The sequence below is a fragment of the Euphorbia lathyris genome, chromosome 3 (assembly GCF_963576675.1).
Source record: "Euphorbia lathyris chromosome 3, ddEupLath1.1, whole genome shotgun sequence".
In the NCBI taxonomy this organism is placed as follows: Eukaryota; Viridiplantae; Streptophyta; class Magnoliopsida; order Malpighiales; family Euphorbiaceae; genus Euphorbia; species Euphorbia lathyris.
The window spans coordinates 110,156,088-110,211,463 of NC_088912.1; the positions used below are offsets into that span (position 1 = coordinate 110,156,088).

Genomic DNA, 55,376 nt, shown 5'->3' on the forward strand with positions numbered 1-55,376 from the left:
ACTAAAAGAGAAGTAGAACTGAAATAAAGATAATAATTTCTAAGAACCAGTGAAACTGAAAGGTAAAGTGAATGAAAATAAGCTACAAACGATGTAAAAATGGTGTCAGGAGCTAACTAGCAATAAGGTCCCTATTTATAGGAGTTTTGGGTCACATATTTACATAAAAACCACCTAAATTGTCTCTATAGTCTTTAATGTTGTTGTCTTACCTTGCCATATTTGATTTGGAATTGACCAAGGAAGGTTTTGGAGTCTTTTTAGGCAGATTTATATCTCCATAACCTTCAAGGATGTTTCTTTTTCTTGCCATAATTGATTTAGCATTTAGTAAGGAAGGTTTTGGAGTTTAGCTAGATTTGATTTCTTCCTTCTAATTTTGGAATCGCAGCTCATCAAGTAATTTCTAAAATTACTCCAAACTCCAATTAAGACGAGAATAAGGTAAGATACAATGAAAACTAAGTACAAAACGCTCATAAAATACTAAAAAATAACATAAAACAATGACTTAAAGAAAATTGCATCGTACGAATTCAAATTGCATTGTACCAACTTGTTTCTGTCTTCACTTTATAAATGCTCAGTTTCGATTTACTATGACCACTGACCATGACCATTGAAGAAACGTTAGGAGAAAATGAATTTAATTATATAAAAAACAATTAAATCCGAATTATTAAAAATAATAACAATAAATATTATTATTTTTTCAATAAAAAATATAGAGTCCACACACCAACCCAACCCGACGTGGATTGAAGACTAAGGTTGGGCTTTTTTCATAAATTCAAAAGCGGACCAAGTAACAATAACAATTTCCCATCAATATGTCTTCTGGATGAAGAATACCGGATGCAATTGTTGTTAACAAAACAATGTTTATATTAGGTTTTCATTTCTTTTATTCTAATTTCTAATTAGTTAATTTTTATATTTTATATTATTTTTAAAAATCAATATAAAAAAACTAGAAAAAATAACAATATGACTAATAATATCAGAGTTACAATGGGTGTTCAAAAACCGAACCGGACCGAAATAACCGACCGAACCGAAGCATTTCGGTTTTTTGGTTCGGCTTTTCGATCTATTAGGTTCGGTTTTGGTTTTATTTTTTATAACAATTCGGTAAATTCGGTCGGTTCGGTTTTTAAATCAAAATTATCGAATTGACCGAACCGATCGAACTAAGTTAAATTTAATTAGAAACTATATTTATTAATTATTAGTTAGTATAATTTAATTGTATCTGATTATAAGTTAGCTTTAGATTTAATATATAATAAATTAAATGGTTGAAATTATTATATAGTATAATATTCTGAACCCTGAGACTATACACATACAATAGTTTCCAGAATTCATTTAATTTAATATAAATTATAATTTATATTGTGGATTACTAAACCTAGCCACCATTTCCCACCCTAACCCCGTGAAAAGACGAAATTGCCCTTTCAACAAATTCACTCATGTTCTCAAATTTTCAAATCCTCTAAACACATTCTGCGCATTTCATGTGTTATACATAATTTGGTTATAAAATTCAGAGTATATACATGGTCAACTAATGAAAGCAATAAATTTGAAGAATTTTAAATTAATATTTTCTTTTAACTCCTTGAAGTTGTTAACTCTGCTTATTAGCCCAGCCTTAGGGAGGAAAGCCTGCAATCCTTGCTAAATCCAACTCCCAAAATCTGCTTTTGACACTCTATGCAAAAACATGAACACGATCAAATCAATCACACAAACCTCAATCCTTGTAAGAAGTCTCCCAGTATTCCACTTTATACATAACACCATGTAAAAAGCCAAAAACGACTTCAGCACTCATTTTCAATTTTGAAAAACTAAGTCCAATCTGACTGCTGAAACCTAAAACACTATTCCACCTCTTCCATGTACTTACAAACTTAGGAAGAGAAAATAAGAAGAAAACCCTAAAATTAAAGCAGCTAAGACAAATAATGAGCACGAATTAAGAGGGGAAACCTCATTTTTCAACTAATAAACACCAAACAAAGATTAAATCGAATCTAATCAAAATAAAAGTTTAAATGTATGTAGAATCAATAAGCAAAATAGCTCAAGAATAAGAAAGAAAAAGAAGAGACGTTTAAAGTTTTTACAAATTGGATACTGTGATTAGGTTCTCGAGACTCCATGTGGATATGTTTTTGCTTGGACTTAACATTCTGTGACTTCCTTCTCTTAACCTGCAATCAATAGAACAGATTCGCAGAAAACACAAACATACATGGAGAACGATTACAAAAATGGAAGAAAGAAAGAAACCTTAGCAGTGAGACCGAACTGAGGCAGGAGGTGAGCGGCCAAGAGAGGAGAATGACGTTCATAGAGAGCGGCCAAGAGAGGAAATTGACGTTCATGGAGAGTGGGGAAGAGAGGAGAAAACATCAGTCATTGTGTTTGACGGAAGAAGAACAGCAGCCATGGGGTTAGGGTAATGACCCTTAATTTGGGGGGAACAAAAAGAAAAGAGGGAGAGAACCAAAAGTTTGGAAGGGAAATGAAAATTCATGGGGGGAAAATTTAGGGCATTAAAAGCAAAAGAAATTAATAAGTGATTAACTTGTTATTACTATAATTAATAAGTATTTAATTTTTTTATTAGAATTTATAAGGGGTTTTAATTTAGATATTAAAATAGAAAATAAAGGGGTTTTACTTTAGAATGAATTAATAAGGGGTTTTTTTTGGTAAAAGTAAATCAAAAAAGGTTTTTGCTTATTATTAAATAATAATAGAATTTGTGCTTATTAAAAGTATTTTTTATAAGTGAATTTTAGGAATTTTAGACCTTTATTAAATTTTTCTTACTAATACTCCTTTTTCTTGTAGTGTGAGAATCCAAATAAATGACTATTTCTTAATTTTGTGTGGTTCAATATAAAATTAGAATGTTATTCCCTTTGAAGTGGTTTAGTTCTTTAATGATTGGAAGAGAATTAATATAATATTCGTTAAAAATAATTTATCAAATAATAATAATAACTTCAATTAAAAATAATATCTTGGTTTTATTATGCATATCCAAATTCCAAAGCCTTTTGGAACATTTGCTGATATCACAGTAGTATTTTGCCGCATCTTTCAATGCATATTTGTATCCATAACTTGTACATTTCTGTCTCACATGCTAGCAAACCAATCAAAGCTTGTGGCACATACATTTTATTTTAGAAAAATATTGATATGCTGACAGTTTATGCATGCTAAACCGAGTTTGAATTTTTGGCATAAATGAATTGTTACGGGAGGGCTTAATATATTGAAAAAAAATAATTAATCAAAGACTTAGTATATCCATTTAAAAAATAGAGACTTAATGTATTTAAAAATAATTAATCAACAGTTTAATTTATAATGACTTAATGAATAAAAAATAAATTGATCACGACTCAAACATGCAATTTAACCACAGAACTTCGCGGATAACTATAACATGACTTCATTGATTAACTTTTACACATTATATAGATGTAAAAAAATAGTTCATAGATATGCATGATTGTGAAATGATGGACTTCTTGAAGAGGATGTTTTAAAGAGCATATTTTAAAGAATTTTAATTCTTCAACTTTTTAGTTTTGATGTAATTTATGCATTGTCTGGTGATTAAAAGAAAGTTAATGTTTACACTTGAGAGAAAGCTAAAAAAATAAAAAATATTATTTCATAGTAAATGTGATACTAAAAAATTTTAATTCTTGAAAAAATTCATTTTGAGGTTGTTAATAAATTTTTTAAATCAACCCTTACACAATATAATGCAATAAAAGCTAATAATATTAATCAGAAAAATAAAATATGATTAGCTATTAATAGGATTCACTCGCAAACACAAATTGAACATCTCATATTTTGACATGTCATTTTTATAGAGATAGTAAAATTACACGTGATTTACGAAAACATTACAAAAATCCAATATAATATTATTAATGGGTTAAAATTTGTTAAATAGATTTAGAATCAAATTTTTGGAAGATGGTGTTAATTTACTTCCTAATACAAAAATAACATTGAAATTTTAAAATTGTCCTTATATATTTTTAAATTTCTATCACTAAAAGAGTTTATACATGAAAGAAAACAAGATGCTAAATATAATTTCTATCACTAAAAGATTTTGAATTGGGTTAAGTGAATTTAATTTTTTTGCAACAAAAATGAAGCTACCCACTCAAGCTTATCTATGGGTATGATTGTTAGAAAACAAGGAAGCCAAATCTAGTCCAAGTGAAAATATTGGTTTGGGTTCAAGGGATCAAATCTCCTCTGACCCAAGTTGCTAAATATAAAACTCAAATTCTCTATACTTGCAATTCATGGTTTTATATCAGATCCTCTAAGATTTTCAGTGTTTGTATATATATATCTCTCTAATTGGATATCTTAATGCAATACACTTATCCAGTATGATTTTATCAACAATAGGAGCTATGATGCTCATTCTTCTTCATGCTCTAACTGTGCAAGTTTCTAATGCAAATCCTTCTCTTCAATTGCCTCAAGTTTACCGTCATTCTTTCAATCAAGTTCGCGGACCAGATCCAATTCATAACCCACCCAAACTCATTACAGCTCAACATCAACCGTCAACCCGAGTTTATGGTCATTCTTTTAGACAAGTTCCTGGCGGACCAGACCCAATTCATCACCGACCCCAACTCATTACAGCTGATCATCAACATTCAACCCGAGTTTATGGTCATTCTTTTAGAGAAGTTCCTGGCGGACCAGACCCAATTCATCACCCAACCCAACTCATTACCGATGATCATCAACAGTCATCCCGAGTTTATGGTCATTCTTTTAGACTATCTCCTGGTGGACCAGACCCAATTCATCACCCATCCCAACTCATTACTGCTGATCATGAACAGTCAAGCCGAGTTTATGGTCATTCTTTTAGACTATCTCCTGGTGGACCTGACCCAATTCATCACAGCCGTCATTCTTTCAGAAGAACCCCTGGCAGACCAAACCCAATTCATAACCCCGGACCTGGAGAACCACCCCAGCTCCCGACAAACAGTCATTCTTTGAGAGAAACTCATGGGGGACAAAACCCAATTCATAACCCTGGATCTGGATCACCACCTGAACATATCTCGACTGAACATCAATAATAATAAGATGTTATCTTGTTTAATTATGGGAAGTTCTATCATGAAAATTATCAATATAGATCCAATAATAGTTTTAGTAAAATATATATGACTCTTCATGTTATGATCCATTTGCTTTATTATGATTAATATTATGTGTCACCGTTAGTACAATGTTTAAGCCTTCATCCCTATGACATAGACAAAGAAGAAAGTGTGTTAATTCAGATGAATATATATGCCATAATGAAAAATTCCATGAGCTCAGTGTGAACCTGTCCTTTTATAAAATCCTTACAAAGTTACTATTATTTAATTGTCTAATGAAGAATATGTACTAGCTCTAGAACAGGTTTCATAAATGTTTTTTTTTACAACTTTTTCTTATATTAAAATGGATTTATAGTGAAAATAAAAATGAAGTCAAAATTGTCCAAAACCTTTCATTTCAGTTTTTTGTTTACAATAGGTTTGGCTTAAGAATGGCAATCCACAAGATGTGGTGAGACAATCTATGCTAATTAGTAATTTGCTAAGATGAAACACCTTCTTATATGGAACTTAAACTTTACTTTTCGTTTGTATAAATTGAACATTCCATAGGTGATGATGCTAGCCTACACCGGATTGTTTCTGAGTTTATACAAAATAATAGTAGAGCAAGTGGAAGCAGAGATTTCATCTGCTGCGGCAAGAATTCTCTACGGATGTAAACCGGATGGGGTAGGGAATGCATTTCCCATCCCCTGATCTCCATCCCCGTCCCCACAGGGACCCCATATCCAGTTTAGAGATGTTCCAAAAAAATTGGCAGGGAACGCTTGCCCCCAGTAGACCCTTGTGATGGGATCCCTCTCCGGACCCGAACACATCTTAATTGAGTTGGATTGGAGTTGTATTTTGCAGATTTCAACAGCATTTGCTCTCGCTTCAGATGCAGGGAGGACAGGATAAGTTCAACCCTAGATGATATTAGAAGGGGGAATCAAATCCTTATCAGGATAGCAACTCGGAAAAGTCTTCTATTCTGTTATCGTTTTTGAATGGGCTACGAATTTCTTTTCGATCTGTGGTGTGCAGTAAGGACCGGTTCGTATTAGGAGTAGCAAATCTGCCATTTTTTTTCCTTAAGTTCTTTCATAAACCCTGAAGTTTTTCCATTATGTGAAATTATTATGGGTTTTTTTTTTGCATACTTTTTGATTAATTTGGATAAATAATTTACTAGTTTCTGAAAGTGAAATTGATTCTCAATAGTGCAACGATTGGACTTTAATTAAGTTTTGGTGTTACAATTAAATTGAATAGATAAAAAAACAATTGGGAAAAACAAAATAAAAATATTGATAGAAGATGTCAAAAGTTAGGTATAAAATCGTGACTAAGTGATAGCATATTGATAGCAGATGTTTAAAGTTGATCAAAACTGATTATTTATCTAAAATAAAGATAATAATGTCAAAGAAGTTATTTTTAAAATCGTGTATTTGTGATTAAAAAAACTAGTAATTGCATCAAACAAGTTATTTTTGAAATCGTGTTGTGACAAAAAATATAAAAACCCCAAATTGAATTTCCTTGTAATATTTTCTAAATCATGTATACGAGATAATGATAATCTTGTAGTAAAAAAAACTTATCCGAAAAATGTATAGAAAAATGAATTAGATCAAATGCAGTTAAATATTAATCCTAATTATCTTAAAAACATTATTACTCATAAAAGAAGAGTTTATAAATCTAGTCTTGTCTCATTTTAACCTTAATTTATCAATATAACTCTTCACTTCAACAGCTATCATCTTTTGCATTAAACTGAGCAAACATTCTCCTCCAGTTCCTCTTTCTCAGCGTCTCCGCCTTCTTCTCCTCCCTTCTCCGCCACAGCAGTTCCCAGAACCAACCCATCCCCCGATGGACACAAAGTCCACACTGTCTCAGGCACCCTACTGAAACAACTATAATCCGTTCGTACACCCAAACACAACCTTTTCGCTCCCGAATCAGACCTAGACTCAGATGAAACGTCAAGACTCATCTTCTTGACCATCAAGTTAGACTTGGATGATGCAGACAAGAACTCGGCCTGGCGTTTTCTCTGCAAAGTAGATTTCCAACGATTTTTAATGGCATTATCAGTCCGGCCAGGCAAGAGTCCAGCAATTGTGGCTCATTTATTACCGTGAATAGCGTGAGCTTGAACAATGGTATCATCCTCCTTCGTAGTAAAAGGTCTGTCCTGAACCTCTGGCGAGAGTTGATTAAGCCACCGGGCATGATTTTCCTGAGCGGCCATGAATTCGGGTGCTTATGAAAGTCCAATTTCTGGGGCCGTGTTGTTTAACTAGCTTGATTAAAGTATCATCTTCTTGAGGACTCCATGGGCCTTCGATACAATCTCCACCATTGAAAGAAGCCATGAATGGAAAAGTGAGAAGAAATAGGGGAAAGAAAGAACTATTTTTTCTTCTGGAGACCGGTATAAAGTTTGATTAAGCTATTCTCCCCTCCTTTTTATACACATATTACAATTGTGATTAGGGTATTTTGGACATCTTTGCAAAGACAATACACTGTAATAATTTTTTATTATTTTTTTCAAATTTTTTAGCCTATAAATTAGTGTTATATATTTGCAATCATTATTTTTATTAAGGAATATGTTGATGTTATGGATATGGAATATTTTTAAGAATATGGAAACAAGATTTATTTCCTTTATCTATTTTAATTAAATATCATTTTAGTAATGAAAAATATTCATTACAAAAAAATTCATTGTGAATTCTTTTTTCAAAGGTATTTTGAAATTTTTATTTATTCACCTATTTATTTATTCATTAATTAATTTATTTAGACTTTAATCATACTATTAGATTTAGGCATATTAAAATCATACGGTGGAAATTAAAATTATTCTAATATTTAAATTTAATAAAATTGGATTTAATGGTGACTGACCAAATTCCTTACATGATCTATTTGACTATTACTGTTTATTTGTTGACTTAACACGTTACAATCCCAACAAGATTTCATAATATTTGTAAAATATTAGGGTCAAAAATTTGAACATTATTGTTTACTTGTTGATTTAACACGTTACAATCCTAACAAGGTTTATTAATAGTCATAAAATGTTTGGATCAATTTTGATGTTTATCACTTAATATTATTATTTAGTATATATGAGTATGCATATTCTTTTATTATTTCTTTGAAATATTTTAGGCGAATAAATTAGTGTTGAATATTGATTGTAATTATTAAAAGGAAATTATTTCTTTGAAATATGAGTATGCATATCTCGTATTATTTAGATATTTCTAAGGTGTTTAGGTTAGTTTATTTCCATTTTAAATATAATTTTAGTAATTAAATATAATCCGGATCTGGTGGGGATTTTTTTTTCTTCTTTAATGTAAGAGCATTGTGCGCAAATATTTAAAAAAAATATATATAATCATTTTAAATATTTACATTATGAATTATCTTTGCCAAAGGTGTTTTGATATTTTTATTCATTCATTAATTTATTTATTTTTATTCATGAATTATGTTTTAATAAAGTCATTTTAGCGACTTTAAAGTAAAATAATAGAAAAAATATAATATGATAGACACGTCATTACTATTCAACTTCTATTGCTGACTGAAACGATACTTGGTGCCACCTACTTGACCGAAATGACATATATGTTCCATCTACCTGACCGAAATGATATGTGTTGTTTCGGTCTGTTAGATGGCAACCACATGTCATCCAGGTTGATGTCGAGTATCGTTTGGGTCAACGATGAAAGTTGACAATAGCTGGCGTGACAATCACATCACCTTTCCGGTTTTTTACTCTTAAAATCGTCGAAGTGACTTTATCGAGACAAAATTCAAAATTGAATTATTTTATTAAGACAATTTGAAGTTGAGTGACCATTTTGATACAAACATGAAAATTCACTGACCAACTCAACTTTACTCATTTTCACAGTATAACCACTAAACTACAAAATGTAAACAAAAGCCATTAAACTTTACGTACTAAAATAATTGCAACTAAACTTCAATCAACGCATGAAAATTACTATTAACAATTCTAAAATAAATAAATTGAAGAATTTGTGACATTTCTAAACAACTTTAAGTTTTCAAAATTTTCGTTTTGATATCATTTAACTGTTATTAGGTTGGTAGGGAGAACGTCAAATTTTAGAGAATAAAAACTTTAAATTAAGAATTTAGAAAATAAAAAATGTGGTTTCATGATAAATAGTGTTATAAAAAACTATTAAGTTAATTACAAAATCAACTTTATTTATTCAATATATAATTGAATAATTAAAATTTAAAATTTGATAATTAATACTGAAATTACAATTTGATTTCTCAATTTGAATTGAAATTACAATTTGAATTCTCAATTTGAATTTTAAGTTCAGAGAATCCCAAATCTTTTAAAATCAATTAGGTTCTCAACCTATATTTTAAAAATTAATTAGATCCTTCATTTTGTAAAATCATAAATTAGATCCTAACTATGCTGAAGTGTTAATTAATCGCTTCTGTAATTGGAAACACAAATCGGTTTAGTTTTTATATATTTTCAGCTCGGTTATGATCGGTATTCTAGAGAAATTTATACAACTGGCCCAATGAATAAATCTATTTACATATTTCGACCTATTTAAACATAGACTACTAAACTAAACTTTTCTAATACATTTTATCAATAATACTCTTATTTCCAATGTCGGATTCAAAGTTAAAACCTTATGAAACCTTTGAAAAGAAAAAGAGGAAATTGGATCTGAAAGCAGGAATTGTAGGTAAAAAAGGATGAAACAGAGACCAAAAAGTGCAGTGGGAAATTGATGAAATGGGTTCAAAGAAAAACTGGATTTTGTGGGTTTTGACTTATTTTATGATATTTTCAGTTATTGGTTCAGTTTTAGTAATCAATTAAACCTAATCAATTATATACACATGTTAAGAAATGTTTTGATGTAATATTGATTTTGTTCGATTTAAACTGAACTGATAATCAAAATAAAAAATATTATAAAATACTAATCTCATTTGAACTGAAAATATTAAACAGTTTTGAACCAAAAATTATTTCCATTATGAGATGGATTTAATTAACAGTTTTAGCATACATTAAGAACCTAAATGGTAATTTTAAAAAGTTAGACACCTAATTAACTTTTAAATTAGCATAGATTTATAAGCTATAATTTAGAGGGATATAATTAGACCTTAAACCTCTTTTTCTGTATTTAATTGAGTGGTTTTGAAACATATGAATTTACACTAATTAAATTTGGCTCGAGTGGTTAAAGCCTTTGTGTTTGAGTCTTAGTTTGACGAGTGTCAAATCGAGAAAGTAGACAAACACTAAACCGAATATCTTTTCAGATGACGATTCAAAACGGTCGTCTCGCAAGATATAAAATTGTCATGGCCTCGCTGCCGTCTCATGGTGCATCAGACGACAATGGTGTTCTGTCATCTCTAGCAGCATCACTTGACATACGCTCACTTGCGCTCTTTCATCTTTTCATTGTTACGATGACGTTATTATTATTAGGAACCGACAATTAGATGTATTCTAACCATAAATTTTTTATATAGTCTGTCACTGGAGTGAGTGAAACTCAAAAACTTTTATGTATAATATGACAGAGGTTATGTTCGTATCTGTCATTGTAGTTTAGTTATGACAACTGTTTTTTTTAACTTTGTCATAGTAAGGTCATTGAGATAACAATGTATTTAGTAAGGTCATCTCTTGGCATTCATATTCCTGACAAGGCAACGACACAGAAACATAGCTATTAACAAGTAAGATTGAATATTAGGAGAAGTTAGGGTTTCCAGGTAGAAAACAATACGAACACCCAAAAACCAGTCAAAAGAAAAGGCGATAAACTGAGCAGACAAAAGCAAAATTAAGAAGAATAGAGATGAAGAGAGAGGAATAGCTTACAGCCCGGCCGCGACCACCGAGAGAGATATTGTTGAAGAGGTGACCATCAGTCATCTTTTCGGCGGGAGATTGAAATGAGTTATCAACTTCTGCGCTTCTTCCATGCTCTTTTATACATGAACAGCTCTTTGTAGTGGTAAGTCGGTTCGGTTAGAAACTGTAAGCGAGGGTAAATTACACCCATGGCCACTGAAGTTTACTCATTTTAACACTGTGGCTGGTTAACTTCAATTCTTAACGGTATGGCCAGTGAATGTTACAATTTTTTATTTCAATGATCACTCAACGCCTTAAAATCACTCTTGAAGACTCCAAATAAAAAATTCAAAAAGTTAATGATATTATAAATCATTTAGGTGTTGTTTGGTTAGAAGAAAGAATGAAATTTTTAGAGAAAGAAAGCTCCAATAAAGCTGATTTTGGAAAATAAAAAATATTGTTTCATGGTAAATGTTGTTCTGAAAAACTATAATTCTTGAATATTTTCATCATCCTCCATTTGGAGGAGTTAGTTAAAGTGGAGTGGCAATCTGCATTAAAAAGTGTAAAATTCAGTGGCTATACCGTTAAGAATTGAAATTCAGTGGCTAAATGTTAAAATAAGTAAAGTCCAGTGGGCATAAGTGTAATCTATCTAGTAAGTGGGGGTAGGTGAGTAAATTTTGAGTAATTTTTCTTAAACTCTCAAATTGGAGAGACATTGTGATACATATGTTTTTCTTCCAAAATTATCATTTTTTATTTCATTTAGGGTTAAGGTACAAAAATACCCATAACGTGTAAAATGGTGCAATTTTATCCTAACGTTGATAATTTGGGTCAATTTCAGACACTATTATAAAACACATATATTTTTGTTCCTTATTCTGCACCAATTTCATATCAATTCGTTCTAAAAAAATGATTTCATGTTTTTTATAATTTAATAATTGAATTAGAGATTAGTATTTATAAATTCAGTGAATTTTTTGAAATTTTTTGCCCAATTTTTACAAGATACAGTATATTTTTTATTGGGCCGTGAGCCTTCCTATTCTACCAAAAAAAAGTATATTTTTTATTTTTTTATATTTTTTCATATACCAACATATGTTTGTGATTTGTTACTGATAAAATGACGCACGTGTGAAATATAGATGATAAGATTCATGATCGAGAAGACAGTTTGATGAATTATTTCTCAAATTAATCCAAATTTTTAATGTTAGGGGTAAAATGACTCTTGGTTTCCAACGCTAGTAGTAAAATTGCACCAATTTTTACGTTAGGGGTAAAATTGCTCCTGACCCAAAATGTTAGGGGTATTTTTGCACCTTAACTCTTTTATTTATACAAATGAGATGATAAGTAATTTTATATATAATTACATTATTAAACCACCACTTACCTTACCTTTCATCAAAACACAACAAGTTATTTCATATAACTCACTTACTTCCCCTGAATTTTATAAGTTTTTCACCAGCTCCATAAAATTGCTTATTTGGTAACAACTAAATACAAAGATCATAATATTAACTTTCAATTCTTATCCATTCGATCTCTTAAACCTGCAAAACTAACTATTATAATAAGTTGAAAGATATGAGAAGAGAAAAAATTACCTCTTGCATAGATGGAGATGTATTTTTGGAATTTAGGTTTAAGAGGTTTTTGTATTTAGTTGTTACAAAATAAATAAGTTTAGGGAGTTGGTGAGACACTTATAAAGTTCAATGAGCTAATATACGTTTATGGACAACTTCAAAAAGTTGGTGATACGAAATAATCAAGTTCAATAAACTGGTGATACACTTGCAAAGTTTAGAGAGTCAATCTACAATTATGGACAAATTCTAGGCCAATATTTTTCTTTCATTAAGTTCTATATCGCTAAATTAAATATTTATAACTAAATTATGACTATGTTGGAAAATAAAAACATAGATGTTTTATTTTTATAAATTTATACTTCAAATTTTAAAATAGGATAAAGATTTGTCACTTCAAATTTAATGTAATCTATTTTAACTATTAATTTTAAAGAATCGATAGAAACAAAAACTTATTATGAAAGAACTTGTAAAACTCAGTCAATACAAAAAAGTCAGTTAAAAACACTGATTATCAAGATGTTAAGAGTCCAAAAGTGTAACGACCCTGTCCGAAGTGGGTGGCGCCGGGGTAGAAGACCTGAGCAAGGAGCGGCCCTAAGGGATGACGATGGGGACAGGAATGAACTGAATCCCACATCGGAAATGGAGAGAGAGTGACTGGGGCTTATTAGTGAGATGAGAATCCAATACATGCAGATGCGTTTTAAAGCCGTGAGGCCAATATGTTGGATTTGGGCTAGAGTGGACAATATCTACATGATATTGGACCAAGAAGGTGAAATGAAGTCTGGAAGGATATCACAACTACAGCTAAAACGGAAGAAAATAACACATAATTAAATTTCTAGTCATTTCATCTCTTGGCATTCATATTCCTGACAAGGCAACGACACAGAAACATAGCTATTAACAAGTAAGATTGAATATTAGGAGAAGTTAGGGTTTCCAGGTAGAAAACAATACGAACACCCAAAAACCAGTCAAAAGAAAAGGCGATAATCTGAGCAGACAAAAGCAAAATTAAGAAGAATAGAGATGAAGAGAGAGGAATAGCTTACAGCCCCGCCGCGACCACCGAGAGAGATATTGTTGAAGAGGTGACCGTCAGTCATCTTTTCGGCTGGAGATTGAAATGAATTATCAACTTTTGCGCTTCTTCCATGCTCTTTTTATACATGAACAGCTCTTTGTAGTGGTAAGTCGGTTCGGTTAGAAACTGTAAGCGAGGGTAAATTACACCCATGGCTACTGACGTTTACTTATTTTAATAATGTGGCCGGTTAATTTCAATTCTTAACAGTATGACCACTGAATGTTACAATTTTTAATATCAGTGATCACTCAACGCCTTAAAATGATCCTTGAAGACTCGAAATAATAAATTCGAAGAGTTAATGATATTATAAGGAACTTTAATTTTTGAAAATTTCGTTTTAAAGTCATTGAGGTATTGTTTGGTTAGAAGAAAGAATGAAATTTTTAGAGAAAGAAAGCTCCAATAAATGTGATTTTGGAAAATAAAAAATATGATTTCATGGTAAATGTTGTTCTGAAAAACTATAGTTCTTTAATATTTTCATTTTGAGATCTTTAACGGCCATTTGGAAGAGTTGATTAAAGGTGAGTGGCAACCTTTGTTAAAAAGTGTAAAATTTAGTGGATATACGGTTAAGAATTGAAATTCAGTGGCTAAATATTAAAATAAGTAAAGTCCAGTGGCCATGAGTGTAATTTATCTAGTAAGAGGGGTAGGTGAGTGAATTTTGAGTAATTTTTCTTAAACTCCCAAATTGGAGAGAAATTGTGATACATATGTTTTTCTTCCGAAATTATCATTTTTTATTTTATTTAGAGTTAAGGTACAAAAATGCCCCTAACGTTTTGGGTCAGGAGTAATTTTACATCTAACGTGTAAAATGGTGCAATTTTACCCGTCACGTTGATAATTTGGGCATATTCAGACACTATTATAAAACACATATATTTTTGTTCCTTATTCTGTACCAATTTCATATCAATTCGTTCTAAAAAATGATTTCATGTTTTTTATAATTTAATAATTGAATTAGAGATTAGTATTTATAAATTCAGTGAATTTTTTGAAATTTTTTGCCAAATTCTTACAAGATACAATATATTTTTATATTTTTTTATATTTTTTCACATCCCAACATATGTTTGTAATTTGTTACTGATAAAATGACGCACGTGTGAAGTGTAGATGATAAGATTCATGACCGAGAAGACAGTTTGATGAATTATTTCTCAAATTAATCCAATTTTTTAATGTTAGGTGTAAAATTACTCTTGGTTTCCAACGCTAGTGGTAAAATTGCACCATTTCTTACATTAGGGGAAAATTGCTCCTGACCCAAAATGTTAGGGGGTATTTTTGCACCTTAACCCTTTTATTTATATAAATGAGATGATAAGTAATTTTATATATAATTACATTATTAAACTACCACTTTTGTGATATTTAATGTATTTTTAGAATTTAGGTTTGATAGGTTTTTGTATTTAGTTGTTACAAAATAAATAAGTTTAGGGAGTTGGTGAGACACTTATAAAGTTGAATGAGCTAATATACTTTTATGGACAACTTCAAAGAGTTGGTGATACGAAATAATCAAGTTCAATCAACTGGTGATACACTTGTAAAGTTTAGAGAGTCAATCTACAATTATTGATAAATTCTAAGCCAATATTTTTTTTTCATTAAGTTTTATATCGCTAAATTAAATTTTTATAACTATACAAAAAATTAATATCAATTGCTGTATATTGAAGAGATTATAAATTATGACTATGTTGGAAAATAAAAACATAGATGTTTTATTTTTATAAAATAGGATAAAGAGTTGTCACTTCAAATTTAATTTAATCTATTTTGACTATTAATTTTAAAGAATTGATAGAAACAAAAAAACTTAATGACTATACAATTATTTCCAAAAGCAGACTAGCTTAACATATAAAAACATAGAAATTAGTAAATTATTTATCCAAATTAATCAAAAAGTATGCAAAAAGAAAAACCAAAATAATTTCACATAAGTGCAGAACATTTTTAAACAACTCCAACTCAGTCAATACAAAAAGTCTGTTAAAAACATTGATTATGAAGATGTTAAGAGTCCAAAAGTTACTAAATTTACCCACTGCTACTCCTAATACGAACCCGTCCTTACTGCACACCACAGATCGAAAAGGATGGTTTTCAAACCATTGACTTCACAAAACCAATTGCTCCTGGTAACTGAGTAAGTTGCACTTTTCACGAAAAGAAATTCGTAACCCATTCAGAAACGATAACAAAATAGAAGACTTTTCCGAGTTGTTATCCTAATAAGGATTTGATTCCCCCTTCTAATATAATCTAGGGTTGAACCTACCCTGTCCTGCCTGCCTGCATCTAAAGCAAGAGCAAATGTTGTTGAATTCTCCAAAATACTGTTAAGTAACGTGTCTTCTTGTTTGAAGTAGTCTTTGCTGTTAACAATAAGTGTTAAGTAACGTGTCTTCTTGTTTGAATTAGTCTTTGCTGTTAACAATAAGTTCCTAGAAACTAGGAATAAGTTAGAGTTTGATTTGGTCTTTGCTGTAATCACCTGTATATGTGGGATACGTTAGTCTCTGTTTTTGGATTTCTGATCACTGTAAAGCTATTTAAAGCTTCCTCAGTTTACATTCTAAATAACAAATACTCTTTGCATTGCGTTGCAATTTGTCTATTGTGTTCAATATTTATCATTTGGTATCAGAGCCAGAACAGGCCTGATTGAGAGAGAAAAGTGTGAGAGAAACACGAGAGAAGAGTGTGAAGAGATGGCAGAAAGCAACAATAATGGTTTTGTGCAACCAGCTATCCCAAAATTTGATGGCTTCTATGAACATTGGGCAAAATTGATGGAGAATTTCCTTCGAGCAAAGGAATTCTGGAGCCTAGTAGAAGACGGAATAACAGAGATTCCAGCAGGAAGAGAGCCATCAGAAGCAGAGTCTAAAGTTATTGCAGAACAGCAATTGAAAGACAAGAAGGTGAAGAATTATCTCTATCAAGCCATTGACAGAGAAATTATGGAAACCATTCTGAACGATGATACATCTAAGCAGATTTGGGACTCGATGAAGCAGAAATTTAAAGGGTCAACAAGGGTTAAAAGAGCACAAGTTCAAACCCTAAAAGCTGAATTCGAAATTCTGAAGATGAAAGAAGGGGAAAGTGTCAATGGCTATTTTGGAAGAACACTCTCAATTGCCAAAAGGATGAAATCATGTGGTGAAAGTCTGAAAGAAGCTGATATCACAGGAAAGATTCTTCGATCCTTAGTTCCAAAATTCAACTATGTGGTATGTTCAATTGAAGAATCAAATAATGTTGATGTTTTAACTGTGGACGAACTCCAAAGCATCCTTTTAATTCACGAACAAAGGATGAAAGGATCTGTAGAAGAAGATCAAGTATTGAAAGTTACACATGAAGACCGAAGTGGACGAGGTAGAGGCACGTTTAGAGGTCGAGGAAGAGGCAAAGGCAGATCGTTCTTTGACAAATCTGCTATTGAATGTTATACATGTCACAATTTGGGACATTTTCAGCATGAATGTCAAAATTCAGAGAAACGGGCTCACTATGCCGAGATTGATGATGAAGATGAGATGTTGTTAATGGCGCAAGTTGATCTCAAGCAAGACAAAAGGAAAGGGATCTGGTTTCTTGATTCTGGATGTTCGAACCACATGTCAGGAAACAAAGAGTGGTTCACACGACTTGATGAAGTTTTTAAGCATTCTGTTAAACTTGGGAATGATTCCAAGCTGATAGTGATGGGGAAAGGGAGTATCAAGCTCGAAGTTGGAGGCCAAATCCAAATTGTGAGTGATGTTTTTTATGTACCTGAATTGCGTAATAACCTGCTGAGCATAGGTCAATTACAAGAACGAGGAATCACCATTCTTATCAAACATGGAGTGTGCAAGTTATATCATCCGACCCGTGGTGTTATAATGAAAAGCGAAATGACAGCAAACAAAATGTTTGTAGTTATTGCAAACATTCTCATGAAATCACCTTCTTGCTTCAACGCACAAATTGAAGAATCGAGTGAAATTTGGCATCAAAGATTTGGGCATCTGAGCTATAAAAATCTAGCATTGCTGCACAACAAAGAGATGGTTCGAGGGCTGGCAAACATCAAAACCCCAACAAAAAAATGTACAAGTTGCATGATGGGAAAACAACACAGAGTAGCCATTTCAAAGAAGAGTAATTGGAGAGCCACAAAGAAATTACAGCTCATACACTCAGACATTTGCGGTCCTATTTCGCCTGCCTCCTACAGTCAAAAGAGGTACATATTAACATTCATAGATGACTTTAGTCGAAAGCTGTGGATTTATTTTCTGAACGAAAAGAGTGAAGCTTTTGTGACTTTCAAAAATTTCAAAATAATGGTGGAGAAAGAGTGTGGTTTATCAATGTGCAGCTTAAGAACAGATAGAGGAGGAGAATTCAACTCCAAAGAATTTTCAGAATTTTGCAAAACACAAGGCATAAGAAGACAACTTACTACGGCGTATACGCCTCAGCAAAACGGAGTTGCGGAGCATAAAAACCGTACAATCCTCAATATGGTGAGATGCTTGCTTGAAGAAAAACAAATGCCCAAAATTCTTTGGCCAGATGCTGCGAAGTGGACATGTCACATTCTCAATCGAAGTCCCATTGCCTTTGTGAAAAATAAAACTCCAGAAGAATGTTGGAGCGATTTGAAACCTAACATTGAATATTTCAGGGTCTTTGGCTGCATTGGAAATGTTCATGTACCTGATGCTAAGAGATTGAAGTTAGATGCAAAAAGTCAGAAATTAGTCCTAATCAGCTACAGTGTGGAGTCCAAAGGATATAAGCTGATTAATCCTTTCACAAAGAAAGTAACCATCAGCAGAGATGTCATCTTTGAAGAAGATGAAAGATGGGATTGGGCAAAAACAAAAGAGGAGACTACTGATGTACTTGATTGGGGAGAAGAATATGAAGAAGCCCACAATCAAGGAGATGAAAGTGAAGAAGAAGCAGATTTAGATGAAGAAAATACAGCAGATGTAGATGAAGACATCACCTCCAATGACGCAGAAAATTTAAGCTCCAACAGTGATGTTCCAAATTCAGCAAGTTCCAGCTCTAACTCACCGAATTCCAGCCCCAACAATACCTCTAATTCATCTTTCTCAATCAGAGAACGAAGAGCTCCTGCCTACTTAGAAGATTACACAAGTGGAGAAGGATTCTCTGAAGATGAGGTACAAAACTTTGCTCTATGTATATCTGCTGATCCCATTTTCTATGAACAAGCAGCAAAATTAAAGAAATGGAGGGATGCAATGGATCTTGAAATCGAAGCAATAAAGAAAAATCAAACTTGGGAACTTATAAAGGCTCCTTTGGAAGTGAAGGTGATAGGTGTCAAGTGGGTGTATCGAACCAAGATGAACGAAAATGGAGAGATTGACAAATGTAAAGCACGTCTCATGGCAAAAGGGTATGCTCAAGAAAAGGGAATTGACTACAATGAGGTCTTTGCACCAGTAGCACGATGGGATACTATTCACATGGTAATTGCAGTAGCAGCGAAAAATGGTTGGAAGCTGTTTCAACTAGACGTTAAAAGCGCATTTCTACACGGAGAACTCAAAGAAGACGTCTACGTCGCTCAGCCACAAGGCTATGAAGTTAAGGGAGATGAGAACAAAGTATACAAACTAAACAAAGCTCTTTATGGCTTAAAGCAAGCTCCAAGGGCGTGGTTTAGTAGAATTGAAGGATACTTCGTCAAAGAAGGGTTCGAAAGAAGCTGCTGTGATCCTACCTTGTTTGTAAAACAGGAGAACAACAAGATTCTAATTATAAGTCTCTATGTTGATGATCTTGTTTTTACAGGCAATGATTTGATTATGATACAAAATTGTAAAAACTCTATGAAGAATGAGTTCGAGATGACTGATCTAGGAGAAATGAAGTATTTCTTGGGAGTGGAAGTTCATCAAGGAGTAAATGGCATTTTCATCAGCCAGAAGAAATATGCCAGTGAAATGCTTGAAAAATTCGGGATGAAAGGGTGCAATTGAGTCAGAAATCCAATTGTTCCAGGAAACAAACTATCAAAGGAGGAGGAAGGCACTCAAGTAAATGGAACCTTGATCAAGCAGATTGTTGGAAGCTTGCTATATATGACTGTCACAATACCAGATTTGATGTACAGTGTATGTCTCATAAGCAGATTTATGTCAAAACCAATGGAGATACATATGTTAGCAGCTAAGAGAATCTTGAGATATATTCAAAGTACTACTGATTTTGGCATTGTTTACAAACGAGGCTGCACAACTGAGTTAATGGCATATGCGGACAGTGATATAGATGATCGAAAGAGTACATCAGGATATGCTTTCGTATTAAGTGGAGGAACTGTAGCTTGGGTGTCCAAGAAGCAACCTGTAGTGAGTCTGTCAACTACAGAGGCAGAATATATAGCTGCTGCCTCATGTGCGTGTCAATGTGTCTGGATGCAGAGAATTCTGAAACAAATTGAAGGTACAAAAATTGACTCTGTGAAGGTTCTCTGTGACAATTCTTCTACTATTAAACTTGCAAATAATCCGATACTTCATGGGAGAAGCAAACATATTGATGTACGATTTCATTTTTTAAGAAATCTTATAAATGATGGGTCAATTAAAATGGAATATTGTGGCACGAATGAGCAAGTTGCAGATATCATGACAAAACCGTTAAAGCTTGATCAATTTGAGAAGCTTAGAGAAGCACTTGGTGTTCGAAGCAGCTTGGGTATAAACTAACTTGTTGTAAGCAAGTTTAGTTTAGGGGAGAGTTTTGTTAAGTAACGTGTCTTCTTGTTTGAAGTAGTCTTTGCTGTTAACAATAAGTGTTAAGTAACGTGTCTTCTTGTTTGAATTAGTCTTTGCTGTTAACAATAAGTTCCTAGAAACTAGGAATAAGTTACAGTTTGATTTGGTCTTTGCTGTAATCACGTTTCCTGTATATGTGGGATGCGTTAGTCTCTGTTTTTGGATTTCTGTTCACTGTAAAGCTATTTAAAGCTTCCTCAGTTTACATTCTAAATAACAAATACTCTTTGCATTGCGTTGCAATTTGTCTATTGTGTTCAATATTTATCAAATACAACTCCAATCTAACTCAATTAAGATGTGTTCAGTGAAATACTTGAGCTGTGTATGCAGAAGTTTGTGCGAGAACCTTAACAAACTCTTCCTTCTTACTCTCATAATTGAATCTCGCAGAATTCAACAGCATTTGCTCTCGCTTTAAATCATCTGTCAACTTCTCCTTTTCCAATGTCTTCTGCTTGAGCTGATTCTCAGTTTCCATGCAGTTATCAGGTGGATTTGCTGACATGGAAGGTTTTGGAAATCTTACATCAACATCAGTCCTGCTGAACAAAAAAAATCCAGAAAGAAGAGATACCAAATGAGAAATACACACACAACATGCGCTCACACACACATGCAACTCTAAACATAGGGTATGCATGTCAAAATATGTTATTTAATAGCCAGATGCATCGCATGAAACATAAAAGATGGCCCGGTGCACTATGCGTCCGTGAGGGTCCAGGGAGGGATCCCACCATAAGGGTCTACTGGGGCAACCCTTCCACTGCCAATTTCATTGGCAAGAGGCTGCTCCTAAGACTTGAACCCGTGACCTCTCGATCACACAACAACAACGTTTACCGTTGCGCCAAGGCTCACCCTTTGGATCGACATTCTAGACAAAATACATATTTCTTTTCTTTTGTATGATAGTTGTACAAAAATTGGCGGAAGAAAAATCCATGCACCAAATATCATGAGTTGAATTTGGAAGGTTAGAGGCTAATGCTATGAACCCTATAGGTGGCCTATTATAATCGAATTATAGCACAAACATAATTCTACAATCTATCACGATTCAGAAAGACATTTCTTTCTTAGTGCATTTAAACTACCTACATGCAGAAAGCAAATTCCGAAATACCACAAAAGGAGATGCTGTAAACAATGAAATTCACCATTAGATCCAATTGGAAGACAAATGTCAATAATGAAAGCAAAACACTTACCGATTCCACAAGGAAAAGAAACCATTAGGCTTAATAATCCCTCCATCCAGTGAAATTGCTCCATCACTTTTGTAAACTTGCAGACGAGAAAAGAGGCTATAAAATAGAGTCTTTATGAGGCCATACACATCGGATACATACAACAAATTCATGTAAGCCACATGGATCATGTTAACAGCGAAACCAATAAATCCAGGTGGGCACTCGCCATTAGGCAATTTTGGCTTTAGAAGATCAAGCCTTCTTTCAGGGTCATCATCCACAAATTCACCACAGTAAGGTCTACAAGGGAAAAAAAGTTTGTAATTCAAGAGCTGAATATCAAACTTCAATAAAGAAAAGAAAGAGATACATGCCTTAAGTTTTCAAGACAAATGACAAGAAATCGACCATCCAGAGTCCGTCCGATAGTAGTACCAAAGCCTCCAATTCCATAATCACTATTTATATGGCCTTCCTTGTCATAAGTTTCAAGAGCTTTAACACCTTCGTAAGTTTTGCAAACAATTCCTAGCAAAGCCTGCAATTAAGAAAGAATAAGTAAAAGTAGATTGAAAACAGTGCAGATAACTAACAACAACTGCATTATCATGCAGCTCTTTAAAGCAAAGATCAGCGTGGCAGTAAGTACGGAGGCATTTCACTGATTGAAAATAATAAGGGCTCTTGGAATTGTGGAGTACATAGATTAACTGACTACATTAGTACAAGGAACAGTATGCTATATCAGCAAGGAAACTAATCATAAGACTTATTTCATAGAAGAGGAAGAATCTACATGTTAGATAGATAGTAAATATCAATAACAGATAACATGCAACTTCAAACTAACCTGCTAAGATTATCATCATCCACCTTGCCCAGAGTAGCAACAATACCAAGCACATCGTTAGTGAATGCGAGTTGAGGTGCATGAGTACCACGATGTGTTGTCAGCTGACACGGAATGCCTGCAGCAGAAGTTTCATGCTTTACTATTTCTGCCTCACTCTGATTGGAGGAATGGCTTTCACTTTCACCACTAGGAGGTCTTGCGGAGTGATAATTACCAAGAATAACTAAAGGAAACTTGTCAGTATAAAAAAAAATGAAAATGGAAAGAGATATTATGCATCACAAATCATTATACACATAAAATCTCCAAACAATTCTAGCATCTAAAAGTAAATCCTTTCATTCGGAAACACTGGATGGAAGTTGAGATAAAAAAACTGCTCACACTATAAGTTCTGAGCTTTGGATTGAGTTACGGGTCCTTGACTATGAAATCAAGAAGTAAATCTTCTTTTCTTTTTCGACCTAGCTTACCTATAATGAGAATTAATTTCCTGACCTCAGAATTTGTTTTTCAAATGAGGAGTACAAAAGGCAGACTTGAACTAGGACTCGTGCTCATATTATCATTCAAACTTCCTAAATAAAAATTCTAAAATAAAATCATACCCCTATTAGAATTAAAACTTCCTAAATAACAATTCTGATAATAAATTCCTACTCCTCAAGGACTAAGACTTCCTAAATAAATAACAATTATGAAACTAGTAAGTCCTAAACCTAATCAAAATAACTATTTATTATGATATAGACTAGCTACAACAGTTTTAACATTGCCTTCCCCTACAAAAATGAATGTGATCTCATGCACAAAGATGATAACTGGAGCTACTTTCACCAAAGCATCAGTTGGTGATAGGATCTTCAACATCTGGTTCTAGTAAAGGTTCATACTGATGTCCTCATGTATATGATTAGTCATAATTATAACAAATCCTCTTAGTCTTTCGTTTCTCTAAACGGTCCTTCCACTACTGGCCAACAGTCCCATCTTGATAATTTCTCTTTTTTCATATAGCCTTGGCAATTCAGCAGACTTATGCAACTCTACTTTAACCACTATTGTGCCTTTCAGCCCACTCAGGAATATTCCGACCTCCTGTTTTGCCATCGAAATGCTCATCTTCGCGTCCTTGCCGGTAGTTGTTCAAATCGTCCTAATCCTCAATTGTGCCTATCTGTTTAACTTTCACCAATTCTCCAATTGTATCATCCTGGATTGATGGTCCAAACCTCTGGATTGAAACTCTTCCAATGTCAACTGCAGTTTACCCCTCTCTTTGTGAATCATGATTCAGCACGTCCTTCAAAGCGGAAGGAAGCTAGTACCACATTTTCTTCTTCAACAGTGTGTTGATGCTTATTAAAATGCTCACACATATGCAACCAACCAGCTCAAGGGATCATATGACCCACCAAACTTAGAAAACCAGTTTCGAGAATTTTGGAAGCAGACCTCCTCTGCGGTCGTATTCTACTGTCCACCCTCCAGTCTCCTTCCTTGTTGTGATAATTTCTAGTTTGAGTACCATGGCCTCCACCTTTGGCCTGTCTCTGCAATATGAAGCTCAAAAAGGCTTCAAACTGTTTTTCCACATTACTTGATTCAGCCATAACTTGCTCTAATACCACTTTGTTAAGCTCCTGAACTTTAGATCAAATTACGGGTCCTTGAACCTTGAAATCAGGAAGTGAATCTTACTTCTTTTTCTTTCGAGCTAGTATGATGAGAATTAATTAATACAGCTCGTTAGAGAGAAACCCGGATCTTTATGATGAGAATTCCTGATCTCTGAATTTGTTTTTCAAATAGTACTTTACCAATGATAAATGGTTCCTTTCTATAATAGTACAAAAGGCAGACTTAAACTAGGATTCCTATTCTATTAGATTTAACACTTCCTAAATAAAAATTCTGAAAACAAACTCCTATCCTATTAGAATTAGAACTTCCTAAATAATAGTTCTGAAAATAAACTCCTATTTCTACTAATACTAAGACTTCCTAAATAAATGATAATTCTGAAAATAACAATTTCTAAATAAATTTACTCTGATTTAGACTAGCTACAACAGTTTCCTAACAACATCATTTTCGGTTTATATCAGCAAAAACTTTACTGAAATATTTTGTCTAATTAAATTAACTAAAACATTGAAGGAAACAGTATATACGAGTGACAGATCTAAACATTGTCACCACAGTAGTTAAAGCACCTGGAGAACCAAGAATTAAAAACAGGTGACTCAGTTGAATTTGTTAGGTAGCTACCATGCTTAAATTAAAAACCATTACACTACACAACATAAATTTGTTCCTAGATGTGCTTTTATCTAAGTGAACAGCACATGCAAATACTTCTTAGCTGAGTAATCTTCAAGAAGAACTAATCCTCGCACAAAAAATAAAATTTATCATACCTTGCAGATCAAGTATTGAGGTTTTTAATTTGTTTCGTTGACTTTTCAAAATTTTCAAGTTATCCTCATGCTGCTTGATTTTGATTCCTGCTGCTTGTAGATCATCTTGAAATTTCTGCAAATGTTACAATTTAACAATTAGTTCTTTGACCTACTTTACATTGTAAACAAGCTCCAGTAACTTAAAGGATGTCTAAAAAACGAACAAATTGCAATGTGAAATTTCTGTTTTTTTTTTTACAAATGTCAACTCCATAAAACAAAATATAAATAAGAGAAGAATTGCTTTTGAATTACACCCACATCACAACAAAATGTAAAGATGCTATGCAAACTGAAAACCTTAGAATTGTATGTGATGGATTGGGCTTGCATAGAACCACCATTTTGCATTTCATTACTTGGGATAATACTAGCTTCTTCTTTCATTAGAGCTCACAAATCCTGCGGAAACACTCTACGTAAGAATTACAGTTGAAGCAAAAGGATCGACTTAGCATTTGCAACTATGAACATATCATCTCAAAGAGCAACAAGAATATGTTCCTTACACAAATAGGTAAAGCAAGGCACATTTATATGCATCACAGTGCACCTCAAGAAATGATAAAAAGCCGACAAACAAAAACCATATTTACTAATAATAGAAAATGGTCATAGTAATCTTCTGAAATCTAAAGGTGATAAAAGTCTAAAACATATGAAGCCTCAGACATAATTTCTTTATGGTCTCACTGCATATAGTGAACAAATTAAAAGCCTTCAAAGCTTATGCTCTCAATTAATGTCCTAACTATTGGAAGATGAAGTCATCAAAATTAGCTACAAAGTTTAAAAGTTCTCTACCATTCAGAAACAAGGGCTGACAATTTAATTTCTTTGATAACAACAATGCAAGCATATACATGGCTTCTACTCTTCTAGATGTCAACCCATATTTGAAGTTTTTACATTTCAAGCTGTAAATTCCATCTTTTTATGCCTTTAACACTGTGAATGATCTAAAGCCTGGATTCATCTTAGGGCTATGGAAAACTTTCAAAATATAGTTCACTAAGTGAAGCAAAATGAAGCAGGAAAAAACAAATAGCGAAAAAGGGAAACAGAATCCAGCCACACTAATCACGAGCCTTCTTAGGGTCTCCAAATTTATCATTCTCATTTAAGCAATAATTCAAAGAAACTTCCATGATTTTCAAACAACAATCACGATGAAAAATCATTTTCCAAGCCAAGAGCATACAACTTTCACCAGAATTACAGTTCTATTATGAAGCACCGGTACCGGTAGGCTCGATACGGCAAATTTTATATATAATTAATAATATATATATATATATATATATATCATTTATAATGAAAATTCAAAAGATACATAAATATATAAATCACAAATCATATTCACAAAGTCATTATAAAAACAGAAATAATACTCTCAAGTCATTATAAAACCACAAATAACATCTATAATATTAACTAATAAGTAATTAATTCATAGCAGATCGACCAGATGAGAGGAAAAACTCGATCAAAGCAGATCCACCAGATGAGAGGGATCGACTTGAACAAAGCAATCGCGGAAGACAACTGATTGCACAGAACCACTTAACAGAAGAACTCGACCAGATGAGGGAAAAGATTTAGGAATTTCAATTTTGTTAGGGTTCAATAGATTTCGTGTCGGTATATACTAGTAATCCTGAGATTATTTCATTTTAATCCTTATATTTTTTGAGTTTAAAAAAAAAACCCTTATACTTTCGAAGTTTTTTTTATAAAAAAAACCGTAAAATATCGCCGAAGTGTCCCTGGTGTGTCCCCGCGTATCCCCTCATTTAAAGAAAAAGGGAATACTCCCAGGCGTGTCCGTACTTATCCCGCGGAATCCCCTCACCCGGAGTATCGGATACGCGTACGGTGACCTCCGGAAAGTATCAGTGCTTCATAGCAGCTCTAAGACCATCTCCAACCTAGCATCAAACCGTATGCATCAAAATACGGTCATTTATCATCAAATTTGATGCTCCATCAATTTTTTTGATGGGCATCATTTAATAAAATAATATTATTTATTTTCTTTTTCATTTATTTTATATACATAAAAACCAGAAATCAAAAATCATTTAACACTAATAATTAATCCATACAAAATCATTTAACTCTAATAATGATGAAATGGGTTGGAGTAAAAACATTGTAGCAACATCAAAACAGAGAGAGAAAATGATGAAAACATGGTTTGATGTAGTAAATTTGATGAAATGTGTTGGAGATGGTCTAAGCCTGGTTAGTTGGAAACTGAAAAGAACTGTTCATTAAACCTGAAAGGCAGTATTACCATCCATACGTGATTCAGATCAACGCGGTTAGGTGTTGACAACAACAAATTTAACTTGTCAAACTAATTTTTGTGACTCACTTATATACCAAGTAAAACAAAATTCACTTGAAATTATCTGATTATCGATTTATAAAAATCCATACAAAACAATTTTTCTTAGCAAGAGGAATTGAGTCCAATTTATATTAGAAAATTGGAATTATCCCAATAATCAAAGAAAATTAAGCAATTAAAAAGAACCAGACAAATTCCATCTTAAATTACAAAATGCACAACTGTAAAATTATGGACACTAATTTGGTCGCTCCAACAATGAGCTTACCCAGAAATATAAGTATAGAATTCCTGAGCGTTAAAGACCTAGGATGGCCAAACAAGAAGACTGTGCAAGGCAATGAACTGTGGCACTGAGGGAGAGATCCGAGTGAATTGAAGAGCATAAAATCAGGGTTTGGAGTGGATCTATGGGGTTTAAGTCAACTTCCTCTCAAATAAAAAGCTAAATAAATAATTTAAATAGTTTCTTTTTTGAAACCAAACAAAATGTTATTAAGAAATTAAGAAAGATTTATTACAAACTATAGAAACCAACAAATCATGGATAGAAAAATCACTAAAGAAACTAGCATTGGACCGAGCATGCCTAGCCATAGCATGAGTCGCTCCGTTCGCTAATCTCGAGATGAAGATCACAGAATAATTTAAATAGTTATTGAGTTTTGTCATAGTATTGTACTATTAGGTACTTGTGGTTTCCTAAATACACTACCACTATGTTTAACAGAGGTGATATACGAGGTGAGATAGGGATAAAAATTGGCTCTTTATATACGTTGTTTGTTAAAGGGGATGTACAAGGAAGGATAGATGGGTCGAACTCCAATTAATTTTATTTTTTTTAAAATTTATAATCATAATCAATGTATCTCCCACATGATTTGTTTTCATGTGCGACTAACACGTGACATTGAGTTCCCTTGCAAATAGTTCATACCATCATTTCGGCACCATGAATGATTTTATTATGGTCAAAAGCAAAACTGAAATAATTTTATGGCTTAATATATCGCTAGCTCTCTGAACTTATCCATAATAGTAGATTGGCTCCCTAAACTTTGCAAGTGTCTCATCAGCTCCCTAAACTTGCTTATTTCGTATCACGAGCTACCTAAACTTGTCCATAAAATTTATAGAAAAACCATAATACTAACTCTTATTAAAGTGCAAAAATACCCATAACGTTTTGGGACAGGAGTAATTTTACCCCTAATGTCTAAAATAGTGCAATATTGTCCATAACGTTGGAAGCCAAGAGCATTTTACCCCTAACATTGATAAATTGGGTTAATTGGAGAAATAATTCATCAAATTATCTTCTCGGTCATGAATCTTGTCATCTACACTTCACACGTGCATCATTTTATCCGTAACAAATCACAAACATATGTTGGATGTGGAAAAAAAATATACTATCTTATGTAGGAATTGGATATACCATCTTATTTCGATCTCAATCTTACAACACTAACTCTTATAATAGGTTGAAAGGCAGGGGAAGAAAAAATTACCTCACAAATAGATGAAGATGTATTTTTAGAATTTAGGTTTAATAAGTTTTCGTATTTAGTTGTTACAGAATAAGCAAATTTAGGGAACTGGTGAGTCATTTGCAAAGTTCAGGGAAGCTAATAAATTTTTATGGACAAGTTTAGGGAACTGGTGATATGAAATAAACAAGTTTAGAAAACTGGTTAGACACTTGCAAAGTTGAGAGAGTCAATCTACTATGCCTAATTTTATTGACCTATTTTAAAGCTTAATAACCAATTGACCATATAAGCTAAAAAAAAAAAGCTAAAAGACTAGTCAGACTTGCCACATATTATTTGCTTAAATATAAAAGGAATCTATACTATATGCTAAATTTGTAGTTAATAGTACTGATGTGTCATCTCTTGAAGATATCTATGGCCGACGTGGCATTTTCTTAAAATACTGTAACTCTTCTTCTTCTTCACAACTTTTCTCCTTAACTTTGCATAACATGATGATAAAGGGTTCCCAAATAATTACCCACATTCTCAATCTACCCATTCTTTATCTATTCAGATTACACGTTTTATTGGCGGATAATCCTATGTTGGTAAGCTTCAGTTTTTTCACTTTCTGGGTTGTAAATTTATCTCTGTTTTTTTTATTCAAAAATTGAATCTTTTTTATTAGGAATTGGAAGAAAATTTCTTAAAGGAATTTGAATTCAAAACACAGAAATCTGAAAACTGATCTTCTCACAGTGGAGGCGGCACCACAGTCCTTGCTTCTTCTTCACCCAGGGTAATATTTTTTTGCCTCTAAAACTGTAAAGAATGCGTTCATCAGTGGTGGCTTTGGCAATTTACTTTCAATTTAATTTTCCTTAATTCTCTAGCACGGTTCTTCCCATCATCTAATAAAATTCCTTATTCTGTAGCACCATTGTCCACTTACAATGTCATTATCTGCAGGATGCACGCAAATTTCTAGAGCCATGGTTCTCATTATGGATTGACATTATTGTGCGAAGTTCTCTTCTTATTTTGCTCATTTGTATCTAATTATCTTTTGGATTAATAACTGTAAGTCTTCCAATTTCATGTGTTAGGTAAACATAATTATTATTTTTTGGTTAATGTGACATAATTATTTAATAACACATGTTCTTTTCTGAATTGGTTGAATTTGTATGTTACTCTGGTTGGGAGAATTGATAGTTTTTTTTTTGCCTAATGTTTCTCCAGCCCCCTTAACTTGTCCAAATTGGTTATTTTACCCATCAACTTATCGAATGTCCTATTTATGTGCTTACATTAAAGAAGAAAGAAAAATTCCCACCAGACCCGGATGTGATTCGAACCCATGACCTCCCAAGGCATAGGTAAGTTCTCAACCACTAGGCTAAGAGCTTCACCACTTTATAAATAACCTCTTTATAAAGAGTACTTATAATGATTAAAACCCTTATTAGAAATTATTTACAATAATAAAAAAAACCACTTATTAAATAAGAATTACAATAATAAATATTTTTCTCATTCATTTTTTTATAATAACTAAAATTTCCCTTATTATATAAAAATGTCTTTATCACCAAAAAATATATAGTGGTTTGTAAATTATCATTTTTCACAATTAAAACATCTCAACATAAATTAATCATAAAAAACTACCATGTAATAAAGATTGATAGATCAATCATTCAATAATTACAATATATATCAAAAAAAAAGTCTTTGTAAAGTTAGTTTCATCTAGAGATAGAAAATTTCTTATTTACAAAACAAAATATCTAAAAAGTTGTTCGAAAATTTAATCTATCGATCTAGAACCAAAAAGTTGATTGATAATTTTAGTTAGTCCAAAATTTTGCTCGGTCAAGTAGCACAAGGTTGTTTCTCGCTCAAGTAGCATGTAACTTGCTCGAAAATTTAATCTATCGATCTAGAACCAAAAAGTTGAGTCAATCATGTATTTAACTTGTTTATATTAATGTTCTTGTTATTTGTATTTTTTATTCGTTCTTTCTCTTTCCAAATTTTTTGACTACTATAAAGGGATAAGAAATACCATTTTTATGGAGTTAAGAGGGTAAATAGGATCATAAGTGGTGAGAAATGTCACTTTTATGGAGTTAATGGGGTAAATAGGATATTCAATGAGTTGAGAAGGGGTAAAATGACAAATTTGGACAAGTTAAAGGGGTGAGAAATACCATTTTTATGGAGTTAAGGGGGTAAATAGGACATTCGATGAGTTGGAGGGGTAAAATGACTAATTTGGACGAGTTAAGGTGGCTGAAGAAGCATTAAGCCTTTTTTTTTGTTGACTTCTCATCATATACTTGATTCATATATGACACTTTTTATAATTTTTCTGTGGTGCCCCTAAATAATTTAAGCATGTTTTGTAATTTATATGCCATGAAAATTAATATTTTGAGGGTGACAACAACTGCTATATGGTTGTAAGACTATGACTTGTGTATGGATTTTATCCGCCTATGTGTAGTTAGCAACTTCAAAGTGGTAAGAAAAAGAAAAAGACAAAAAGGATCACAATTGATATTTATTTGAGTTATAAAGATAACATGGAGGAAGGTAAATTTCTTTTCTAATGATTGGACATATTTATAAGCAATCTGTAACATCATTTCCTACTTAAAATTTAAATGAATAGAACTTGATAATTATCTATATAGAACTTAGGGGTGGGCAAAAAAACCGGTCAAACCGGTAACCGAACCAAAAACCGATAATCCGAACCGGAAAAAGTGGTTAACTGAACCGGTGGTTTTCTTAATGGTGAAAAAAATATATAGGTACCGGTTTCAAGTTAGAGTGTTCAAAAACCGCGGTTAACGATTAACCGAACCGTTTAATAAAGGCTTAATACACAAATAACCCCCTGAACTTGTCCAAATGTTGCAACTGCCCCCTCCAACTTTCAATTGTAACAACTTACCCCTCGAACTTGTTTAATTGTAACAATTTACCCCTTAAACTTGTCCAATTGTAAAATATAACCCCAAATTGTTGACATGGACTGCAGTTGAAGAAACGCGTGAAATGCAAAATCTGCAATGCTCGTGGAGTGTGATAATCAGATCTTTGGCGTGATACGAATCCGAGAAAATGCTTTTACTGTTGCTTCAAGTACGGGCTAAAAAAAATTCCCAATTTGGGGTTATGTTTTACAATTGAACAAGTTTAAGGGGTAAGTTGTTACAATTGAAAGTTGAGGGGGACAGTTGCAACATTTGGACAAGTTTAGGGGGTTATTTGTGAATTAGGCCTTTAATAAATATAAATTTTTAAAAAAAGATATAGACCATTTGACGACGAAGGCAAGGCAAATATAAATATAAATACATAGATTATACTGCTTAGTATAAAGGGGAAAGTATAAAAAAAATGCTTGTGGTTTGTCCAATTTGCAAATAGAGGCATGTAGTTTACAAATAAAGGTATGTGGTATGTTTTATTTAGAAAACAAAGTATTAAAAATACACAATTAAGTTCTAATTGCAACCAAATACATTTTTATCTTAAAAAAATTATTCTTACATATAAGCAAAACATAACCACCGAAAAAAGCAACTTCCTAAATTGAAACAATGAATAATATTGTGGAATTTTACGTTTTTATAAGTGAAACGGATAAAAGAAGAAGAAAGGAATTTCAATTAATTGGTGCTGCTGATAAAATATCAGCTATTTATACAATTAGGAAAAGCCCTAAGGCTAATTACAATATAACTCCCTCAACTATTATTATTCTCTAACACCCCCTCTTCAAGATGAAATACTTTTCATCTTGTCTTTCACAACTGTGTTGTTACTGGGTTTATTTCCATTTGCAGTAAAAGAAGATGAAACATCAACACTTTGATACAAGTGCATTTGATTCAAGGCTGAAGCCATCTGAGCTCCTGTAAGAGGCTCTGTGAACAAATTAGCAAGCTGATTAACCGAAGTAATATACGGAGTATATAGAAATCCTGCCTCCATATATTGTCGAACAAAATGACAGTCGATTTCCACGTGCTTCATCTTCTCATGGAAAACAGGATTGGTTGCTATATATATTACAGCTTGACTGTCACAAAACAATGTGATTGGTAATTGGGGTGCAATATGAAATTCAGCCAACAAATATGTCAACCACTTCAATTCATAAGATGTAATTAACATAGCTCTATATTATGCTTCTGCAGAACTTTTGCTAACTGGCTTTGTTTCTTTGATTTCCAAGACACAAGGCAATCTCCAACAAACACACAATAGCCTGTCATCGATCGTCTAGTAACTGAACACCTACCCCAATCTGAATCATAATAGCCTCTCATTTGAGATAAATCAGAATTGTCTGTGTAATACAAACCCACCGTAAACAGTGCCCTTCAAGTATTTCACGACATGCTTGGCTGCCTCCATTTGGATACAAGTAGGAATACTCATGAACTGGCTCAATTGTTGTGTAGCAAAAGCAATATCAGGCTTGGTAAAGCCTAAATATAACAATCTCCCAACTAATCTTCTATAGCTCTCTAGTTTTTCATAGGCAGAAGATTCTTCATCTAACTTTAACCCTGTAGGGAAAGGATTATCAACACTGTGAGCTTCACTCAAACCAGCGTCCTTGATCAAATCCCTTATATATTTAGATTGTGAAATAAACAACCCTCTATCAGACCTGGCCAATTCAACACCAAGGAAAAATTTAGCCTCCTCATATCCTTTATAGTAAAACTTGCATCCAAAGATTTTTTAACTTCTTCAATTAGTATCATGGAAGTGCCAGTGATTAACACATCATCCACATAGACTATAAGTGCCAAAAAATTCCCATCTTCAGTTTGTTTGGTAAACAAGCAATAATCATGAACAGCTTTCATTATCTCCCGGCTTGCTTCAAGCCATACCAGGACTTATCAAGCCTGCAAACAAGGTTACAATTAGAATTGATATACCCCTCTAGTGGCTGCATATATAGTTCTTCTACAATAGAACCATGCAAATACGCGTTGTTGATGTCAATCTGCTGCATTGGCCAACCATTCGTAGTTGCCACCGTAAGAAACACCCTTACCGTTGTGATTTTAGTGACAAGAGAATAGCTATCATGATAATCTACACTAATTTGCTGATCATAACCTCGAGCAACTAATCTTGCTTTGCATCGATCAACTGATCCATTAAGAGCATATTTAATCTTAAAAATCCACCTGGAAGTAACTGTACGTTTACCAGGCGGCAATTGCACGATTGTCCAGGTTTTGTTTTTCTCCAAGGCTGCAATCTCTTCCGCCATAGCTTTCTCCCATTGAGGTTGTCCTTTTGCTTCTTTATAACTTCTTGGTTCATGCTCTTTACTCATAGAGAACAAAGAAGCTTGATAATGATCGTTGTATTGAATAATATTGTCATAATGAATCACTTGATTGACAACAAAATCTTGTAACCATGAAGGTTTTTGAGTGACCCTGGTAGATCTTCTTGCTAGAATTTCATTTTCAACAATTGGCATATTGTGATTAGTTGTCGGTGAGTCAGTTCTGGTAATTGCTGATGAAGGAATTTGTGGTGTATTTTCTGCTGAATAATCATCATTTTGAGCACTATGAAGAGGATCAGGAGGTTGTGAAGGCTGTGAAGAGGTGCTTGCTTCAATATCAGTGAGACCTTGATCATTATCAAGCGAAGACTAAAACAACATTGATGATGTTAATGGCCTGTCATGTACTGAAACAATAGTGTTAGATAAATAAGGAAAAATATGCTCATTGAAATGAACATCCCTGGACACACACAAACGGTGAGTTTCCATGTTATACATCTTCCATCCTTTTTGTTCAGTTGAGAGCCCAACATAGATACACTGTGTTGACCAGTCATCAAATTTCCCTCTCTGAGGATTGTTGTTCAACATATATCCTTGGCAACCAAAAATCTTCAAGTTTGTCAAACTTGGTTCTTTTCCATATAACAAAAAATGTGGAGATTTCCACTGCAATACCTTAGTCAGATAGATATAATTTGACAAACAATCCTCCTTGCTTGAGTAATGACTATGCCGCCTTTCTACCACCCCATTCTGCTGAGGTGTGTACACATAAGTTTTCTGATGCGTGATGCTATGTTTTGCAAACACTAACTGTGTTGAATGCCCAAAAAAATTCAGTCCCATTATCACTTCTAACTGTCTTGACTTTAGTATGAAACTGAGTATTTACCATTGTGATAAAACCATCTAGTAAGCCTGACACTTGGTCTTTGTGTTTAAATAAAATAGTCCATATCACACGGGAAAAATCATCAACTATAGTCAACATATATCTATCACGACTAATAGATGTTTGTTTATAAGGCCCCCAACAATCAACATGAATCAGATCAAACACTTACAAGGTCTTAATGAAACTTAATCCAAAGGAATTTCTAATTTGTTTAGCTCTTAAGCAGATATCACAATCAGCAAAACTAATAATAGAACTCTTAGGCAAATTAAAAACATGTGATAATTTCTCATGTGAGATATGCCCAAAACGTTTATGCCATAATTCGACATCAACATTATTGTCTATAACAGATAAAGACACAAATCAGTTTGGCTTACAACTTTTTGAATTGCATTCCTATCAAAGGAATCTTTAGCAAGATAATACAACCCTCTCTTCAATCTTCCAACTGCTAATCGTTGATTAAAATTTCGGCCCTGCAAGATACAATATGTGGTCCAAAAACATACTGAGACACCTTGATCTTGTAGCAGTTTACTAACTGACATCAAATTGTATTTGAATTTGGGAACATAAAGCACATTCAATAATTTGAAATTCTCAGCAAATAATACTTCTCCTTGATGACTGACTATTTGAGCCTCACCAGTTGGTAAAAATACTCTCTTAGGGACATCTAATTTGACCATATTCCTCAATAAACCAGCATTATATGTCATATGAGTTGTTTCTCCTGAATCAATTATCCATTCATCAATGCTAAGAGAACTTGAGCAAGAACTGTTACGTGCACATGCCCCTACAAATGCTGAAAACTCTTGTGGAAGATAGTCTTGTGTTGTTTTCCCTTTGAGTATCCTCTGTACTTCTCTCTGCACTAGTTCTTGTACATATTCTTTCTTAGCAGAACTTCCTTCACCTTCTTCAAAATCATCTAGTGGAGAAAACTCTTGTTGCTCATGAGACATATGTGCCCGATGGTTAACTAGAGCTAGACCTGTAACTCTCTTTCCTTTAAACAAATCAGGATATCCTTTAATACAGAAACACTCACTCTTCTCATGTCCTCCTTTCCTGCAATAAGAACAAAATTTCTCCTCCTTGCTTTTCACCGAGGAATTAGCATTATTACCCCGATTACCATAATTGCCACCATTATTATTACGATTGACATTTCCAGTTTTTTTATTACTGAAATTTCGATTTCTAGTTGTTAAATTCATAAAATCATTCTGAATAGAAGCAATGGAATTAGGATTTCTCTGCTTTTCGATACGTATAAGCATCGAATAAGCTCTATTGACTGGAGGTAGAGGATCCATCAACAATATTTGATCTCTCACATGATCAAACTCTGGATTTAATCCAGATAACAATTGTATAAGTTGCTCTTCCTGGACCTGTTCCTGTACTAATTTCCTTGCCTCACAAGAACAAGCAATTGGAGGCTTCACAATAGCATATTCATCCACATTCGTTTCATTTTATTGAAGAAATCAACCAGAGACATACCTCCTTGATTCAAGCTACAGATCTCTTGACGCAATTGAAAAATCAATGGTCCATTACTCTCGCCATATCGTTCCTCCAGTTCCGCCCATAATTTTCTGGTTGTTGGTGCGTACAAGTACACATCGGCTAAATCTCTGGACATCGCATTTATAATCCAGGAAAAAACAAGATTGTTCTCTCATTTCCACTTGTTGTATGCATCTGAGGTGTTATCTACTGGTTCTTCATCTTGAAGAATATGATTTGACTTGCGTTTGGCGCTCAGAGCGAGCAACATCGATCTCCGCCATGGTATGTAATTAGATCCATTCAAAATCGTGCTGACAATAACAAGTCTGGGATTATCATTGCTATTGTTGACAGTTGATGAATTCGAGTTTGAATTCATCGTTGAATCGCCTTCTCCTTCTCTAGAATCTGAATTGCGATTGTTATTGGAATCGCTACTTTCAGATCTCCCTGAAAAGAAGAAGAAAGGAATTTCAATTACTTGGTGTTGCTGATAAAATATCAGCTATTTATACAATTAGGAAAAGCCCTAAGGCTAATTACAATATAACTCCCTCAACTATTATTATTCTCTAACAGTTTTTTTACTAATTTGACAGGTTGTGAACTAAATTAATATTTAAGTTCATTTTACACAATTAAAATTTGATTTTTGGATCCGTGTTATGTCAATAAATAAATGTAATTGAAAAAAAATTTAAAAAATTCTCTTAATTGTCATCAATTACTTATAAGTTTAATTTTAGATACTTTGTTTTGTAAAAAAAGCATATTACGTACCTCTATTTGTAAATTTTGAAACCACAGACCTCTATTTGCAAACAAGGAAAACCACGAGCATTTTTTTCGTACTTTACCCTAATATAAATACATAGATTATAACATAGATTAATATAAATATATAACATAGATTATACTGCTTTATGTTGTAATAAGTATTTTGACGAAATATTATTTATATTTCTTTATGTTTTAAATGTAAACTTGATGAATTGTTTTTTATTTCGGTACTTATGTTTGAATTCTAAACTTTTATATGAATTCGTTTCGTTTAAATTTTTGAAATTATGTGTATTTTAATATTGTTGAAAAATTTAGGTTTGAGTAAAAATTTAACCATTGATTTTTGGTTAGCTAGTGAGAATTGGTTAAAAACCGTTAACCGAAAAACCTAAACGAAATTAATGGTTAACCGATTGATATGGACCGGTTTCGGTTTGGATGGTTTAAAAACCGTTGATAACAGTTCGGTTAATTTTTTTTCCTAATGGACCGGTTAACCGAACCGTGCCCACATGAATGGATGTTTTTTTAATTATTTGATTGCAATTTAAATTTGTGGATATTGGTCTCTTCTACTTTCTATGAAACTGGGTTTAAAATAATATTGTTAGTTGGTCTATCTGTGCAAACAAAAGTGTGTGAGTAACCGTTAGATTATTTAATGGTTGTACCAATTACATGCATTTGTGTACAAGAGATTACCTACATCGGCATGCATATATTTATTCATAGTTCAATTAGAAAATCATTCGTACTTGCTTCTATAAGTAGTTATATAGTTGAAGTAGTTTGATTTTCCATACCCACTGGCGGAGCTAGGAGCTAAAGGTCGGAGGGGATAGACCGTAGGCAAAAAAAAATTTAAATATTACTTCAACGTATTTATAAAAAATTATATGGTGCAAAAATACTTTAACGTTTACATCCAGGAGCAATTTTACATCTAACGTTTAAAATGGTACAATTTTACTTCTAACATTGGCAGCCAAGAGCAATTTTATCCCTAATATTGACAAGTTAGGTCAATTTTAGACATCATTATACAACAAAGACATTTTATTCGTTATTCTACACTAATTGCATATCCGTTTCCAGAAATTTATGCACCTTGTTCCTAAATAACATAAAAATAACCACCCGAAATTAAAGTAAATTAGAAATTAAAACCTAAATTAAAATCTCTAAATTAGAGTTCCTAAATTAGATTAGAAGTTCATAAATTAATTGTAAAGAATCTTTAAGTAAAGAACATATTAATAATAATCCCCTAATAATAAACTCTATTTTAGAAATTATAAAATTAAATCTAGAACAGAAATAAAATAAAGAATGAGAAATACAAAAAAAAAACTTATTTGAAAATTGGAGGTTAGAAGTTGATTGAGAGAAAAAATTGAGAACAATTAGAATTTAAAAAGAAATATGGAGTGATTTTGGAATTTTTTCAAATTCCACCCCTTTCTTTTATGCCTGCGCGTGAAAGGTTTTTAATTTAAACCTTGGTATTTGTTAAATATGGTAAGGGAAAATTAGTCCGTCTCATCTATTTTTCATTTAAACCTAAAGGCACAAAACGACGTCGTTTTGTGCCTTTAGTTTTAAAAAAATAAACAGATGGGAAGGACGAAATTGTCCTTCCCATCTGATGGTTGAAGAAGAGGATATCCCTCTTCTACAACCTCTGCCATGGCCAGAGGGGCTCCGGCCATGGCAGAAAATCGCCTAGTCAGGGGTGGGTGTTTTCCGACGGGACGGAGGGTCGAGAGACCCTCCCCTACCCCTGGCTCCACCCCTGTCCATGCCTATAGTCAAAGGAAGTTTGGTCTGCTAAAAGAGTCCATAGTCCTACTCCTAGGCAAATAAAAATCATCATTTTGCTTCTAAGGTAGGATATTTGTAATTCTCTTATGTGGTTGAAAGGTGGGAAGGTGGTGCTGTTAGATCAGGAGGCGCGTCTTGCACTACATACATTGTAACTGTGTCATGAGAATTGTCAATTTTCCCTTTTCTTTTTTTGCATTTTGCTTTAAGAGTATGCAGAGTTGAGCAATTGAGATTTTGAGAGTGGAAGGAGGAGTTTGAAATGAATTATGCAGGAAGTGTTTATAGCAATTGTAAAGGTTCTATTGAGTATTCAGTGACATGTAGGTAGGCAGCGTCAGATCTTAATAGAAAATCTATGATTGAGCTTTAACTATAAGCTTGAGTTTTTAGTTAAAACAGTTTCATGACATGGTATAAAAGCGAGTTTGACCAAGTGGTTTAGGGTTCGATTCCTAGCAGTTCCACTTGTTGATTAAATTGCATGGCATGGTATCTAAGTCTCTTAGACTAAGCGATTGAGGGTAACGATTCCATGACAGGCAGCATATCAAGGATGCTTTTGGTGTAGGTGACTCTGTCATGTTTGCCTCTCAACTTTGTGTACATAGTAAATAAATAGATTTTGAATTCTCATAATGTTGGCATTCAAATCAAAACAATCTTTGTATATGTCCAATTCATATTAAACTTTGTGCCTATTTCATCCTCTTTTATGTTTTCACCTATGTTTATCTAAATTTCAGCCTTCATACCTCTGTTTTAAACTTTGTCCAATTCATATTTCAATATTTTTATTTTGTTTTTCACAATTATTTTTTTTATCTGTTCAATTTGATAGTAACACCAAAACTTAATTAAAGTCCAATCTTTTGCACTATTGAGAATCAATTTCACTTTCAGATCATGTTAGAGAGAGAGGGGTGACTTAGAGAGAGAAAGAAATTTAGAGAGAGAAATAAATTTGAAGAGTGAGAAAGAAATAGAGAGAAGAAGAAAAAGAGGTGGAGGGATAACAGAGGAAAATGATAAATTGATTTTTTTTTAATTTGTGGGTCCCACTTTACTAGTTATTTGAATGAAAATGATGACCTGCCATGTTGATCGGTCATTTTTACCGGCTATACATCAAAGTGGGAGGATCGTATACATTAGTGAGATAAATTGAATATTGTACATCACTGTGAAATGAGGAAAAAATTGAAATTTACCCGAGAATTTGTATGACAGGAAAGAAAAAATACAAATCAATTTATATTTTGTAACACAAAAATAAATGTTAATTTATCTTCACCTGCCATAATTTTTTTATTTTTTTATAGTCATATCCCTATATCATAAATTTTCATCTTACATGCTAGAAAAATATTTTCACAATAGTTACCTTCAATTTGGATCCAAAACTTATACTCACTTCGTCCCAAATCTGAATGTGGAAGCTTAACTGTTAGCGATATTTTCGAAATATGCTAATTTCAACCTTGTCACCTGTGGTTAGGGTGCGGGCGTGCCAGAGAAGATTACTTCTCAATTAAAATGGTTAAATTTATGGAATTTGCGCGTTAAAACTTGAAATCTAATCGAAGCGATTGGCGAGGGACGCAAGGATTGAAAAAGTCCCTCTTGGGTCTCTAGCGCCGTTATAGAAACTTTGCTAGATAAATTGTTTTATTTAAGCTAATGTGAATAAATTGAAGACGTGAAAAATAAAGAAATTGAAAGATGCGAAATTGACACAAGATTTGGTGAAAATTGGTATTTTATTGATTGAATAAGTGTTTGAAACATGAAACTGGAAATGAATTACAATTGAAGAACTTCTATACTAAACATATAGCTAATTCAATTGAATTGGAAGGACAAATCAAATACAAGGAATTGAAGTGAAATTAAATTAAATTGGAATTCAACAACAAACTCGGAGCCACAATAGCTATCTCTGATTGATGTTGAATTTTGGTGTTGGTGCGAGGTCCTCGGAGAGCTGCAGCCGGTCGGGCCCGTATGGTATATGATCTTGGCAATGGCAAAACGTTGGTAGGCAAATGGGGCAGATTTAACCCTCAACTTCGGGATGCTCGTTTGGATGCTTAAGAACACGGAATTGGATGAGTAAATAGGCTAAATTTAACTTCAGGAGGTCAGGAACAAACTTCTATAAGGGATCGAAAGCTAAAACGGATGTTAAGTAGACGAAATTGGGAGTTGAAAATAACTGGACGAATCTGGAAAATTCTGGAAACAGAATGTCTAAAAGAATTTGGGCTGGAAAGATCGGCTTGTAACTAGAGTTTCTATGCACTGAATTGGGCAAATAAATACACTAGATCGAACTTCAGGACGTTAGGAACAACTTTGTCGAAGGGATTGAAAGCAAAAAATAAATTTAAACAGACGGAATCGGGCTTTGAAAATACTTGGACGAATCTGGAAAATTGATTTGAAAACATAATTATAGCTAGGAATTGAGCAAATTGAAGGCTTGGAATGCTAAATTGAATTGGAAAGGACTTGGAAAGAGGCTATTGAAACTTGGATTAAAGATGAAGAAGAGCTAAAAAAGGGATTGAAACTAAGAAAAATGAAGAACGAAAGGAAGAACTTTGAAGAACTAGGAGCTAAGAACTAAGAACTAAAAAGAGAGCATTGAGAGTAACCTTTAGAGAGGGGTTTGTATGTGTGTTGAGTGTGATTTTTAATGAAGGGGAGGGGGTCTATTTATAGTATTTTGGAGTGGCATTTTGGTAATTATTCAGTGGCATTTTGGTAATTATTCACCAACTAACTCAACTAACTCCAACTAACTCTAACCAACTAACTTAACTTCCTCAACTGCCGTTGACTGCTTCCGGAAGAGACGATACGCCCCGCGTATGTCCTACTACACCCTGCGTGTTGTGGCTCCTGGGCCTTGTGCGTTTCATTGATGATGTTTACGCGTGGCGTCTCTGGTGTCACGTCCCGCGTAAAGGAGTACGCCCTGCGTATTGGCGGATACGCCCTGCGTGTTGGCGCTTCTGATCTTGGAATACTCTGCGGATGCGTCTTACCCATGACGTATTGGCAAGTACGTCCCGCGTAAGAAAGTACGCCCCGCGTAAAGTGAAGGACGCATTGCGTATTTGAGTCTCTGACGTTTGATTTCTCCGGACGCCTTGTTTACGCGCTGCGTATGGAGGACACGCCCCGCGTGGTGCCGGACTCTCTCATGGGTTGGAGGTTAGTTTACACGTGTATTATTTTCTAGAAAATATAAACTATATCCTAAAAACATAACCCAAGCATTTTATATACATAAAAATAATTATTTTATTTTTTGGGCCAACAATTGCCCCCCTCTTTTGTGTATAAATTGACTAGAATTGAAAATTTGTACACAAAAGAATGTATTTAGGATTTTTTTTTGTGCTAATGTGAGAAATAAAGCAGGAAAATTACAAAGCAATATGTACGCCGAAATTATTGGAGATTATTGTAAAAAAATAAATAATAACAAACTTGACCTCGTGACCGATGAATGGTTTGAGATCAAAACAGCTGTTCAGAACAGTTGTTTGATGGGATTAAATTTGATTCAGATCAAATAAATACCAAAAGCTTGGTTCTGAGATAATTGGTACTTTAGAATCACGGATTGCTTTTGAAAAGGGTATGGAAATGGTTTGCAACGAGAGAATGGCTCGTAATAATGAAAAATATCTTAAAGCTATAATAATGATTAATTTGGACACAACTGGCTCGAATTGAGGAGTGGATAATGTTTGTCTAAGCTAAATGGACTTCTAGAACAATCAGATTGGAATTTGTCGAATTGGAGAAATTGGACGTGTCGGAATTATTTGAATACACGAGTTACCCGATGTAAGAAAAATCAAATGGCAATGGGATGATTTCGAGTGAGAAAATTGAGGTTATAGGAAATCGTTTTGAACAAAATGAAAGTTGAGAGTTATGATTTGGATATCAACGAAGAAATTGAGATTGGTTTTGAAGGAAAAGGTGGTTTATGACGGATGAAATCAATTTTGGGAAAAAAGCTAACCAGAACAGTTGTTTGATGGAAATTATGATTTTGAGATCAATAATTTCCAAAAGCTTGGTTCTGGGTATTTTAATTAACCGGAATCAACTAATAGATAACAAGTACGATTTAGAAATGGTAATGATTGCGTGTTCTGGTTTGTGAGTTAGAGTTTGAAGCAAATGAAGAAGAAAATGCGAAAACAAAGTAGAAAATATGAACCAAATGGAAGCATGAACATAAATAATTTATTTTGAAAACTGAAATATTTTTTTCTTTTTTTTTTTTTGTGCTGGCAAAAACGCCAACTTATTTTGACCATAAATGGTCTTATGGGCTATGTTGTAAGTACAACATTATGTTATCGCCTCATACAACAAAATGCTCAGTAACATCTCTACAAGAGGGATATGAGTTTCCATGTCTAGATTCTTATTTTCATGACTCTCTTTCCGCATAATAAAAAGTATTGGTAAACTAGAGTCTACATAAATAAACAAGGTTAAGAAGTAGAAACCTCGTGACTTGTTCGGATGGTAGGAAAGTTGAAGTAGACTGGCGAAAAGAAGAATCATGGTCTGCAAACTTGGTCCCCAATTTGAGTTAACAAACTTCATGGTGATCATAGGCTCTGGAAAAACATGAGTTGTTGGAAGAATCATTATAGGTATTTCTGGTGTGGATTCTCGATTAACTTCTCGATCTTGACTGCCCCCCAAACCATGATCATAAAAGTTTTCTTCATCGTGACCGAGTTACGACTTACAATCATAGAAAACATCTTCATGTGCTTCTGAAGCCACTTCTTCTTTGATATCACAACTTTTCATAAAATCTTCTGATTTTAAATACTTCACAAGAATGAGAGATTCTTCTAGAATAAATTCTTATTGAACCTCTTCCGGTTGGATGTCCCTCGGGTTGGATACCTCATCGTCTTGACTGGATTCTGAATCATAGCTCTAAGAAACATCTTCCTCATCTTCTTGAATTTCTATAGGTGATTCATGGATGCCTCCCGAGTTAGAAGTGTTTGATGGGTCATCACCCTCCCGACTGAAATCCGAATTGAGATCATGAGATATATCTTCATCCTCTTCCTGGGCTAGTACAACTACCTTCTTGTTCGTGTCAGGACTCCATAGAACTTCCATTGTCTTTGGGGTATTTGCATTTCTGGGCAACACTTCTAGAGTGGGTTCTTGCTGAATCGCTTCCTCTTCGATGCCCCCCAAACCAAGATCACTAGACACAACATTGTCCTCTTCGTTGGATTCTGATTCATGGCTCCTAGAAACATATCCTTCTTCTTCTTGAATTGCTATAAGAGTTTCGTGGATGCCCCCCGAATCAAGATCATTGGAAGCGGCATCATCCTCTTGCATGGACCTAGAATCATAGTCATAGGGATCATCTCCATGCTCTTGAATTTCCATTATCGTTTCATCATTAGGCATCTTTGTTTTTGGAGGAGTTGGGAGTGTGGGAGATGCTTCTAACTTCGTATTGTGATGAAATTCTTCCTTTTGGATTGCCCCCCAATAGCTTTCAATGCAGGCTCTTAAAGAAGCCACTATGTTAGCCGCTGTAATGTCCGCCTGTTTCTCGAGTTGGTCCATTCTTTGTTGATATTCATCGTCCTTTGGTTGGTTCTCCTCCATAAGTAATGATTCGATTTCTCCATCATCCTCAACCACTTGGACTGCTTCCATCTCTGCCACACGACTAAAATCCTTGAAAGAATTTTGGTCGTAGCTTATATCGGAGCACTCAAACTTTTCATAGGTCTTATGCTCGACTGGTGCCATGATCGTACTTCTTTCGAAGCAAGATTGCCGACAAGGACGATGGAAATGGAGGTTTTCATCCCTATAATTGCAAATATAACTACCTCGGCAATGAGGATTACTCATTCGAAGATGCTCCCATACTTCAACATAATCAGGACCATGTGAATTTTTATGGGACTCCTGGACTTGCTCCACATAGCAACCATATTGATCATCATAGAATGACGTGGTTTGAACGTAAGCACAACACTTACAGTCAATATTATGTTCTTCACTATGAATAAACTGAACATAGCCATCGTCGTAGCATCTAAAGACGGTGTACCAATGGACCCACAATCCGATTGTACTTATTGTGAAATGTCGATCTCGATTGAAACCACCAAAATACACTGGTATCGTAGCATTCCTTGCATCTTCGTATGATGTTCTCGTCATGGTTTGATTGCTTTGCACCTATTGATATTCAGAGGCATTCTCCGTGAATAAATAGAAAAAATGATTGAACAAAATTTATTATGAAAATCAAGTAAATGAAGCGAATAGGTAAAATTGTATAAAGTAAGAGCATAGAATAATAAGCTAAATTGAAAAGTTGAGTGTAAAAAAACAGGTTTTAAAATTTTTGGCTAAGCCTAAATAAAAAAACAAAAGGTCCCACTGGGCGTGCCAAAAATTGTTAGCGTTAGCTAATAAATTTTGGTAAGTGAAGTGGGGTGAAAAAAAAACAAGTGAAAAACAGAGTGTTGTGAAAAATTTGGACGTGTTAGAAAAAAATGTATTGGAATTTTTGGCAAAAGCCTAAAACAAAGGTCCCACTGGGCGTGCCAAAAATTGTTAGCGATATTTTCGAAATATGCTAATTTCAACCTTGTCACGTGTGGTTAGGGTGCGGGCGTGCCAGAGAAGATTACTTCTCAATTAAAATGGTTAAGTTTATGGAATTTGTGCGCCAAAACTTGAAATCTAATCGAAGCGATTGGCGAGGGACGCAAGGATTGAAAAAGTCCCTCTTGGGTCTCTAGCGCCGTTATAGAAACTTTGCTAGATAAATTGTTTTATTTAAGCTAATGTGAATAAATTGAAGACGTGAAAAATAAAGAAATTGAAAGATGCGAAATTGACACAAGATTTGGTGAAAATTGGTATTTTATTGATTGAATAAGTGTTTGAAACATGAAACTGGAAATGAATTACAATTGAAGAACTTCTATACTAAACATATAGCTAATTCAATTGAATTGGAAGGACAAATCAAATACAAGGAATTGAAGTGCAATTAAATTAAATTGGAATTCAACAACAAACTCGGAGCCACAATAGCTATCTCGGAGAGCTGCAGCCGGTCGGGCCCGTACGGTATATGATCTTGGCAATGGCAAAACGTTGGTAGGCAAATGGGGAAGATTTAACCCTCAACTTCGGGAGGCTCGTTTGGATGCTTAAGAACATGGAATTAGACGAGTAAATAGGCTAAATTTAACTTCAGGAGGTCAGGAACAAACTTCTATAAGGGATCGAAAGCTAAAACGGATGTTAAGTAGACGAAATTGGTAGTTGAAAATAACTGGACGAATCTGGAAGATTCTGGAAACTGAATGTCTAAAAGAATTTGGGCTGGAAAGATCGGCTTGTAACTAGAGTTTCTGGGCACGGAATTGGGCAAATAAACACTAGATCGAACTTCAGGACGTTAGGAACAACTTTGTCGAAGGGATTGAAAGCAAAAAATGACTTTAAACAGACGGAATCGGGCTTTGAAAATACTTGGACGAATCTGGAAAATTGATTTGAAAACAGAATTATAGCTAGGAATTGAGCAAATTTAAGGCTTGGAATGCTAAATTGAATTGGAAAGGACTTGGAAAGAGGCTATTGAAACTTGGATTAAAGTTGAAGAAGAGCTAAAAAAGGGATTGAAACTAAGAAAAATGAAGAACGAAAGGAAGAACTTTGAAGAACTTGAAGAACTTGGAGCTAAGAACTAAGAACTAAAAAGAGAGCATTGAGAGTAACCTTTAGAGAGGGGTTTGTATGTGTGTTGAGTGTGATTTTTAATGAAGGGGAGGGGGTCTATTTATAGTATTTTGGAGTGGCATTTTGGTAATTATTCAATGGCATTTTGGTAATTATTCACCAACTAACTCAACTAACTCCAACTAACTCTAACCAACTAACTTAACTTCCTCAACTGCCGTTGACTGCTTCCGAAAGAGACGATACGCCCCGCGTATGTCCTACTACGCCCTGCGTGTTGTGGCTCCTGGGCCTTGTGCGTTTCATTGATGATGTTTACGCGTGGCGTCTCTGGTGTCACGTCCCGCGTAAAGGAGTACGCCCTGCATATTGGCGGATATGCCCTGCGTGTTGGCGCTTCTGATCTTGGAATACTCTGCGGATGCGTCTTACGCATGACGTATTGGCAAGTACATCCCGCGTAAGAAAGTACGCCCCGCGTAAAGTGAAGGACGCACTGCGTATTTGAGTCTCTGACGTTTGATTTCTCCGGACGCCTTGTTTACGCGCCGCGTATGGAGGACACGCCCCGCGTGGTGCCGGACTATCTCATGGGTTGGAGGTTAGTTTACACGTGTATTATTTTCTAGAAAATATAAACTATATCCTAAAAACATAACCCAAGCATTTTATATACATAAAAATAATATTTTATTTTTTGGGCCAACAAATATACTTTAACGATGTTGACAGGATGGCCCGTAAGCTTATGAAGTGCAGTAGAGGTTAATTTCTATTGCTCTCTGCTTACAAGCTTGGAAATCCCGGCTTTGCTTTCGCTGCAAACGGGTTTTCTCTCTATATTTATCTCTTATTTTCCTATTTTGACATGGTGATGTTTTGAATAATTGTTTGAAGCTTGAGTTTTTTATTAACTCTATGATTGATGAATAAAGTGATAATGATATGATGATGAATTTACAAATTCTTAATAATTTGAGAATTTATTTTACATTTGTGGGCTTGTAGAATTGAAAATGCATTTGGAAGAATTTATATATACAGATTCTAATTTAGTTGAGTGGTTCAAAAGTCACCGTGAAAATGCATAATGATGATAAATATATTGATATATCTGCAACAGGAAATGTTGAAAATCAATTTAATACAAAAAATGGTTGTATTGGATAAAATTTTATAATACAATTTTTTGATAGAACCTGAATCCTAAATCCAATTGAATATGAATTAGTACGAACTGATAATATACTATGTCTTCGTTGTCGTATTAATGTTCCTTTACGGCATAAGTTTATCACATAAAATCCATAAGACTATAACTTAAAAAAAAATGAAACCTCAAAATGTGAGATGGTTTCTGAGAGTCAAGGTGCGTTGGCACCCCTTACCTTCTACAACTGTATTTAGACTCAAATTTTTATAGTTTTTTTTAATATATATATATATATCTATAACTGAGGAACGGTGCCTCGAAAACCCAACAACTAGATTTGATCTCCAAGAAAGCTAACGAATCAGGATTGGATAGAAAAGACCCTTTGTAAAACGGAGTTGCAAAGACCCAATCCCAATCTCCAACAACCAAGAATAAAAATCCGAATGATAAATTGAGACGGAAGAAAACCCGTGCAAAACGGAGTTGCAAAGACCCAATCCCTAGTCTAACTAACAAGGATTCGATTCTGAATTGTTCAGTTGTAGTGCCCCAAAGAACACAAGAGAAACCCTCACTTGAATCTCAAGAGAACAAATCCTGAATTTAATTTAAAAAAAAAAACGTTGGCTGCCGTACAACCTCGAAAACAAAGCTTAAATACCTAACCTAAATCTAATTAGCTATGGGCATAATAGTCCTTACAAACAATTAAAGAATGAAAGAGTAAGCTAATGGAAAATGGGTAAATTGCCTAATTAAAATTAAAAAGAGAATAAAATAAATAATTGTTATTGGCGTAGGAGCATGACTAATTAAAATAAACAAACTAATTGTTATTGAGGTAGGACACAAGGCTGTGCACGCCACTTCACATGAATTCCATTTGTTGATAATTAGGCAGAAGGCAAAGTCTGCTAAGCCGTGCCCACGTCAATTCCACGCCACTTTTGTTATGGAGAAACAGAAGACAAACTAATTCTAACCTGATGGCTCTGCTTCCAAAATCTTAGGGCGCCAATAGAATTGAAAATTTGAGACCAATTGTGATGAGAAATTTCTCATTTAAGATTATATCCAAGATCCTAGCGGATCGGCTTGCCACTATTGCCTCCCGGATTGTATCGGCTAATCAGTTTGGTTTTGTACAGGGTCGTAGTGTGCAGCACTATATCGCGGCAGCATCGGAAGGTATAAATATGCTTGACAAGCGCGGATTTGGGGGGAATATGGCGCTGAAAATTGATATCAGGAAGGCCTTTGACACCTTAGACTGGAATTTCTTATTCGCGGCAGCCTCTAAAGGTATAAACATGCTTGACAAGCGCGAATTTAAGGGGAATATGGCGCTCAAAATTGATATTAGGAAGGCCTTTGACACCTTAGACAGGAATTTCTTATTGGTTGTGCTTGAGACTTTTGGATTTTCGTTACAATTTAGGGACTGGATTCTAAATATCCTCTCATCACACATCTCGGTTTTGATTGGCGGATCTGCTAACGGTTATTTTGGTTGTTCTAGGGGTCAGACAAGGGGATCCACTCTCTCCTATTCTGTTTGGACTGGCGGAGGATTTCTTCTCCCGATGGATTATACTAGTAATACTTCCTTCTCATCACACTTATTATATGCGGATGACATGTTGGTTTTTGGCAAGGCTACCTTGCGTAATGTCAAAGCTCTGAAGGACGTGTTTCAGTTCTATGGCAGTATCTTTGATCAGGAGGTCCGTTGGGGGAAATCTAGTGTCTATTTTGGGAGGCACGTCTTTCGTTCTATAGACAATCCGTTCAAAGGAGCTCCGAGAGCATGCTACTTTCGTAATTTGGCTGACAAATTTCTCTCCCAATTCAGTAATTGAAAAGGTAATGCCCTATCGCTAGCGGGTCGTCCGTCACTTTTTAAATTAGTTGTTACTGGATCAATTGTTCACTCGCTCTTTATTTCTAAATGGCCAACTAGTATCATACGACGGCTTAATAAATCTGTTAAGAATTTTCTTTGGATGGGTTGCATAGACCAAAGCAAACTCATAAGTGTAAAATGGGACATTTGTTTTCTTCGGGTTGATGAGGGTGGCCTTGGGATGAAAAAATTTGGCTTGTTCAACTTAGCGTTGTTGGGAAAGGTCTGATACAAGGGAATGGATTTGTGGTTGAATTGTTGAAACGATAGTTTTTTATGGTGTCGGGACTGCCTAGGATTTGCGTCTCTCTGTCATCTGTATGGTCGTTATGCAAATCTATGTATATCGTCATTTATAACAGCACGCGATGGTGGATTGGGAGCAGATCACGTCTTAAATATTGGACTGGGCTTTGGATAAAACCATCAGTTGCGGACCAGCTGAATATACCAATCAAAACTCAACGGCGTCTTTCTGAATCTGTAGAGGATTTCCTTTCAGGGGATGCCTTGGAATGCCTTGATCAGCTTCCTATAGAAATACAAGACCGTATTGAATAAGTCCACCGTGGCCTCGACGAAAGTGACGTTTCTATTTGGGAACCTAGCTCTAAAGGGCGTCTCACATTTAAGGGTTTATACTCTACACTATTCGGCTCGGTTCAGACGTCCAAATGGTAGCGGTTTATTTAGGGGAAGAATATCCCTCGCTCTCGTTCGGTTGCCTGCTGGCGGGTTTTACATGGTCGTACACCATTAGAATGTTATTGGCCTTGGCTGCACAAAATTGGTGGAAGCTTTACCAATTGGATGTTAAATCAGCCTTTCTAAATGGCTATCTTTGTGAAGAATTTTTTGTTGGGAAGCCAAAAGGTTTTATAGTCAAAGGACAGGAGGAGAAAGTTTACAAATTAAAAAAAGGCATCTTCTAAGTCTATCACTTTAGCCGGACCAAGGTAAAGTAGGTTAAAAAAGTTTGGATTAATAAAACTTAATGCTTCTCTAGATTAATTACTTTAGCGCACCAAGGTAAAGTAATTAATCGAGAGTTTAGAACCAATCTCGAGAATCTATTAGTTAATAAGAAGAATCGCCATCTTAAAAAGGATAAAACAACTTAAAAAAGTCAAGTGTTATTACCAAGCAAATGGGTTAAGGGAAGCTAGAAGCCTTAGTTTATTTCATTATAAGTAAGCTTCACCTAATTTGTATAACTTTCATTTCATTTCTTGCTTAAGTCTTAACTTGGTTGTCCAAGAAACTTTACATTTTGATTGTTTAAATAATAGACAGTAAGCAAAGCTATTAGTACTTATAATCACCATCCTCGCAAGAATGATACTCTACTTTCACTTTATTACTTGATACACGATTAAGGTATACTTGCCTTCACATGCACGTATACGTAAAATGCGCATCACTATCGCTTTACGAAGTATTACCAATAATAGGCCAACAAAAAGTTTGAGCTAGAATAAGGCCAAGAAAAGGATGATTCTTTACCCTCTAAACTATCAGGATGAAATCTATTGCTACCGGCAAGATTGTTACATCCAATCCTCAAAATGATTGAATTAGTTGCACTAATTTTGTCTTCCTTTAAATATTGGACATCTTCTAAGTCTATCAAATTGCTGGTCTGGTTGGTTTGCTCCCACCAACACCTCATTACGTTTCTATTGACTTTTTGCTGCTCAACTGACACTACATTCTTTAGCCTAATATCTAGCCGGTGAAGAGAAACTTCTGCCTCTCGTATAGACAACATATTTATGCCTCTTGGGAACAAGTCTTTCAGTATAGTTAAATGGTACGCAACTGTATCAATCTTAAAACCATATATTAGATTGGTGAAGGAATATTAGGTTAACTAACACCCATAAGCCGCATTTGTAAACTTTTAAACTATAAAAATGTCTTTGCAAATGCATAAATCTTACCGACAATGAGTTACCAAGTGATTTATATTAATCAGTTTGACTAATGCTTCTCGGTCAATTTCACGCTCCGATAATCGTTTTTAGGCACTCGTGTCCCATAAAGGCCACCATTTATGGTCAGTGGATGCATTTGAACAAGAGGAAACATGTTATGAATTGAAAGTGATAGACCACGAAGATCTCAACGATTGCCGAAGAGGAACCCACGATTTATTGATTAGGAACTGCCACGTTTACAAGGAATTGAAGTGGGTCAGTAAACTTAGAGTTCTAAAAGAAGTGGGGTTTATGGTTTGAATAAATTAAATCAGCAGCAACTGATTTTGTTTTGCTGAATAATAGGTCAAGTAGAATATCTTTATGTAACGTGCATTTGTTATTGTTTTCCTATTTTTTAGAGATAGCTGCTAGAAAATAGGGATAGTAGTTGAAATTTCTTTGTATTTAAACTCTGAATTAGAACTGAATAAGGGGGAGAAAAAAATACTTTCAACAATTATCTTTAGTTAATTCTCACCCTAAGAAGAATATTTTCTTTGCCAATTGAGTAACCTAATTGGGACCTATCATTTGGTATCAGAGCTACGCAAGATGGCAACAAACAAAGAGCGAATTGAAAACCTGGAAACAGGCTTGGCAACTCTCCAAATTGGCTTTAGTAAGATGGAGGATGGTGTTAATGGCAAACTTCATCATCTGGAGGAGGCAATCAAAACGCTCACGGATACTGTAGTCAGAACCAAGTCTGGCTCTTCAAGCAACAATTCTGAGTTTCATTCTCATCCTCACAATAGCCGTGCTGGGTTCGTGCGTGATGAATTTCCAGACCATAGTGATGGGGGTAGACAACTGTTTACTTCAAAACTGGCTAAAATTGAATTTCCTCGCTTTGTTGGTGATGATCCCACTGAATGGTTCACTCGGGTGGATCAATTCTTTGAATACCAAGGTACGATTGATTCACAAAAAGTACCATTGGCTTCGTTTCATCTACAGGGCGAAGCTAATCAATGGTGGCAATGGTTGAAGAAATCTTATAAGGAAGAAGAGAAGGAGGTGACTTGGGAGATATTCCAAGAAGAACTTTGGGCAAGGTTTGGGCCAACAGAAGCAGAAGACTTTGATGAAGCACTTTCGAGAGTGAAACAGGAAGGTTCCCTTCGTGACTATCAAAAGGAGTTCGAGCGGCTCGGGAACAGTGTTCATGGATGGTCGCAAAAAGCCTTGGTACGAACATTTATGGGAGGACTCAAACCAGATATTGCAGATGGAATTCGAATGTTCAAACCAAAGACACTAAAAGATGCCATTAGTCTCGCAAGAATGAGAGATGAACAACTGATGAAGCAACGGGCCGTGTTCCGCCCATTCACCCGAACGGGAGTTGATGCCACATCTCCAAAATTAAAATCAGCTTCACCAATGAAGAGATTGACGTGGGATGAAATGCAGAAGAGACGTGCAAAAGGGCTGTGTTTTAATTGTGATGAAAAGTTCACACTCGGTCACAGGTGTAAAGGGCCTCAACTACTACTCTTGGAGGGCAGCAACAACATTATCAGTGACGATGAATGGGATCCTGAATCTACACCTGAAATTTCTCTTCATGCACTAACAGGGTGGACCGCTTATAAAACAATGCGAGTCAAGGCCAAAATTGGCTCTTGTGAAGTAGTGGTTCTAATTGATAGTGGATCAACCCATAATTTCATTAGTGAAAGAGTGGCAAACCTGCTACAACTTTCGGTCATCCCTACAAAGCCATTTTATGTTAAAGTAGCTAATGGAAGGACATTGAAATGCCAAGGCCAGTTTGAAAATGTGCATGTCCTCCTCCAAGGTATCCCTTTTACCCTTACTTTATATGCCTTGCCCATAAATGGTTTGGATATGGTGCTAGGAATCCATTGGTTGGAGCAATTGGGGACAGTGTCTTGTAATTGGAAGCAGCTTACTATGGAGTTCGAATGGCGAAATCAAATGCACAAATTGCAAGGGCTGGATAACCAATCCATCCAAGATGCATCACTCAAAGTTCTTTACAAAGATGTGAGACAAGGAAGTACTATCTTTGCTGTTTGTTTCCAACCTTCCATTGAGATGCTTCCACACGATATTGAAACTGATATGAAGCATTTGCTACAACAATTTGAGGATCTCTTCGCGGAACCAACTCAGCTTCCCCCCACAAGGGAAGTAGACCACCAAATTATCCTGAAAGAAGGAACAGAACTAGTGAATGTGAGACCATATAGGTACGCTTACTTTCAAAAAGCTGAAATTGAAAAACAAGTTCATGACATGCTTAAATTGGGGCTTATAAGATCAAGCACTAGTCCTTTTTCATCTCCTGTGTTGTTGGTCAAGAAAAAAGACGGTTCTTGGCGCTTTTGTACTGATTACAGAGCCCTTAATTTAGTTACAATTAAAGACAGATTTCCTATCCCCACTATTGATGACATGCTTGATGAACTCCATGGAGCCCATTATTTTACTAAACTTGATTTGCGGGCAGGTTGTCACCAAGTACGGGTTCACCCTTCAGATGTTCATAAAACGGCTTTTCGTACACACAATGGCCATTATGAATACTTAGTTATGCCTTTTGGGCTTTGTAATGCCCCGTCCACCTTTCAAGCTCTTATGAATTCAATATTCCGCCCGTACCTCCGCAAATTCATATTAGTGTTTTTCGATGACATTCTTATTTATAGCCCCAATTGGACCATGCATCTTGAACATGTTAAAACAGCTTTTGAAATTTTGCGGCATCATCAATTTTGTGTCAAAATTAGCAAATGTGCTTTTGGGTTGCAAGAATTGGAGTATTTGGGGCATATTATAACTCCTCAGGGGGTTAAGGTGGATCTGGAGAAAATTAAGGCCATGTTATCATGGCCAAGGCCTACTAATGTCTCTGAATTGCGTGGTTTTTTAGGACTTACAGGTTATTATCGGAAGTTTGTTCGTCATTACGGCCTCATTGCACGACCACTTACCAACCTGCTCAAAAAAGGAAAGTTCAGTTGGTCAGACGAAGCTGAGCAGGCTTTCCAAGAGCTAAAGAAGGCTATGACTACTACACCAACATTAGCCATGCCAAATTTCAATGAATCATTTACCATTGAATCAGATGCTTCTGGAGATGGCATAGGAGCAGTGTTGACTCAACAAGGCAAGCCTATTGCGTTCATGAGTCGTGCATTAGGATCCACAAAACAGTCTTGGT

General features: G+C 34.4%; 1 long non-coding RNA gene and 1 pseudogene across 1 annotated transcript; both read right to left on the minus strand.

Moving 5' to 3' along the window:
* Window positions 1–6,892: 6,892 nt before the first annotated feature.
* Window positions 6,893–7,561, minus strand: LOC136222870 (transcription factor MYB73-like; annotated as a pseudogene).
* A 15,265-nt stretch (window positions 7,562–22,826) lies between these two features.
* Window positions 22,827–34,678, minus strand: LOC136224617 (uncharacterized). Its single transcript, XR_010686512.1, has 4 exons — window positions 34,244–34,678; window positions 25,463–25,564; window positions 25,121–25,235; window positions 22,827–22,923 (listed from the first exon to the last, which is right to left on the minus strand). It is a non-coding gene; the product is annotated as an uncharacterized lncRNA (long non-coding RNA).
* Between the last annotated feature and the right edge of the window lie 20,698 nt (window positions 34,679–55,376).